Below are 68537 nucleotides of genomic sequence, written 5' to 3' on the forward strand. Positions count from 1 at the left end.
TATGAGGACATTCCAATCTCCAGATGGCAAGTGGACCAGCTGCAGTAAAGTGAAATAAAATCCTCATAATTATGAGCTGCAGAGCTCAAATCCGTGGTCTCTAAACACGTGATGCAGCCAAGCGAGACAATGGTCAGTCATCCACAGTGAGAAAGGGGAGCCAATCCCAGCAAACCAGACGCAGACTGCAACAAGTGTTGCAACGGAAGGAGAATATTCTCATAGGCAAAGGTGGTGCACACAAGTTACAATACAGAAACAAAATCATTCGCATCACCTTGAAGAGGTGCACAACGAGCTGAGAACGCGATCGAGTCCTAGGCTTGGGGGCATCGGCTCTTACCATTCACAGCTTACAATCCCAAGGGTGGATGGCAAGGGGCAAGAACCAATGCTAAGCCCATTACTCTGTAACAATGTAATCGATAGTTCCTTGGAAAGTATGAAAAGTACTGTTTACTGGCCTGCTGTGCTGCCCCCGCTCTTAACTGTGGCTGCGGATTATTCCTTGCCTGAAGGCGTGCTGCTGCAGAAATGACGCCTGAAGGACATCGTTAGATGCAACCCTGGTGTTGCCTGACTTCCTGATTGTGTGCAACACAAAGAAGGTCTCCTTCCTGGGTCCCGCCCCTGTGTTGAACTAGGACGCCCTTCTTTGTTTCTATAAATAGACTTGTGCCCGCGCACTCACGCGCGCACCGTGGAAAGTACGAAAAGTACTGTTTACTGGCCTGCTGTGCTGCCCCCGCTCTTAACTGTGGCCGCGGATTATTCCTTGCCTGAAGGCGTGCTACTGCAGAAACGACGCCTGGAGGACGTCGTTAGATGCAACCCTGGTGTTGCCTGACTTCCTGATTGTGTGCAACACAAAGAAGGTGACTTTTTCCAAGTTGGATTGATTACTGTGTAAGCGTGTAGCGCGAACGCGGTGCACAGCGTGTAGCGCGAACGCGGTGCACAGCGTGTAGCGCGAACGCGGTGCACAGCGTGCACAGCGTTCCTCAAGAGTGTGTTTAACGTGGTGCATCAACGGCATTAACTGAACGCCGTTCTTTTTCTCTCTCCTTTTCCCTCTGTTTTTTAAGGTCTCCTTCCTGGGTCCCGCCCCTGTGTTGAACTAGGACACCCTTCTTTGTTTCTATAAATAGACTTGTGCCCGCGCACTCGCACGCCACTGTGGAAAGTACAAAAAGTACTGTTTACTGGTCACGGTGCGCGGGGCGCGGGACACACAAAAGCGTCTACAACTTTACTTCACATCTGTGGATATTGTCCATTGTTTCTGGAGCTCCCTGGTAATTTAGTGAATTTTGTAAGTAACTCCTCCTCAATTAAGTGACTGATCAGGATGGTGTTTTCCGTGGGGATTTGAGCTCTAATGCTATCCTGAAAGGGCTGACCGCAATTATCCACATGTGTGGAGGGTTGAGGATTACTTTTTGGGGTGATTGAAGCCCGGTCTCATGACTTGTTTTGTGTTTAGTGACTGAGGGACGGCGAGGTACGGAGTGAGGCCAAAACAACTTGTGTAATTACAGTAAATACTGACCCTTGTCGGTATCTTCCACCCTTTGAAAAATAGAAATCCTCCTTCTCCTGAGTTCTTCTCCCAGTCCTTTCTACACTATAGCGATTACCTAACCCTGAATTGTGGGTCCGGGGAGGTTGTTGTGGAGGTGAGGTGTTGGTCTATGGGAAGGGTGTCCTTGTTTTCTCTCCCCTTCCACTATGGCTACAATCCTAAGAAATGGGAAAATTTGTCTCCCGACCCCAGTCACAAAAACCCCTAATGTTGATTCATCAAACGAGGGCTATGACCTTCCTTTATTGAATAATGGAAATGACATTGTCGATAGTAAGACAGACAGTGTGATAGGATGTAAGACAGATGAACAAAGGAAGAGTATTTTGGATGTGGGACGGGAGGTGGATACAGTTAGTGACCTTTTGGGGAATGTGTCAGCAAATAATCAGAAAATAACAAACATTGTACAGGAAGTGGAACTATCTCACTTGATTGCACAGGTACATGCAAGGGACAGGGGTAACGACTCAGAAGATGAGTATGATAAATTTACTCCAGTGGGTTTATCGTTTGACTCCCAAGCTCCTACTCAGACAAGTTTCTTGAGTATTCGAGAGACTTTGCCCGACCACCAGTCTGTGGAACTTTTTAGGGAGTCAGAGGATACAAAACTGGATGTGTCAATGATGTCACAAACTGTGACCTTCCACCCCTCTAAATGCTGCACGAAATGGTGTTGACAAGGTCCATCTCTATAACACCCTTCCGCGAATTCAGACAATGGGCCCTCATAGAATGTTTTCCTGAAATGTGAAATTCCCCCTTCCCTCAGCATCAATTTTTTCTGAGGATGGGGGGCAAAAATGGCCTTTGGAGGAAAACATCGCTCTGCCTATAAAAGAGGGTGGAATTGGTTCAATGGGACAAAACAAAAATGTGAGCTCTGAGCCTAGTAATCATTCTCCCCAGGGGTTCTCTAACCAGTTCTCCAATTGCGGGGGGCGAAGATTACTTTGAGGAATCTTTGCCAGTAATTTCTAGGATACTGAATCTCCTGGATAAGGGACATGAGTTGACTCACTGGGAAATCAGAGATCTGAAAAAGGTTGTATTAGACTCACAAGCAAAACTTAATCGGGTGGAAGGTTTCTTAATGGGCAAAATTGGTAATGATATACCAGGAGTGGGGCATTCTACGTTACCCTGCCATGGGACGGCTAAAACCCAAAGTTCCCAAACATGTGTTGCCTTAAATTATCGATCAAGTTACTGCCTAGCAGTAACAACAGCAACTAAATCAACAATGACTGACTTCGCTTCTGTAAACAACAGCTTAGAAACATGTAACAAAGTGGAAAAACAAATCCTTACAGCAATGAAAGAACTATATCAAAAAATGAATAAAGTAGAACAGGGTGTCTCCCGATTGCTTCAGTCCTCTCCCCCAAAAATAACTGGTGGTGAGGATGAAAAAAGTGTGGTGGCTCTAAAGTCCCCGTCTGACTGTCCAGATAGTCCATCGGTCTTAACAGATTTTCTGGAAAAATCAAAAGACGGAAACAGCTCGCTTGTGGGCTCTCAAAATACAGATGACGTATTAATCCAAGATTGTGAGGGCTACTCGCTTTCAAGACGCCAAAAACGGTTGGCTATAAGAGCAAAGAAAAGGCAGCAAAAAAAGAACAAATTCCTGGACAAGGCTCAAATAAAAACTAAAGAAAGTACAGTCGTGACAAGCGAGGTGGCATTGTCCGACTTGATACAGCTTAATGAAGAGAGTCGAATGGCCCTGCAGGTGCAAAATGTTAGCCCTGACTTAAAATCTCCTAGCCCCGTCTTGGTCAATAAAAAAAATAATAAACTACAAAAAGAAAAAAATATAAAGATCGAACAGGGGGGGGGAGAGTGTAATTGGTGGAAATACAATCTCTGGACTTGAAAATAAATTTGGGATATCAATTTCGAAGGAGGAGGACAATAAAGAAGTAAAACAGCTTAAACTATCTAACTTCAATACAGTCCTCGAAAAAAGTACTTCAAGCCAAATTCTACCACAGGAGATTTTAAGTCAGGAAGAGGAAGTCCCAACGACATCCTTGGAATCTAACAGATTGGGCTTTACCTCACTACCGAGGGTTGGTAATCTGGAACCCCTAGTGACAAGGGATGTGGTCTCTTGGCTTATGCCGGTCAAGGCTCCAGATTCAGAAACAAACTCGGCTAACATAAAAAAGAAGGAGGCCGCAGAGCTAGTTTCATTGGGGTTAAAAACTGCTTCACAACAATCTGTAGAAGCACTGAAGAAAGATCATAGTGACTTACCAACAATCATTAAGAAAATTATATTGGATCTGTTACCAGATGCATCCAAGCTTAGAACTCAGGAACAAAGGGATAGTCAAGATAAGGGAAATAGTAATTTCCATCAGGACCATGAGGAGGTCCCCCCCATTATTAACATACAAGACGAGCAGTCTCTGAAATACCATACTCAGATAACCTAATCAAGTATGGGGGAAAACTCACAAAGGGACTGGGAGAACCCATTGGAACAACCTTCTAACCCTAGAAATGGTCAAACCATTCCCTAGCATGACGGGGAGGCTGTTTGAATCAACAACTAGTCCCTCCAATTCACATTAAAGACAGTCATCTGCGTAATATGACTTGGCACCAACCGGCACTTCCCGACTATCCAAGCATCTTGTTATACAATCTATGTGACATCGGTGGTCCACCGTCCCTAAATAGGACCTGTGTGTTCTCACTGTTTAATGAAATCCCAAAATTGAGACTAATTTCATCTGCCGATATCAGCTTGATTGACTTTATCCACCCTTCACGGATGGATCACGTGAGAATAGTCCCAAGGTCCCAAAACATGACCTTATAACCCAGTTATGGCTGGGATAAAGATAGGGTCTCGAAAGATCAGAAACCCATCGTGCCACCAAGACAGGAGGAGAGGCGTATGAATAAGAATGTTAACATCTCGGCAAGAGGGGGTGATGACCAAGATTGGAGATGGTTAGCGTTATCCCTGCGAGAATCAATTTCCCAAATCCAGACCTTGCAAAAGAAACTTTAGAGCTTCTGATTTTACGAAGAGCTGGAAAATTCTTTCATGGAACTCTAGGGGCCATTCAACATTAATGACCCCAAATTAAGTATGTACTAAATTTAAATCTATGGATGTAATCTGCATCCAAGAAACTTGGTTGAGTGCTCTGCTTCATTTGGATGGTTTTGAATGCCGATATCAACATGCAACAACAGGGCTCCGAGGTAGATCCTCTGGAGGCCTACTAACAGCAGTGAAAATAGCCAGTGGAACGCGTATACTGGAATCTCTAAATTTTGTAAATGGTATCTTGGTGTCTATATTGGAATATTGGAATCTGAATTGTTTGACTCTTATCCTGGTAATGAATATTTATTACAATCCACTTAAGAACGCAATGGAAAAGTTTTTGCCATCAATTAATACTTGCCTTTTGAACATGCTGCTCAAATATAGAGGCCTTGAAATTATAATATTGGGTGACCTTAATTCGGAGATTAAACATGGCGTGGGAATGTGTAAGAGGATGGGCTCTATTTCAATTAGATCTATGGGTCTTTTGGGACCGATTGACGGTGCTCCCTTTTCCACCACACGTAAAAGTATGCAGGGGCACATTTGGTCAAAACTCTTTCTCTCCTGGGGACTCATTCATATGAACCCTGTTTTTGAAACCTCAGTAAATGAGCATACATGGTCGAATGGCAGACAAAAATCAGTAATAGATCATATGTTTTTGTCAGAGCGCCTCACAGCCTCTTGTGTTGATTTCTGTGTTGGTGAATCCTACACAAGTGATCATAGAACATTGGTGGCCAAATTGCGTTGGAACTTCAATAAACAAATCCAGGATTCCTTTCCAACTCCAATGACAGTGTCATGCAGTGGAAATAGGATTAGATGGCATGATGGTAACATAGAAAAACTTAACGCCACCTTTCTCTATGAATACGACTGTGCGGCGCTTTCCACAAGACAAATACTACTCTCTGCCCCTTTTTTCAATGAATACGTAAAATGTCTAATTGACAGCTCCATAAAACCAAAAAAAAATCGGAATAACAAGACCGCCGCATGCACATATATATGATCCTATGGTAAGGGCAAAAAAAGATGAAACCAATAGACAAATTAGAGCAATCCAAAAATCCAATCAACAACAGGATATAAAGTTTAATGCAATGAGGTCTATTAAACAAGCAAAAAAAAACTGGCTGAAATGCCACACGATGTGTATGGTGGAGAAAGATAACACAGCGATGATAATTGCATTAAGGGATCCATCTACCCGACATTTTTGGACCTTAATAAACTCGTTAGAAAAAACACACGCTATGCAACAAACTGTGTGTGTGCAAGAGGATGTCTGGGTTTCTCATTTTTCCACCTTGTATGAAGGAAAGTTTGCAATGACAGACAGTATAGAAACAATTAAAATGGGAAACTGGCAATGCAATTTTGATGTAGAAGACATAGAAAAGCAAATCAAGGCTTCCAATACTTCAAAAGCTGCAGGACCAAATGGGCTCACTAATAGCACACTTAAGAAAAACCCAGAATTGTGGGCAAAGGCTCTTTACATATTATTTTCGGATATTATGCTGACTCGCACCATTCCATTTTCCTGGCGGATTTCCTATATAGTCCCGATATATAAAAAAGGGGACAGAAGTTCCCCCCGTAATTATCGACCGATATCTATTATGGATGCGGACTCAAAAGTATTTGCAGGAATTGTCCCCCGGAAAATCGAGGAATGGATGCTTGAAAATAGGATACTCTGCATGCACCAATTTGGCTTCAGAAAAGGTATGGGCACGGAGATAGGGGGCCTAATTTTTACTCTTTTCTTAGAAAAGTCATGTAAGAAAGCCACCACCCCCATATATTTAGCATCAATTGACCTTTCCCTTGCATTTGATAAGGTGGATTGATCAAGATTGTGGTCCAAGTTAGCTTTAATGGGTATTCCTTCTGGACTCTTAACTATACTCATTAATTTACACGAGGACTCCTTAATCCAAATCCAACTAAATCACTCTGGGGATCTGTCAGGGCCTATACAAACTAGCAATGGCTTGCGACAGGGCTGCTTGTTTGGACCCACTCTCTTTAATTTATACATAAGAGATGTGGATGGGCCCATAACGGCTGCCTCGCTTGTGGCTCCTAGGATCGAGGGTAGGAAACTTTCTTGGACAGCTTATGCAGATGACATACTTCTGATTGATTCTACTCCGGTGGGTCTCCAGCGGAAATTGCTGGCGTTCTCAACATATGTGGATGAGAATGGCCTGTCTATTAACGAGAAAATATCAGTTGTAATATCACTGACTAATCGGAAAAAGCTCCCCGTGTTTAAATGGAAGATAGAGGGATATCCATTACTAAAGGTTCGTTCACTTTGTTATCTGGGTTTCCCTATTTTCTGTGGCCCTCTGTCCATATGTATTGGAATTACTATCTTGATGGATAAACTTATTTATCAAATGCAAATGGTTGACATTAAATATTGTAAGTATGCAGTGACCCCGGTAATTAAGTTTTATAATCTTAAAGTCTTACCCAAATTGATATATGGTTTTGAGATCTTACCATTTCCGACACATAAATTAGCTGCCAAATTGGAAGCCAAAATTTGGCGGAAAATTTTGTATTGTCTACCCAAGTGAGTCCCAATGTCAGCTATCCGTTTGGAGTTGGGTATTTTATCACTTGACAATAAAATTAAGTTGAAGAGACTAAACCTTTATCGGAATTTACTACTTGCCAAAGAAAATACTTTATATGCACTGATTGGCTGTAGATTAAGAACTGGTTCTTCGACTTCAAAGAGGTTGGTGAACCTACGAACAGACTGTTTGAACTATCTTGACTCAGTTTGTTTAACACTGGAGACCTTGATTATTAACCCACTGAGAGTTAAGGAAAAACTTCAATCCCTGGACTGGATGCAATCAATGGAACGGGTCAAGTCCTCCAGGATCTATAAGCAGATTATTTATGACGGAAAAAAAATGGGTATGCCGGAATCATACTTAGTTAAACTCCCTGATCCTAAAAGGAGAGCTGCATACATGCGATTTTGCTTTAATGTTCTGTTAACAGGGGAAATTTTAGAAATCCGTTCAGGTATCAAACAGATAATTACCTGTCGCTTTTGCCACAGCAAAGAGTCTTCTGAAACATTGAAACATCTGCTATTACACTGTCAGGCATTGGCAACTCAAAGACTTACAATATTTGGTAAATTTGTTAACGATGCTTCTAGAGTAGATATTGAAGATTTATGGTGGAATATGTTGTATGGTAAACTTAACACATTGAAATTATCTATTGTGAAATTCCTGGCCGAAATTTGTAACTTGACTACAGCGAATTAATTTTCTTATTTTTTGCAAAAATTGTAAAATGGAAAACTTATTTGAAAAGTTTTATTTTTATATGAATGTATCTAAATGTTATAAGTTTAAGTTAGGAATGGTATAATATTAGTTTGGTTGCCCTTTTGTGTTAAGAATAGGGTTTCCCTTTTCTTATTAAAACTGTTTTAATAATTCTTGAATTTCACTGTTTTGTAAAAAAAATGAAGTTTGTGTTCTTTTTTGTAAAGGTTTATATTTTGTAAAACAAAACACAAATAAAAAAAAAATAGATAGTTCCTTGGGGATGGGACAGGCCATCCACGTGACATACGAGGATCAGTAGAATCACACTTATAGGGTCCACTATAGGTAGTAGAGACACTTAGTAACCAATCACTCATGGCAATAGGATTTTATAGGAAGGGCCCGAGTGATGATGCAAGAGTGATAGAAAACCAGCCTGATTGCCGTGGAGCCTCGAGCTGTACCTGAATCTTCCTGTGTTCTTGTACTCATCCCTGTTGGTTTTGTAGAGGAGCAGTTGAATTACTCTGCAGGAAGTCCCGCCCCTATTTTGCCTATATACTGGAAACCGGAAATTGTGACATGTGCAACGCCAGTGATGGTACCTATACCACGCAAAGCCCTTGAGACAAGGTATCCACTGAGAAAACCCTATTTGATGTACCCGTAGAGATGACGGTCTCCTGAGGGAGAGCCCCAGAAAAGTGTGAAGATGAGAAAAGGAGAGGCTGAGGACGTCACGTGACATGAGGGTGACGCACTGAGAAGGATAACCAGAGAAGAGAAGGCATAGGCCTTCTAGAATCTGATGGCAAAGTAAAGAATCGAGAAGACTTTCATGTGGGGAATGAAGATTGCACGTGTGTAGAAGCACTGCAGAAAATGCAAGTCGTTTTATAACTATACAGATGCCGTAATGCAAGTAGACTAAGTAATCATAAAGGCTGGCTATATGTAGTGAATAAACTGCATGCGATGCCGCCAATATATATATGTGTAGAATCTGGACATTCAATGTCACAATTTTAGTAAGCTCAACCAGTGGAGAAAGGAGGATTGATAGCGGTGTGTGTGCCGCAGCAAAGAGAGAAGGCAAGGCTTGAAGATGGACCAAAGGAAGACTGCTTGGCTAGATGTCAAAGGCTAAACCAGCCAAAACTGGTTATTAGTCCTTGAAGAACAGTGAACGTGAGACGCCGAGGCATCCCTTGTTGAGTTGCAAAGAGAGATCACCATGAATGCCAAGTTTCTTTATTCAGGACAATTAAATGCTATAAAATGGGCTGATTCAAGGTCTCCTGTCACGTGAGTCCAAGCCGGAAATAGATTTGGGCGTGCAAGCCTGAACCTTGATAACAACGTGCTCACACTCCCTTATATTCTCAGAGACGAGAAGCAACTACAAGGCCAAGTTCAAAGACAATCTGAATGACAGACGGCATGAGTGATGAGAGATGATGGGCTAATTGGGTGTGGAGACACGGTTAAGTCCACCCACCAACACCTAGAGTACCAGCTTATGTGCTGCTAGAGAATCGAATGTTCCAGAAGGGTACAAGCATGCCAACCAATTGTAGAAGGCCATATAATGAATAGCCTTATAGTTTAGAGCCAATAATATATTGTGTTTCTAATCATGTCAAAGAGGACTTGCATGAAGGGCGGTCATGAGTTGCCCACCTGACTATAGAGACCCAATCACAATCCAATCCCTTACAGAAAGTTTACTTAGAGACTCCCCTTAGTCCAATCACAATCCCATGTAGGTATTTGCAGTTTTCCATGTAGTATGACGTCACGTATAATGAGTTTTTGCTATAAAAGTGATGTTTTTTATTAAATGCATTGCGACCATGCTGTGCAACGTCCGTTGATGTCCATTGTACTCCCTGTTTTAGACAATTGAGAATAAAACAGACACTTTGCCAACTTCCTGAGTCGGTCTTCTTATTTGGTGTGAGAGTTATTCTCCATCCCATCCATCGTACAATGTGTTACCTTAATTAAAAGAACCATAAGGCTTCAGTTTTATTGGCAATAAACCATCCACCATTTGTCCTGGGGAGGGTGTTGGGCCCCCCAAGTCCGTGGACCCCCAGTCTCGCTCTGGTATACCTGGGAGTCCCACCAACAAGTTGGTATCAGTGCTGATGGTTCACTGCGCCAGCCTGGCACAAAGTCGTCTCCTCCGCCACGGAACCTGACAGGCTGCAGGACCCTTGTATATTTCGAGAAAGATGGGGAAGCTGTGGAGTTTTTGTGTCAGGGTTTGTGCATTTTGGGAGGAACGGATTGTAGCATTGTGTGCGCAGTATTCGATTTCTCAGCACTATGCAGTTAGTAAATTGGTGACGTCACATGTACTTTTGTGCATAGGACACGGAGAGCATGAGACGGTGAGGAGCTAGCATTGGAAACTTGTGAATGGCAGACGAGGTGAACAAGTGGCAGTGCGCTGAAGGCGCATGCTTAAGATTGTGGGTGTGCCTGAGGAGGCAGCAAGTGTGAAGGGAGCAGTATGTGTGTATTTTATTTATTTATATAGCGCGCCTGGCCCAAAGGCTCGGAGCACGCCTGACGGTTTGTTGAGCCAGAGAGGCTCATAGCAAATTGACAACATTGTGATTACATTGTGTTTCTTCCTTAACAGCGGATTATCGAAACCCTCGACTTGAGGTCAGTTAAAAGCAAGAAAGATGTATCAAGGGAAGTGTGGGGGTGACACGCCCCTAAAGCACATGTGCAAGACACTCCCACCCTATAAGGACAAAATCTGTAAATATAGTATAGAATGTTCTAAAAGCACCAAGGGGAAGTTAACATGGCCACGGCCACCGTGCAGAGGTTTCTCCAAAGATGTGCAGCAATCACTACTGATGCACATACAGGGCACCTATAAGGGGAAGAAGTTAGCAAACCGCATGGCAATATTCGAATTGTGGAGGATGTTCGAAGAGGGTGAGGGGAACCCAGCAAGGCATCAGTGGATGCTGAGCCAGCAGGAGGTGTAGGGCCCACAATCCCACCCTCCGCTCCCCCACATGTCCCTCTGAGTGTGGTCTCCAATGACACAGACGATGAGCAAGGGATGTACCCATTACGAGAACTGAAAGTTGCAGAGGGGTATTCAAATCCGACATGAAAACCACCACCATACACAAGGGAAGAGGGACAGAGAGGTGCAGGACAGCTAATCACCAGGCGAGGAGCAAGCAGCAAAGCGCAGCAGGATGCAAAGGAAGGACTAGGGAGCATAGCCACGAAAGAATGGATCGGGGACAGATTCTTTTAAAGTTGGAAGGGAAGACAGATGGGGAGACAGAGGAGGCAGCTAAGGCAATGCAAGGTTTGAAGGGAAGCAGTAAAGCGTTGGATTGGGCTGAGATAATGGAAGAAACTGACAGAAAGGAGAAGGAAAGAGAAGAGAGGCTAGAGAGAGAGGACAGGGAGAGGAGAAGAGAAGAGAGGAGGAGAAGAAACAGGTGCAGAAAGAAAGATTAGAGACCATAGAAATAGATTGCAGAGAAAGAAAGAGAGACCAACAGGAACAGTGGGACAGAAGGATAAGAGAAGTAGAAGAGATCGAGAGGCGGAGGGAGTTAGCTGAGCAGGAAAAACGCAAGTTGATTGAGAGGGAACAAAGAAAGTTACTGGTGGAAAGGCTGGCAATAAGGGATGTAAAGACACAATGGCCAGTGGATCAGGGAAACGACAGACTTGAGGGGGGCAGACAAGCAGAGACAGATAGCACAACCTCATGGGACAAGAGTACCATGGAATGGGACAGAACACGCCTAGGGGCTTGGGGGGAGGCAGCTGGTAGCATTTGTGAGATATCGACATTAACATGAAACCCAACACAGTCACGACGACTAGAAGGCTAGGCTTCATAGATGATTTTTGCAGTAACATGGGCTCGGGGTCCGACAATGAAGGACGAAATAGTGGGAATAAGAAGGGGGAGCTCCACGGGCTCCAATCCATGGGGACAGGGACAGATAAGAGGGCGACATGGGAGAGTGGGATAGGTACAGGGGGAGCAGGGGGATGCAGCATGGAAAGAGCAGGCACCACGGTTGAGGGATGACCTATGTACCCTACATGATGTAACAACATATGTAGAGAGGCTTATAAACCTCCCAGGATGAAGGAAGGGGGAGACAGCTATAGTATACTCAAGAGAGAGGTTAACAGGGGAACATGATGACAGTGTCTGAATACCCATACCAGAACTGATAGACTTATACATGGGCATTGGAGACACAGACAGACAGGTCAGGCTGGCTAGGAGCGTGCATGGGGAAGTAGGGTTTACACAGATGCCCTTAGTGGAAAAGGGAGGGGGCAACCTCAATATATACCATTGAAACACAATGACAAGGAGAATGTGAGGTGTAGGCTACCATCGTTGAGCGCTGGTGCTGGGAAATTGATTTATTAAATGGAAAGAATGACAGCGGGACAGAGGTAAGCAGTGGGAAATGTGGAGGGACTGCTAGTGGCGATCCTCAGGATTGCTGATGATGTATGGAAGAGGGCGGGGTTCCCTGGAGTGACAACCCAAAACATGGCGCACAATGGTTTGACGTTTGCAAACTGCAGAGCCGACGTATGGTGAGCACTAAGGACACAATGCCCAGACTCATCAGACATTGGGGCAATTATGTCCCGGAAAATGAGGGAAGACCAAGACCCTTTACAGTATATTCAGGAGATCCAAGAGCTTTGTCGCCTTGAAACTCGAGAACCGTGGGATAAAACAATTGCAGTATTTCACCACATATTAGTAAAGGGATTGCCAGAACCAGTTCAGAAGCAGCTAAGAAAGTTAATAGGCATGGAAGCAAAAGCTTGGCCAGAAATACAGCTCACAATAGTTCACCATTGTAGGCTATGGCAAGAGAAGGTTAAGAAAAAGGCGAATAGAAAGATGAAGCGAAACTAGTACAGAAAAAACTATCGAAGTACGCAATGGAAAGGGCAGTACTAACCAGCCCGAACACACAGGGGACACAGCAGCAGCAGTTCACACCACCGCCCATGGGGGGAGGGTTTTTTGGGTGATGGAAATCACAGCAAGGGTTTCAAGGAAGAGGGGGGCCATCGAGAGGACAGGGCTTTGGGCCACAGATACATCACAACCAAGGGGGCTTTCCATGAGGGTTACAAGGGTATGGACAGCAGGTGCACCAGGGCCCAGGGGATTTCGCAGGGGGTTTCCAAGGACAAGGGAGAGAGCCACTACAGTGTTGGACGTGCGGGCAGATAGGACACATTTCAGGAGTTTGCAGAAGCAGGGGGATGCAGCAGAATTGGGGAACACAATACCAGCAGACATCAGGGTGACCAGGGCAACTATTATACACAGGATCAACCATAGCTACAGCAAGGACAGATACAGGGTGCGCACCAGCAGGCGACTCAGCTCATGACACAGACACCACAGATGCAAGCACCGATACCACAGTATTTACAAGCACCGCAGATTCAAGGAAACACACAGCAATTGCCACATATACAAGACAACATACAGCAGAACAACAGCACAGTGTTACACATTGACACCATGGCAACGGTCCTGATTAGAAAACTGGGAGGGGTCACCATGGTGGGAAACAACCCCTTTTCAGAGAATGGGATGTCCTTATACCCTAAATAGGACAGCCCACATACGGACTTCATGTGTTCGATCACACACAACCCTGCGGAGGAACCTCGCATAGGGGTGACGATAGGTGACAAGACTTTTTCCTTTCTTGTAGATACAGGGGCGAGTAGGTCCTGCATTCAGGAGGGAGCATTTAGATTGTCAGGCGATGCCATGAATACTCAAGGATTCTCTGGGGCTCTGGAAGTGGTTCCTTTCACAAACAATGTATCTCTGCCTTTACTCTACTCTCGACAGCCACCTGTAAGTATGCAGGGATGAGACATTATGAGCAGATTGAACATGCCAATTTCATTCACAGACAAGGGGATAGTGTTCTCCACCCCAGGAATACACATGCTTAATGTAAGGAAATCATTCAAGCCTATTGTGGACAGAAGGTACAGAGGGGAGTGCTAGTGGACGAGGAGATGTTCCAGTACGGGACTGACATTGCTATTGCATGGCTCCCAGGGTTTGTAGGGTGGTGGGTTCCAAACGAGTATATATTCAGACCCGAGATGCCACTGGACTAGACAGAGGGAACAATAGTGCCAATAGAAATTGAGGCAGTGGTTGTGAGACACGTTTGGATAGCAGTACATGGGATGGACGGCACAGGATGACCATGACGAGCAGTGATCGCAGTGGCAGAAGGGTGCACATTAACCACAGTGACAGACGAGAGGACAGAGAGCAAGATGGTGTTCGAAATGAGTGTGACATATTGGCTGAAAATACATTACAGAGAGGCACCACAGAGGATGGCAATGGAGCTGCGAGGATCTGGCCAACATGCCCAGCATCCTATGGACCACACGTCCCTATGATGCAGGGCTTCTGAAAAGCATAGGGGGGGTGAAGATAAAGCTGAAACCAGGAGCCATTTTACAGAGAGTAAAACAGCATCCACTCTCAAAAGAAGCAGAGGAGGGCATTTATGAAATGATTGCAGCACTAGTGGAGTGAGGCATCCAAGTGCCATCAGAGTCTGCATGCAACACAGCGGTGTACCCAGTCAAAAAAATCTAAGTGAAGGTTGTGGCATTTTATCTAGGACTTAAGGCCTCTAAACCGCATTGTAGAAGCAGAGTATCCTTTGGTTTCAAATACAGCGACAATTTTGTGCAACATTCCGGCGGAAGCAGCATGATTCACTGTCATAGACTTGAACAATGCATTTTCTCTGTGCCATTACACCCAGACTCACAAGACTTCACTTCCTTTATGTATAGAAACCGTAAGTGGAAACATACAAAACTTCCTCAAGGGTATTGCGAGTTACCATCTATCTTTAACAGGGTCATCCAGATGGACTTGTGCAATGTACAGGTGGAGAGTACAGTCCTGCAGTAAGTAGATGACATTTTGATTTGCAGTAAGACAGAGGACGGGTGTAGAAAGGACTCAGTACACATGCTGACAGTGTTAGCTGACAAAGGATACAAGGTGGACAAGGCCAAACTAAAGTACTGTCGGATAGAAGTGCTATACATTGGACAGATGTTCTCCCAAAATGGTCGGCAGATCACACCAGAGAGGGCGGAGACAATACGCAAGACAGCCAAACACATGCCAGTGAGAGAGATGGAGCAGTTCTTGGGGCTGTGCAATTACTGCAGGGCATGGGATTTTGACTACAGTACATACACAAGGCCTTTACTGGGCGCTCTGACAGAAGCACAGAATGTACACAAGGATGTAAACTGGATGACAGAAATGACTGAGGCATTTGAGGAACTGAAGGGGGCCATATGCACAGCCCCAGTGTTATGGATCCCAGACTACAAAAAGGAATTTTTCCTGTCCTCACACACTGACGGAATAGTGATGAAGGCAGTACTGACAAACAAGACAAGCTTGGGACACAAGCCAATAACATACTAAGTGGCAAGCTTGGCCCAGTAATGAGAGAACACTATCAGTGCAAATAGGCCTTGGCTGCTGCTGCATTCGTGGCAGAAAAATCAGCAGGGATTACCATGGGGTGCACTACCACTCTGGCAACACGGAGAGCATCAGAGTACGAAGTGCTACTATCAAATGCATCACTAAGGATAGTGAAGTGCCGACTTGTTAAACCAGCGATTTTCCTGGCAGACATTTTACAAGAAGGAGACTATGCACACTGCTGTGCAGAAAACATACAGGAACTCAGTGACATTTGCAAGGTACACGAGGACGCACTTGAGGGGGGAGACGTGCTATACTTTGATGGGTGATCGACAATTGACCAGGCAGATGGGGTCAGGCATACAGGAACTGTAGTGGTAAGGTTAAGGGAAGATAGAACAATTGAGGTAGTGGCAAGTGTGCGCCTGCCATCACATTATTCAGCACAGGAAGCAGAGTTAGTTGCCCTAATACTAGCATTGGAGAAGAGCAGAGGAAAGGAAGTCACAGTGTACTCCGACTCTGCCTATGTGACGTTGACAGTACACTCAGGACTAGTGCAATGGATGAGGAGAGGCTTCAGGAGGGCAGATGGTACACCAGTACAGCACGCACTTCTATTGGGCAAATTGATTGACGTTATTCGGTACTCTGCACAGATAGCAATCATGAAGTGCCAAGCGCACACGCAAGGGGAAGATCCCATCTCAAGGGGAAATGAAGCAGCAGACTCAGAAGCAAAATATGCAGCATATTTTGGGGAGCCACTAGAAATGGAGACAGCATCAAATGCTCGAGATTATGCAAGAAACATGCCACTGAAAGAAGGGTACAGTGCATTGCCAGAAACACAGATTATGAAGCTGCAGGGAGCTGCACCCAGGGAGAAGAAAGAATTGTGGACTAGGAGGGGATGTACAGTATCTCCGACCGATGCCCTATGGCGAAGGAATAACACGGGGAAGGTGGTAATGCCACTAGCATTATTGAACGCTGCACTCACACAGTTACAGTGTCCAACGCACACAGGAAAAGAGGTAATTGCTACCCGTATTGGAGAAACATGGTTCTGTCCTAATTTGGCAGAACACGTGGCTGAATTTGTAAGCATCTGTTTCACATGCAAGCAATATACAGCAGGACATACATTGAGAGTTGTGCGAGGAGCCATACCTTGGCCAGTGGGCCCATTCCATTTACATGTCGACTATGTTTACATGATCCAAGTATGTCAAGGATACCGCTGCATGATAGTAGTTGTGTGCCTATTCTCAAGATGGATTGAGGCAGGCCCCTGTTTGCATCCTGATGCTTTCAGAGCAGCAACATTTTTGTTCCAGGAGGTATTCCCAAAATGAGGCATATGTGAAGTCCTGAACTCTGACAACAGCCCTCACTTCGCCAATGAGATGTTCAAGCATAACTACATTGCTGGGCATTCAACACAAGTTCTCCTGTGCGTACCACCCACTAGCAAATGGGGTGTGTGAATGCCTGACTGGCCTCTTGAAAGAGGCAATAGCTAAAACAAATCAGATCACAAAGAATTAGTTACACTGCCAACCCCTTGCATTGTTTGCATTGCGCAATAAGCCTGGGTCTGACCACCATTTAACGCCCCATGAGGTGGTGACAGGACGACGCATGCAACTCCCATTGGCTCTTCCCACTAGAGCACTTGAAGACTGTGAGTGTAGTGCAGATGTGTTAGGTCAGGAATTATACAACTACATTATTTCCTTGATTGCTAGTGCCTCTTTTCTCTCTCACCAGTTACAACATTTCTGGGCAGGCCCAGAAGACAACGGAGAAAGTAGCAGTGACAACGAACCAAAGGACTCTGAGATCAAGAGACATGTTAACGTTGGGGACTAGGTCTTGCTACGCAATTTCACTAGAAGATGGGACACACCAAGGTTCACTGGTACCCACACTGTAGAGAACGTGGCAGATCAGGCAGTCAAACTCGAAGGGAAAGTGGTGTGGAACCACCTCTCAGACATCTAGCCCTGCCAAGCAGCGGCCTTGCCTGGCAATGAGTTCAATAGGGCCAATGATCAGCAGTAAGAAGAGCGAACCAACGATTCCGAACTTACACTGCCAAGTGGAGGACACCCAATGGTTACTCACTCAAGGGAAGCAGAGCTAGCGAACGGACTACTTATAGACTTAGAGTGAGGATACACTGTCTGTTTGTTATTTTATTCTCTACATACATTTATTGAGAAAGCCGACTGCAATAATTGATGATTGTTCCTGTTACCCGCTGACTATCACCCTGATACCTTCTCGAACCAATTTGTACACAATGTGAGAAGACCCAGTAGATTCCGAACAGGATCACCTAGAGTGTTTTATCTCACCTTTGTAGAATATTATGCCCAAGCTTACCCACAACTCGAACAAGGCAACCCTCCTGTCCTTGCCACATTGAGAGGCCCAGCAGTAAGGGCAGTGTGGGAGCAGGTGTTTATTTGTGCGGTGAACAGTGATATGGTCCACAGGGCTTAAAGAATTAACTAAATACTAACAAAATAACGCACACTTTCACGCATTTCAGGCGGGCAACTATATCTTCAGGCTGCACAAGGATCAAGCAGCACAGATAAAGATGGGTGAAATAATAAAGAATGTGATTATATCGTTGTGTCTCTTTATTCCAAGTGGGGTATTTGCATTTATGTTTTTGAGAATTTCGCTGGTTGCTAGTGCTACCGCTGTATCCTCTACTAACATAACCCACCCCCAGCAGGTGGAATGACCATGTCAGGCGGATAGGAGAACACTGCAAGCACGGTAAGGAGAGGTAAGCGCAGTGCTGACAAAGACATTAAGGGGTAAACATGTAAACCACCGACACTGCTTGAGTGTCTAACAACATGTGGTACAAGCACATGACACAAGTAGGTAAGGAAACCACCAGGGAGAGCTGTTATCCCTGTTCATTAATCCCCTATGCCATGTGTGCCATGTGTGCCTCCAGAACGTTCATTGCAACTGAAATACTTGCAGCAAGAGTACAACTCGAGAAATATTTCAAGGGTAGACAATGCTAGGCAGAATCCCGTGCAGTGCCCTTAGGGACCACTACACACAATTAAGACTACAAGTGGTAATACACGTTCACCTTTGGTACAAGTCTGTACTACTATGTCAGAGTGGTAGCAGTGGCGGAGCAGCCAGGCTTATCTCAAGAGTATATGAGCAGTAGCAGAGATTACACAAAGGGACCACAATTACTGTGACTCAAGCAAACACTGACTCACGGTTTCAGGTAAAAAATGTAAGTACATTTATTTTTAAACCATCTGTTATAAAACACAACACTTCTATTAATTCAAAACCACACGTAAAATACACTACAACCCACCAATTCACTTGGTACAGTACAACTCAAGGTAAGTACCCTATGTTTTAACCGACCGGTGTTGTGAAACAAAAGACGTTACTGGGAATACATATGCGATCACTTTTTGACAATAATGACAGTTTGGTCTTACTAAAGATACGCATATCCGCGGCAAGAAATGTTACCGGGGCAAAAACACACTTAGCACCTGAGTTAACCGGGGAGAGTTGGGGACAAAAATCATAGACAATACTTTTGTCAGGGCAGACAGAATCAGAGAACACTCGTTGACAGAAATACAAGAGTCAATAGGCCGAAGCCAGTGTCAAGTGGAACTGGGTTCCTGTTGTCGAGGATCACACAGTCGGGCGGTTCAAGATTCAACGTTGCCAGGAGTACTTAGATATTGTCAACAGAGGAAGCAAAAGTTATAAGAAGGAGGGAAGATAAAGGCAAGCCTTGGAGGAGGAGAAAAGGGATTCACCCTAGCTCCTCGAAGCAGAACACAGTACCTTATTCAAGGAAGAAGCCGGTGCCACGGAAGTTGTTTCTGGTAGTTTCCTGAAGACCCACGGTTCCTGGAGCTTCGGCAAGAAGGAGGACGTCTGGAGGGGTCTGCACCACACAGGGATGAAGCCAGCAGCAGTGACGGTGAATAAAAGGCGCGCTCCTTAAAAACAGGAGAGGCTCTTCAGATGGCCATCCGGACCACTACAGCAGTGTGCGGCGATTTCGACCATGAAGAGGATCCTCTGGCTATGGAAGATGAGCTGGTTGACCCCACCAGGCTCAAGGGAAGAAGACTCCGGACTGGATCTTCTTTGGTCGTCGAAGGGTAGATAGCTCAGGACTGCAGCAGGGCTTCACCGGGACAGGATAGTTGCAGCAGCCGTATTCTTCTCTGCTTCTCTTCAGTTCCTTGTAGTTCCAGTGGCGACTCTGACTTCCAGCCCAAGAGTCCTGCCTTTTATGTGAAAATCCCCCATTCACACAGCCTGGCTGTCATTCACGCAGCAGGGGGGTTGTCCAGCCCGGTCAACCACCTCAGCCAATCATGGCAAAGTGCGACTTGGGTTTCCTATGATACCCTGTGCAGGGGGTGACTGCACCCCTCCCTCACATTCAGCCCACCTTGACACCCAGGTGCCTAGAGGAGGGCTTCTTGGCAGAAGCCCGACAAAAGACAGTGAACAAAGAAGACAACCCTGGTTTGCTGCGCAAAGTAAAACACACGAAGGACTTTAACAAAAAGAAATGGCGAATAAACCCGACCAGAGCCAAAAGAAAGAGTATTTGGTCAAGCGGGTTTATGTTTGAGGCTAATATAATAGCCTAAAACCGTACCACGTTCATATAGTATAAACGCGGTAGAAAAGTTAGGGTAGATACCACTGCCACTAGCCAAGTCTAAATGTTAAAAGAGCAAAACAAGGCTCTAGGAGGTACAGATAAAAAGGGCTAAGAAGTAACCCTTTCCAATACTCCATGTAAGATGGGGTGTACTGGATCTGTGGTTAAATGACTATGTAAAGTTAATGGCAACTTTACCCTTTTCTGGGGGACAGTAGTCAGCCCCAGAAATGGAGTCGGTGGGAAATCTAAAAGACAACCCTGTGACACTGCACTGAAGGTGCTGTGTAACACACAAAAGAATGGGGCTACTGAAGTGGTGTACTCCAGAGTCCACAATCACAAAAACAGATGAAAGACACATGGCAAAACATGGGTAAGAGTGGGGGAAAAGCTCACACTCTTACCAAGTGAAATAAATAAACTACAGAAATCCAGCAAAGCTGCTGGGGGACTCACTAGGTAAGGGAAATTGGCCATCGAATGAGAATTCTTCCTAACAGACAGCAACATTGAGGTGGAAGTCTCGAGCAACGTTCCCGTACAAAGACAATTACATAAAGACGTTAGACATGATGAACAATTATTGGCAGTTAGACGAAGCAATACAATATATCACTGATGGCCACGAGAAGGGGGAAACAAAGACTATAACACTGAAAGAATTGCCTTGCCCACGGACAAGAGTGAAAGAGATATGAGGAAAACCTGGGTGCTGGGAAAGACCACAGAAACTCATGTATGGTCAAGTGCACACTGAGGATGGATGTAAGGATGGAGTGGTGGGAAGCAAGGCGCTTATCCTAGCACAATCACTAGTGAACAAGGTGCAAGATGAAAATGGTAAGTGCCTGGAGGAGTGGGGTACGAGCGCAAAATTGCTCACTTGGGTGGAAAATAAAGCTGGACCAATGCCTTTAAAACCCCTGAAAGCGCCAGCACTCTGTTACCAGAACAACAGTGAAGTAGAAGTTGGAAAGAATACAGGGTGCAGAAGCATAGAAAAGCATGCAGCGATGAAGATAGGCACTGCAGTACTAATGAATCACTACTGGGTGTGTGGATCCAAGGCATACGGGAAGCTGCCACCAAACTGGGGAGGGGTTTGCTCGCTGGTACACATCAATATGCCGTCATTGGTCGTGCCACGAAAAAGGATGTGAAGCTCAATGAATTCCCAAAGATGGATACCAACAAAAGGAAGAAGAGGTCTGTGGAAGAGAAACAAATAAGCCAGAGCAAGAAGCCTGCTGAATTAAGTAGAGTAAAGAGAGGAGGCAACTGCTTCTCAGAAGCATCAAAAACAGCATTGGATGAAGTGCCAGCAGAACACAGACTGTTCAGCAGAACGCAAATGTTCTTCACATCAGTAATTCCAGCTGTACAGACATCTACAAATGTGAAATGGCTGAAGATTACCCGTTGGGAGCTGATGGTGATGATAAACTCCACAGTGAATGGGTTCAACACAAAAAAGGAAGAGCTCCGAGCAGTTAGGTTGGTGGCGCTCCAGAATAGATATGTTCTGGATCTCCTAGAAGCAATGGAAGGAGGAGTTTGCGCAAAAATCAGGAGTTCCTGTTGCACATTCATACCTGCCAATGACGAAGATAACCGTACACTGACGGAAGCAGTAACCCAGCTATCCCAGGTGCATGCCACAATGGAAGAAGAAGCCAAGGGGACGGGAAAGGAGCAGAGCTGGATAGCATACATATGGTCATGGAGCCCTCATGGCTATCAGACGGGCTGAAGGTGATATTGAGCACTGATATTGGCAGGGGTGACAATGTGTGTGGTAAAGATTTGCCTCACTAAGTGCTGGAAGACAGTAGAATAAACTATTGCAATGAAGGTCCTGATGGACGTGAACATTGGAGGAGCAAAGCATAAAATAGTGGAGGAAAGAGAAAAGCTGAGAGAGAGAACAGCAAACAGTCCAGCATTTCCACTTGATGGATGAAATTGGACAATCCATTCGATGCAAAGTACTATGAAGGAAAATGGGTGTGGTGTAACCCAGAAGGAGTGTGCAGTTACATGGAATAGACCTTTGACGATCAGGTGAATTATTATGGACACCTCAGAGGAATTACGAAACTATGGCAACCAAGAGCTAAAGGATTAATTTATCGGGATGTGGTTGACAGGTCGACCAGAGGGGGGACTGAAGTGGGAGTCACGTGTGTCCTGAGACCCCCTTCCGCCCTCCGAAGTTCATGACGAGACGAAAGGCCAGAAACGCTCACAGCTATCCATTTTATTTTGGACAGATCCCGAGTGCACCAATGATTGACAAGTACACTGAAAGGTATCCTCTCAGCCAGCCATACAGACCAAATCCTGTACATATCTTCAGAGGTATACGAGAAGAAACAGAGATCGTGGATGGAAATACCCTCATGAACTGCCTTGACTGAGCACCAAGAAGTCATGGTACTGACGTCATTAGTGACACCACGACATAGCAGCGTTAGACATGAAGCACACTTGCAGTCCACACTGCACCACATAAACATACACTCGTATACATGAACAACATGAGCGCGCAGTTTTATAGCTAGAGGACAGACACATGTACATACTGTCAATGCTTTAATTATTTTTGCCATTAGCCAAATGCAGTAATGCAGAACCGCAAGGCACAAGAGATCCTGAGCAAGCTTGCTGATACTTGAAGCTAATGTTTGCATGGAGATACAGGAGTATATATGGAACCTGATCAAACCACGTGTAGCTAACCCATAGGGAATGTAGCACAACATGGAGAATGTAGGAAAATTACAGCAGGCCTCAAGCCACTGAGCATCAGACCAGTTGAGTTGGTTCAGGCTGAAGAGAGAGCAAGGACATGCGAAGACAAACTCACAGCCAAGGTCGGAGATACAAGGACATTACAATCTCCAGACGACAAGGGGACCAGCAGCAGGAAAGTGGAATAAAATCCTCATAATTATGAGCTGCAGAGCTCAAATCTGTGGTCTCTAAACACGTGATACAGCCAAGTGAGACAATGGACAGTCATCCATGGTGTGAAAGGGGAGCCGATCCCAGCAAACCAGACGCAGACTGCAACAAGTGCTGCAACGCAAGGAGAATATTCTCATAGGCCATGGTTGTACACACAAGTTACAATATAGACACATAATCATTCACATCACCTTGAAGAGATGCACAGCGAGCTGAGAACTCGATCAAGTCCCAGGCCTGGGGGCATCAGCTCTCACCAATCACAGCTTAGAATCCCAGGGGTGGACGGCAAGGGGCAAGAACCAATGGTAAACCAATTACTCTGCAACAATGTAATAGATAGTTCCTTGTGGTTGAGACAGGCCAGCCACCTGACATGCGAGGAGGACCAGTAGAATAACACTTATAGGGTCCATTAGGGGTAGCAGAGACTCTTAGTAACCAATCCCTCATGGCGATAGGTTTTTATGGGAATTTGATATTTTATTTCTATCGCGCTCGTACACAAGTGTTTCAGTGCACGACAAGACAAGGGAGGGGAACAGGGGAGAACAAAACAATGATCTTACTAGGCCCACTGACATCGAGAATGATAAATAAACAATAAAGGCAACAAACAGTGGTAGTGCTATCAGCAAGTGGCAAATGCTGGGTTTAAGGCAGCAGACACGGTAGGTCTTATAAGTGCAGGAAGAAAAAGGGGGTGGGGACTGTATGGGTACAGATCCAGGCCCCAGTGCAAGGGGTGGCCCGGAGGCAGTGCGGGAGGGTGGCAGGGTGAGCAGGTACCTGGGCCCGGAGGACAGAGGGTGGCCAGGTGCACAGTGCCAAGAGAGAACAGATCAGCAGGGGAGAAGGGGAGCGAAGGCAGAAGCAAAGAGGAAGGTCTTGAGGTGCTTCCGGAACTGGAGAGGTTTCTCCTCAAGTTTTAGAGTGGCAGGGAGGCTGTTCCAAAGGGAGGCCCCAGCTGAAGACAGAGATCTAACCACAGCTCACTTCTTTCAAAAACAACTGACCCTGAGGGAGGTAGAGGTAGAAGAGCGAAGAGCTTGGGAGGGGAGGTATTTGCGGAGGGAAAGCTGAAGGTATTTTGGACCCAGGCCACAGAAAGCCTTGTGGACAATGCAGAGGGTTTTGAATGTAATCCTTGCGTCCACTGGCAGCCAATGGAGAGATTTCAGAGCTGGAGAGATCCAATCCCAGGGCTTGAGGCCAAGGGCAAGTCTCGCAGTCCTGTTCTGGATTAGTTGCAGAGGGCGGAGAGTAGAGACAGGTAGATATAGAAAGAGGCTGTTACAATAGTCCAACCTAGAGTGAACCAGAGCTTGGGAGACAGTGAGCTTTGGAGGAAAGAGAGGAAAGGCAGAGTACCTCTGAGGAGGTGCAGTAGGAAGTTTGACTTTTTAGAGATATCAGAGATGTGGGCAGAGAAGGAAAGTGTGGAGTCAAATATTACCCCAAGGGTCTTAGCCTCGCAGGTGGTGGTAGGAGGAGGGCCAAGGGAGGCTGGCCAGAGTGTGAGGGGAAAGGATGGTGAAGGTGTGCCGATGAGGAGGATCTCCGTCTTGCTGGCATTCAGAGAAAGATCATTCGTGGAACACCAATCTTGAATGGCAGTTAGGCAATCAGAGATGAGAGAGGGAGAGGAGGTGGCCGAGGGCAGCCTGAAAATGAGATAGCTCGTCCTTGGCACTTAAGGGGTTAATGAAGGAGAAAATGTTAGAAAGGCTTTGCATGGTGAAATACTGAAATCACCAAAAAGGCCTTGGCACTGGGGGGAAAACCCATGGCAGTTAAAAGGTTAATACACCCATTCGTAACGGACGTCTTTTTCTCTCACTTCATCTGGGGTCTCCTAGCAACCAAACAAAAGCAATTTGAGGAAAGGACCAAAACAGCTTTCTCTTTGCAATATATATATACATCCATATCTATGGCATTAAGTCTATCAATATAATAATGTTGCCCGTAGCATGATCATCAACCCTTTGTGGAATTAGACCCCATTACTGTCCATGGAAATGCCTGACATTGGGAACTTCCCCTCTCCAACACAGGATCAAGTTGCCCCTGTATCTAATAGGAAGGAAAATGTTTTGTCGCCTATGGTCAATCCAACCCTCGGTTTCTCTTGTGGGTCTGGTGGAACACATCAAGTCTTTCTGTAGGCTGTCCTATTGTGGATAGATGTTCAGTCCTGTGCCAGTGAAAGTATTCCCTCCCACTATTGTCACACACCCTATCCTCGGTGTAGGTGTAGGTGCATTTGGCAATATGTTTGCGTTCCACTATGTCACTTTAATGTATTTAATGTAGTTCACCCAAGAAATGCTCCAACTCTTGGTGTACTCCCGCCCTGCTGAGACCTAAACAATGAAACAGCGTGGAGGAAATCTTGGGACACGTCTTCTGCAAATCTTGCCTCAAACGCTCACCAGAAAGCCACGCCTTCTGCTGAAACAGCTTTTCTGCACAATACTGTTAGCATGGCCCTTAATAAATAAATACACCTTTATAAGGTGCTTAACACCAGAGAGGAGACCAGTCTCTAAGCGCAGGACAGGGTTTCAAACCTGTATTCCCCGAGCTAGCCTACAGCCCCAATAAATGAATGCACCCGATGAACTTCTTTATACCATAAAGAACTTCCCAAATCCCCCTTGACTCTCATAATCTTTACCATGACGGTTTCACTGGGTAACAATTTCAACATTCGGGATGATATAAGCACAGGGTCTCGGGCCCATATGTCGGAGTCAGTTACTGGAAATGTCTCTATGGACCTCTTGTGATTCCTGCTCATCTTCAGAATCCTAGCTTTGATAGCTTAGAAGCACATGTGACGTGGAGTCAGGCTACCGATCTAGGTGATTGTCTACCAGTATCTGTTATCCTCCCCTCGACCCTCTCCCTAAACACATCTACTGGTACCCCTTTGCTAAAAATCCTTCCTAAGGTTCATGCTCTTTACAAAATGGCCGCCCTATTGCTGGGCTACCGGCCAGCTCAGGCTTTGCAGAAGGTGGTGACCCGTTGTCATGTGGTGGGTCTCCACCCCTGGTGACTTCCTTGCGACCTCTGGCACTGCCCCTGGGAGCCCTGGCCCAGGAATCTGCTGAGTCACTGAGGAGATGAAAGTGAAGAGAGGTTGCTTTAGCTTTGCTCGGACAGCGGAGGGAGATATACACTTGCTGATGCTTGAGGTGGGGGTACTTTGCTCCCTCTCTACACATTCATGCATACCACTCAGACACACCAAAACCAGTTTGTGGATTGGGACAGACCCAAACCACATCCTGCCAGCAAACACACACAGCCCTCCAGTAGCCCGCAAAAAAGCTTCTGCTTTCCCGGGCACTGGAAGACCTTATAAGGATTTTCCTGGCCTCTAAGGACAGGAAGAAGGCTAAAGGACAAGATGGCAAAAGGACAAGCGAAAAATCTCGTGGCACGGCCATGTTTGGATACTAGCCACAGTTAGTAGCCAAATGCAGTCAACGCGGTAAGGCTAAAATGAAAAGTTCCAAAAAGTGGGGAAAAGTCACTGCTGCCACCAGCTTATCTTTTTAGCACACCTAGAGTAACAAAACATCCTCTGAGTGTTAGTCTAGGGCAAAACAGAAATGCACCCAATTGTATTGTACTGCAGTGTAAGATGCTGTGCACGGTGATAAAAACTTACCACAAGTGATACAAAAGTAATCACAAGTAGTAACACAGTAACACGACTAAGGGAAAACAAGGTCTCCCAGTACTGACAGCTTGAAGGACATATCAGTTTCCCCATAAAATGTGGGCAAAGGCCAGTGCAGTGAAGTTTAAGGCTTCACTGCGCTGCAAAAAGTACAGGTGAGATTCCAAAATAAAAGCAAAAAATGTGGGGGTTGCATAAAGATGGAAGGAAAGATGCAGTAAAGAGAAATCTTTCCTAAGAGTGTATGTCTGGGCAAATGGTGCTCTTGTGAATGTTGGCAGTGCAGCACAGTGCGTTTGTGTAAGTGTGTGTCTGTGCAGGTGGTGCTCTTGTAGATGTTCAGTGCAGCACAGAGCGTTTGTGTAAGTGTGTGTCTGTGCATGTGGTGCTCTTGTAGACAGTCAGTGCAGCACAGTGTGTTTGTGTAAGTGTGTGTCTGTGCAGGTGGTGCTCTTGTAGACAGCCCGTGTAGTACAGTGTGTTTGTGTAAGTGTGTGTCTGTGCAGGTGGTGCTCTTGCAGACGCCTGTGCAGCATAGTGTGTTTGTGTAAGTGTGTGTTTGTGCATGTGGTGCTCTTGTAGACGGTCAGTGCAGCACAGTGTGTTTGTGTAAGTGTGTGTCTGTGCAGGTGGTTCTCTTGTAGACGGCCCGTGCAGCACAGTGTGTTTGTATAAGTGTGTGTCTGTGCAGGTGGTGCTCTTGTAGACGGCCCGTGCAGCACATTGTGTTTGTGCAAGTGTGTATCTGTGAAGGTGGTGCTCTTGTAGACGGTCAGTGCAGCACTGTGTGTTTGTGTAAGTGTGTGTCTGTGCAGTTGGTGCTCTTGTAGACAGTCAGTGCAGCACAGTGTGTTTGTGTAAGTGTGTGTCTGTGCAGGTGGTGCTCTTGTAGACAGCCAGTGCAGCACTGTTATCATTACTTTAATCTGTTTTAGTTAAAAACTTTACACATACTGTTATAAAACCAAAATTAATGAAAATACAACATACAAAAATAAGAAATCTAAAACTCACTTAACAAGTAAGCTAATACATAGATTTTACAAACATTTAAGAAAAACAGCAACCCGGAAATCGAACCTAGTGTCATGGCGTCCGAGCATCCCACTGAGACATTCAATCGTATCTCAATTACTTTTACAAATTGACTATTTGGACAATATATAGCCGTATTCGATATAATGCCCAATGCAGGGTATTGCTACATGAATTCAAGCAGCGGAGCCAGAAGGCGCTCCAGCAGCGGAGCTAGAAGGTGCTCCAGCAGCGGAGCCAGAAGGCGCTCAAGCAGCGGAGCCAGAAGGCGCTCAAGCAGCAGAGCCAGAAAGCGCCCAAGCAGCAGAGCCAGAAGGCACTCCAGTAGCACAGCCAGAAGGAGCTCCAGCAGCGGAGCCAGAAGGCGCTCCAGCAGCGGAGCCAGAAGGTGCTCCAGCAGCGCAGCCAGAAGGTGCTCCAACAGTGGAGCTAGAAGGCGCTCTAGCAGCGGAACTAAAAGGCGCTCCAGCAGTGGAGGCAGAAGGCACTCAAGCATCGGAGCCAGAAGGCGCTCAAGCAGCAGAGCCAGAAGGCGCTCAAGCAGGAGAGCAAGAAGGCGCTCCAGCAGCCGAGCCAGAAGGCACTCAAGCAGCAGAGCCAGAAGGCACTCAAGCAGCGGAGCCAGAAGGTGCTAACGCAGCAGAGCCAGAAGGCACTCCAGCAGCGGAGCCAGAAGGCGCTCCAGCAGTGGAGCTAGAAGGTGCTCCAGCAGCAGTGCCAGAAGGTGCTCCAGCAGCGGAGCCAGAAGGTGCTCCAGCAGCGGAGCCAAAAGGTGCTCCAGCTCCAGAGCTAGAAGGCGCTCCAGCAGCGGAACCAGATGGTGCTCAAGCAGCGGAGCCAGAAGGTGCTCAAGCAGCTGAGCCAGAAGGTGCTCAAGCAGCGGAGCCAGAAGGCACTCCAGCAGCGGAGCCAGAAGGCGCTCAAGCAGTGGAGCCAGAAGGCGCTCCAGCAGCGGAGCCAGAAGGTGCTCAAGCAGCGGAGCCAGAAGGTGTTCCAGCAGCAGAGCCAGAAGGCGCTCAAGCAGCAGAGCCAGAAGGCGCTCCAGCAGTGGAGCCAAAAGGCGCTCAAGCAGTAGAGCCAGAAGGCGCCCCAGCAGCGGAGCCAGAAGGCGCTCAAGCAGCGGAGCCAGAAGGCACTCAAACAGCAGAGCCAGAAAGCGCCCAAGCAGCAGAGCCAGAAGGCACTCCAGCAGGGCAGCCAGAAGGAGCTCCAGCAGCGGAGCCAGAAGGCGCTATAGCAGCGGAGCCAGAAGGTGCTGCAACAGCAGAGCTAGAAGGCCCTCCAGCAGCAGAGCCAGAAGACACTCGAGCAGCGGAGCTAGAAGGTGCTGCAGCAGCGGTGCCAGAATGCGCTCCAGGAGCGGAGCCAGAAGGTGCTCCAGCAGCACAGCCAAAAGGTGCTCCAGCAGCGAAGCTAGAAGGTGCTCCAGCAGCGGAGCCAGAAGGAGCTCAAGTAGCGGAGCCAGAAGGTGCTCCAGCAGCAGATCCAGAAGGCGCTCAAGCAGCGGAGCCATAAGGCGCTCCAGCAGCAGAGCCGGAAGGTGCTCAAGCAGCGGAGCCGGAAGGCGCTCCAGCAGCGGAGCCAGAAGGTGCACAAGCAGCAGAGACAGAAGGTGCTCCAACAGCAGAGCCAGAAGGTGCTCAAGCAGCAGAGCCAGAAGGTGCTCCAGCAGCGGAGCCAGAAGGCTCTCAAGCATCGGAGCCAGAAGGCGCTCAAGCAGCAGAGCCAGAAGGTGCTCAAGCAGCAGAGCCAGAAGACGCTCAAGCAGCACAGCCAGAAGGCACTCCAGCAGCGGAGCCAGAAGGTACTCAAGCAGCGGAGCCAGAAGGCGCTCCAGCGGCGGAGCTAGAAGGCACTCCAGCAGCGGTGCCAGAAGGCACTCCAGCAGCAGAGCCAGAAGGTGCTGCAGCAGCGGAGCCAAAGGGTGCTCCAGCAGCAGAGCTAGAAGGCGCTGCAGCAGCGGAGCCAGAAGGTGCTCAAGCAGCGGAGCCAGAAGGCACTCAAGCGGCGGAGCCAGAAGGTGCTCAAGCAGCTGAGCCAGAAGGTGCTCAAGCAGTGGAGCCAGAAGGCTCTCCAGCAGCGGAGCCAGAAGACGCTCAAGCAGCAGAGCCAGAAGGCGCTCCAGCAGCAGAGCCAGCAGGTGCTCCAGCAGCAGAGCCAGAAGGTGCTCCAACAGCAGAGCTAGAAGGTGCTCCAGCAGCGGAACTAAAAGGCGCTCCAGCAGCAGAGTCAGAAGGCGCTCAAGCATCGAAGCCAGAAGGCGCTCAAGCAGCAGAGCCAGAAGGTGCTCTAGCAGAGGAGCCAAGAGGTGGTCAAGCAGCAGAGCCAGAAGGCGCTCCAGCAGCGGAGCCAGAAGGCACTCCAGCAGCAGAGCTAGAAGGTGCACCAGCAGCGGTGCCAGAAGGCCCTCCAGCAGCTGAGCCAGAAGGTGCTCCACCAGCACAGCCAAAAGGTGCTCCAGCAGCGGAGCTAGTAGGCGCTCAAGCAGCGGAGCCAGAAGGTAATCCAGCAGCACAGCCAAAAGGTGCTCCAGCAGCGGAGCTAGAAGGTGCTCCAGCAGCGGAGCCAGAAGGAGCTCAAGCAGCAGAGCCAGAAGACGCTCAAGCAGCGGAGCCAGAAGGTGCTCCAGCAGCAGAGCCAGAAGGCGCTCAAGCAGCAGAGCCATAAGGCACTCCAGCAGCAGAGCCGGAAGGTGCTCAAGCAGCGGAGCCGGAAGGCGCTCCAGCAGCGGAGCCAGAAGGCGCCCAAGCAGCGGAGCCAGAAGGTGCTCCAGCAGCAGAGCCAGAAGGCGCTCAAGCAGCGGAGCCAGAAGGTGCTCCAACAGCGGAGCCAGAAGGTGCTCAAGCAGCAGAGCCAGAAGGTGCTCCAGCAGCAGAGCCAGAAGGCTCTCAAGTATCGGAGCCAGAAGGCGCTCAAGCAGCAGAGCCAGAAGGCGCTCAAGCAGCAGAGCCAGAAGGTGCTCCAGCAGCCGAGCCAGAAGGCGCTCAAGCAGCAGAGCCAGAAGGCGCTAGAGCAGCGGAGCCAGAAGGTGCTCAAGCAGCGGAGCCAGAAGGCGCTCCAGCAGCAGAGCTAGAAGGTGCTCCAGCAGCGGAGCTAGAAGGCGCTCCAGCAGCGGAGCCAGAAGGTACTGCAGCAGCAGAGCCAAAAGGTGCTCCAGCAGTAGAGCTAGAAGGCGCTCCAGCAGTGGAGCCAGAAGGAGCTCAAACAGCGGAGCCAGAAGGCACTCAAGCAGCGGAGCCAGAAGGTGCTCAATCAGCTGAGCCAGAAGGCGCTCCAGCAGTGGAGCCAGAAGGCTTTCCAGCAGCGGAGCCAGAAGGCGCTCAAGCAGCAGAGCCAGAAGGCGCTCCAGCAGCGGAACCAGCAGGTGCTCCAGCAGCAGAGCCAGAAGGCGCTCAAGTAGCAGAGCCAGAAGGCTCTCCAGCAGCCGAGCCAGAAGGCACTCAAGCAGCAGAGCAGAAGGCGCTCCAGCAGCGGAGCCAGAAGACACCCAAGCAGCAGAGCCAGAAGGCGCTCCAGCAGCAGAGCCAGAAAGCGCGCCAGCAGCGGAGCCAGAAGGAGCTCAAGCAGTGGAGCCCGAAGGCGCTCCAGCAGTGGAGCCAGGAAGCGCCCAAGCAGCAGAGCCAGAAGGAGCTCAAGCAGTGGAGGCAGAAGGCGCTCCAGCAGTGGAGCCAGAAAGCGCCCAAGCAGCAGAGCCAGAAGGCACTCGTGCAGCACAACCAGCAGGAGCTCAAGCAGCGGAGCCAGAAGGCGCTCAAGCAGCGGAGCCAGAAGGCGCTAGAGCAGCGGAGCCAGAAGGTGCTCAAGCAGCGGAGCCAGAAGGCGCTCCAGCAGCAGAGCTAGAAGGTGCTCCAGCAGCGGAGCCATAAGGCGCTCCAGCAGCAGAGCCGGAAGGTGCTCAAGCAGCGGAGCCGGAAGGCGCTCCAGCAGAGGAGCCAGAAGGCGCCCAAGCAGCGGAGCCAGAAGGTGCTCAAGCAGCGGTGCCAGAAGGCGCTCAAGCAGCAGAGCCAGAAGGCGCTCCAGCAGCAGAGCCAGAAGGCACTCAAGCAGCGGAGCCAGAAGGCGCTCCAGCGGCGGAGCTAGAAGGCACTCCAGCAGCGGTGCCAGAAGGCACTCCAGCAGCGGAGCCAGAAGGTGCTGCAGCAGCGGAGCCAAAGGGTGCTCCAGCAGCAGAGCTAGAAGGCGCTGCAGCAGCGGAGCCAGAAGGTGCTCAAGCAGCGGAGCCAGAAGGCACTCAAGCGGCGGAGCCAGAAGGTGCTCAAGCAGCTGAGCCAGAAGGTGCTCAAGCAGTGGAGTCAGAAGGCTCTCCAGCAGCGGAGCCAGAAGACGCTCAAGCAGCAGAGCCAGAAGGCGCTCCAGCAGCAGAGCCAGCAGGTGCTCCAGCAGCAGAGCCAGAAGGTGCTCCAACAGCAGAGCTAGAAGGTGCTCCAGCAGCGGAACTAAAAGGCGCTCCAGCAGCAGAGTCAGAAGGCGCTCAAGCATCGAAGCCAGAAGGTGCTCAAGCAGCAGAGCCAGAAGGTGCTCTAGCAGAGGAGCCAAGAGGTGGTCAAGCAGCAGAGCCAGAAGGCGCTCCAGCAGCGGAGCCAGAAGGCACTCCAGCAGCAGAGCTAGAAGGTGCATCAGCAGCGGTGCCAGAAGGCCCTCCAGCAGCTGAGCCAGAAGGTGCTCCACCAGCACAGCCAAAAGGTGCTCCAGCAGCGGAGCTAGTAGGCGCTCAAGCAGCGGAGCCAAAAGGTAATCCAGCAGCACAGCCAAAAGGTGCTCCAGCAGCAGAGCTAGAAGGTGCTCCAGCAGCGGAGCCAGAAGGAGCTCAAGCAGCAGAGCCAGAAGACGCTCAAGCAGCGGAGCCAGAAGGTGCTCCAGCAGCAGAGCCAGAAGGCGCTCAAGCAGCAGAGCCATAAGGCACTCCAGCAGCAGAGCCGGAAGGTGCTCAAGCAGCGGAGCCGGAAGGCGCTCCAGCAGCGGAGCCAGAAGGCGCCCAAGCAGCGGAGCCAGAAGGTGCTCCAGCAGCAGAGCCAGAAGGCGCTCAAGCAGCGGAGCCAGAAGGTGCTCCAACAGCGGAGCCAGAAGGTGCTCAAGCAGCAGAGCCAGAAGGTGCTCCAGCAGCAGAGCCAGAAGGCTCTCAAGTATCGGAGCCAGAAGGCGCTCAAGCAGCAGAGCCAGAAGGCGCTCAAGCAGCAGAGCCAGAAGGCGCTCAAGCAGCAGAGCCAGAAGGTGCTAGAGCAGCGGAGCCAGAAGGTGCTCAAGCAGCGGAGCCAGAAGGCGCTCCAGCAGCAGAGCTAGAAGGTGCTCCAGCAGCGGAGCTAGAAGGCGCTCCAGCAGCGGAGCCAGAAGGTGCTGCAGCAGCAGAGCCAAAAGGTGCTCCAGCAGTAGAGCTAGAAGGCGCTCCAGCAGTGGAGCCAGAAGGAGCTCAAACAGCGGAGCCAGAAGGCACTCAAGCAGCGGAGCCAGAAGGTGCTCAATCAGCTGAGCCAGAAGGCGCTCCAGCAGTGGATCCAGAAGGCTTTCCAGCAGCGGAGCCAGAAGGCGCTCAAGCAGCAGAGCCAGAAGGCGCTCCAGCAGCGGAACCAGCAGGTGCTCCAGCAGCAGAGCCAGAAGGCGCTCAAGTAGCAGAGCCAGAAGGCTCTCCAGCAGCCGAGCCAGAAGGCACTCAAGCAGCAGAGCAGAAGGCGCTCCAGCAGCGGAGCCAGAAGACACCCAAGCAGCAGAGCCAGAAGGCGCTCCAGCAGCAGAGCCAGAAAGCGCGCCAGCAGCGGAGCCAGAAGGAGCTCAAGCAGTGGAGCCCGAAGGCGCTCCAGCAGTGGAGCCAGGAAGCGCCCAAGCAGCAGAGCCAGAAGGAGCTCAAGCAGTGGAGCCAGAAGGCGCTCCAGCAGTGGAGCCAGAAAGCGCCCAAGCAGCAGAGCCAGAAGGCACTCGTGCAGCACAACCAGCAGGAGCTCAAGCAGCGGAGCCAGAAGGCGCTCAAGCAGCTGAGCCAGAAGGCGCTAGAGCAGCGGAGCCAGAAGGTGCTCAAGCAGCGGAGCCAGAAGGCGCTCCAGCAGCAGAGCTAGAAGGTGCTCCAGCAGCGGAGCCAGAAGGCGCTCCAGCAGCAGAGCCGGAAGGTGCTCAAGCAGCGGAGCCGGAAGGCGCTCCAGCAGAGGAGCCAGAAGGCGCCCAAGCAGCGGAGCCAGAAGGTGCTCAAGCAGCGGTGCCAGAAGGCGCTCAAGCAGCAGAGCCAGAAGGCGCTCCAGCAGCAGAGCCAGAAGGCACTCAAGCATCCGAGCCAGAAGGCGCTCCAGCAGCGGAGCCAGAAGGCACTCGAGCAGCAGAGCTAGAAGGTGCTCCAGCAGCGGTGCCAGAATGCGCTCCAGCAGCGGAGCAAGAAGGTGCGCCAGCAGCACAGCCAAAAGGTGCTCCAACAGCAGAGCCAGAAGGCGCTCCAGCAGCGGAGCCAGAAGGCACTCCAGCAGCAGAGCTAGAAGGTGCTCCAGCAGCGGTGCCAGAAGGCCCTCCAGCAGCGGAGCCAGAAGTGCTCCGCCAGCACAGCCAAAAGGTGCTCCAGCAGCGGAGCTAGTAGGCGCTGAAGCAGCAGAGCCAGAAGGTACTCCAGCAGCACAGCCAAAAGGTGCTCCAGCAGCGGAGCTAGAAGGTGCTCCAGCAGCAGAGCCAGAAGGTGCTCCAGCAGCTGAGCCAGAAGGCACCCAAGCAGCAGAGCCAGAAGTCACTCCAGCAGCGGAGCCAGAAGGTGCTCAAGCAGCGGAGCCAGAAGGCACTCCAGCAGCAGAGCTAGAAGGCGCTCAAGCAGCGGAGCCATAAGGCGCTCAGCGGCAGAGCCGGAAGGTGCTCAAGCAGCGGAGCCGGAAGGCGCTCCAGCAGAGGAGCCAGAAGGCGCCCAAGCAGCGGAGCCAGAAGGTGCTCCAACAGCAGAGCCAGAAGGCGCTCAAGCAGCAGAGCCAGAAGGTGCTCCAGCAACGGAGCCAGAAGGCTCTCAAGCATCGGAGCCAGAAGGCGCTCAAGCAGCAGAGCCAGAAGGCGCTCAAGCAGAAGAGCCAGAATGCGCTCAAGCAGCAGAGCCAGAAGGCACTCCAGCAGCGGAGCCAGAAGGTGCTCAAGCAGCGGAGCCAGAAGGCGCTCCAGCAGCGGAGATAGAAGGCACTCCAGCAGCGGTGCCAGAAGGCACTACAACAGCGGAGCCAGAAGGTGCTGCAGCAGCGGAGCCAAAGGGTGCTCCAGCAGCAGAGCTAAAAGGCGCTGCAGCAGCGGAGCCAGAAGGTGCTCAAGCAGCGGAGCCAGAAGGCACTCAAGCAGCGGAGCCAGAAGGTGCTCAAGCAGCTGAGCCAGAAGGCGCTCAAGCAGTGGAGCCAGAAGGCTCTCCAGCAGAGGAGCCAGAAGGCACTCAAGCAGCAGAGCCAGAAGGCGCTCCAGCAGCGGAGCCAGCAGGTGCTCCAGCAGCAGAGCCAGAAGGTGCTCCAACAGCAGAGCTAGAAGGCGCTCCAGCAGCGGAACTAAAAGGCGCTCCAGCAGAGGCGCTCAAGCATCAAAGCCAGAAGGCGCTCAAGCAGCAGAGCCAGAAGGTGCTCTAGCAGTGGAGCCAAGAGGTGGTCAAGCAGCAGAGCCAGAAGGCACTCCAGCAGCGGAGCCAGAAGGCACTCCAGCAGCAGAGCTAGAAGGTGCTCCAGCAGTGGTGCCAGAAGGCCCTCCAGCAGCAGAGCCAGAAGGTGCTCCGCCAGCACAGCCAAAAGGTGCTCCAGCAGCGGAGCTAGTAGGCGCTCAAGCAGTGGAGCCAGAAGGTGCTCCAGCAGCACAGCCAAAAGGTGCTCCAGCAGCGGAGCTAGAAGGTGCTCCAGCAGCGGAGCCAGAAGGAGCTCCAGCAGCAGAGCCAGAAGGCGCTCAAGCAGCGGAGCCATAAGGCGCTCCAGCAGCAGAGCCGGAAGGTGCTCAAGCAGCGGAGCCGGAAGGCGCTCCAGCAGCGGAGCCAGAAGGCGCCCAAGCAGCGGAGCCAGAAGGTGCTCCAGCAGCAGAGCCAGAAGGCGCTCAAGCAGCGGAGCCAGAAGGTGCTCCAACAGCGGAGCCAGAAGGTGCTCAAGCAGCAGAGCCAGAAGGTGCTCCAGCAGCGGAGCCAGAAGGCTCTCAAGTATCGGAGCCAGAAGGCGCTCAAGCAGCAGAGCCAGAAGGCGCTCAAGCAGCAGAGCCAGAAGGTGCTCCAGCAGCCGAGCCAGAAGGCGCTCAAGCAGCAGAGCCAGAAGGCGCTCCAGCAGCGGAGCCAGAAGGTGCTCAAGCAGCGGAGCCAGAAGGCACTCCAGCAGCAGAGCTAGAAGGTGCTCCAGCAGCGGAGCCAGAAGGTGCTGCAGCAGCAGAGCCAAAAGGTGCTCCAGCAGCAGAGCTAGAAGGCGCTCCAGCAGTGGAGCCAGAAGGAGCTCAAGCAGCAGAGCCAGAAGGCACTCAAGCAGCGGAGCCAGAAGGTGCTCAAGCAGCTGAGCCAGAAGGCGCTCCAGCAGTGGAGCCAGAAGGCTTTCCAGCAGCGGAGCCAGAAGGCGCTTAAGCAGCAGAGCCAGAAGGCGCACCAGCAGCGGAACCAGCAGGTGCTCCAGCAGCAGAGCCAGAAGGCGCTCAAGTAGCAGAGCCAGAATGCTCTCCAGCAGCCGAGCCAGAAGGCACTCAAGCAGCAGAGCAGAAGGCGCTCCAGCGGAGCCAGAAGGCACCCAAGCAGCAGAGCGAGAAGGCGCTCCAGCAGCAGAGCCAGAAAGCACGCCAGCAGCGGAGCCAGAAGGAGCTCAAGCAGTGGAGCCAGAAGGCGCTCCAGCAGTGGAGCCAGGAAGCGCCCAAGCAGCAGAGCCAGAAGGAGCTCAAGCAGTGGAGCCAGAAGGCGCTCCAGCAGTGGAGCCAGAAAGCGCCCAAGCAGCAGAGCCAGAAGGCACTCGAGCAGCACAACCAGAAGGAGCTCAAGCAGTGGAGCCAGAAGGCGCTCAAGCAGCGGAGCCAGAAGGTGCTCAAGCAGCGGAGCCATAAGGCGCCCAAGCAGCGGAGCCAGAAGGCGCCCAAGCAGCGGAGCTAGAAGGTGCTCCAGCAGCGGAGCCAGAAGGTGCTCAAGCAGCGGAACCAGAAGGCACTCAAGCAGCGGAGCCAGAAGGTGCTCAAGCAGCGGAGCCAGAAGGCGCTCAAGCAGCGGAGCCATAAGTTGCTCTAGCAGCGGAGCCAAAAGGTGCTCAAGCAGCGGAGCCAGAAGGCGCTCCAGCAGCGGTGCCAGAAGGCGCTCAAGCAGCAGAGCCAGAAGGCGCTCCAGCAGCAGAGCCAGAAGGCACTCAAGCATCGGAGCCAGAAGGCGCTCCAGCAGCGGAGCCAGAAGGCATTCGAGCAGCAGAGCTAGAAGGTGCTCCAGCAGCGGTGCCAGAATGCGCTCCAGCAGCGGAGCCAGAAGGTGCTCCAGCAGCACAGCCAAAAGGTGCTCCAACATCAGAGCCAGAAGGCGCTCCAGCAGCATAGCCAGAAGGCACTCCAGCAGCAGAGCTAGAAGTTGCTCCAGCAGCGGTGCCAGAAGGCCCTCCAGCAGCGGAGCCAGAAAGTGCTCCGCCAGCACAGCCAAAAGGTGCTCCAGCAGCGGAGCTAGTAGGCGCTCAAGCAGCGGAGCCAGAAGGTGCTCCAGCAGCACAGCCAAAAGGTGCTCCAGCAGCGGAGCTAGAAGGTGCTCCAGCAGCAGAGGCAGAAGGCTTTCCAGCAGCGGAGCCAGAAGGCGCTCAAGCAGCAGAGCCAGAAGGCGCTCCAGCAGCAGAACCAACAGGTGCTCCAGCAGCAGAGCCAGAAGGCGCTCAAGTAGAAGAGCAGAAGGCGCTCCAGCAGCGGAGCCAGAAGGCACTCAAGCAGCAGAGCAGAAGGCGCTCCAGCAGCGGAGCCAGAAGGCACCCAAGCAGCAGAGCCAGAATGCGCTCCAGCAGCAGAGCCAGAAAGCGCTCCAGCAGCGGAGCCAGAAGGAGCTCAAGCAGTGGAGCCAGAAGGCGCTCCAGCAGTGGAGCCAGGAAGCGCCCAAGCAGCAGAGCCAGAAGGAGCTCAAGCAGTGGAGCCAGAAGGCGCTCCAGCAGTGGAGCCAGAAAGCGCCCAAGCAGCAGAGCCAGAAGGCACTCGAGCAGCACAACCAGAAAGAGCTCGAGCAGTGGAGCCAGAAGGCGCTCAAGCAGCGGAGCCAGAAGGTGCTCAAGCAGCGGTGCCATAAGGCGCCCAAGCAGCGGAGCCAGAAGGCGCCCAAGCAGTGGAGCTAGAAGGTGCTCCAGCAGCGGAGCCAGAAGGTGCTCAAGCAGCGGAGCCAGAAGGTGCTCCAGCAGCGGAGCCAGAAGGCTCTCAAGCATCGGAGCCAGAAGGCGCTCAAGCAGCAGAGCCAGAAGGCGCTCAAGCAGAAGAGCCAGAAGGCGCTCCAGCAGCCGAGCCAGAAGGCGCTCAAGCAGCAGAGCCAGAAGGCACTCCAGCAGCGGAGTCAGAAGGTGCTCAAGCAGCGGAGCCAGAAGGCGCTCCAGCAGCGGAGATAGAAGGCACTCCAGCAGCGGTGCCAGAAGGCACTACAACAGCGGAGCCAGAAGGTGCTGCAGCAGCAGAGCTAGAAGGCGCTCCAGCAGCGGAGATAGAAGGCACTCCAGCAGCGATGCCAGAAGGCACTACAACAGCGGAGCCAAAGGGTGCTCCAGCAGCAGAGCTAGAAGGCGCTGCAGCAGCGGAGCCAGAAGGTGCTCAAGCAGCGGAGCCAGAAGGCACTCAAGCAGCGGAGCCAGAAGGTGCTCAAGCAGCTGAGCCAGAAGGCGCTCAAGCAGTGGAGCCAGAAGGCTCTCAAGCAGCTGAGCCAGAAGGCGCTCAAGCAGTGGAGCCAGAAGGCTCTCCAGCAGAGGAGCCAGAAGGCGCTCAAGCAGCAGAGCCAGAAGGCGCTCCAGCAGCGGAGCCAGCAGGTGCTCCAGCAGCAGAGCCAGAAGGTGCTCCAACAGCAGAGCTAGAAGGCGCTCCAGCAGCGGAACTAAAAGGCGCTCAAGCAGCAGAGCCAGAAGGTGCTCTAGCAGTGGAGCCAAGAGGTGGTCAAGCAGCAGAGCCAGAAGGCATTCCAGCAGCGGAGCCAGAAGGCACTCCAGCAGCAGAGCTAGAAGGTGCTCCAGCAGCGGTGCCAGAAGGCCCTCCAGCAGCAGAGCCAGAAGGTGCTCCGCCAGCACAGCCAAAACGTGCTCCAGCAGCGGAGCTAGTAGGCGCTCAAGCAGCGGAGCCAGAAGATGCTCCAACAGCACAGCCAAAACGTGCTCCAGCAGCAGAGCTAGTAGGCGCTCCAGCAGCGGAGCTAGAAGGTGCTCCAGCAGCAGAGCCAGAAGGAGCTCAAGCAGCAGAGCCAGAAGGCGCTCCAGCAGCGGAGATAGAAGGCACTCCAGCAGCGGTGCCAGAAGGCACTCCAGCAGCAGAGCCAGAAGGTGCTCCAGCAGCGGAGCCCAAGAGTGCTCCAGCAGCAGAGCTAGAAGGTGCTGCAGCAGCGGAGCCAGAAGGTGCTCAAGCAGCGGAGCCAGAAGGCACTCAAGCAGTGGAGCCAGAAGGTGCTCAAGCAGCTGAGCCAGAAGGCGCTCAAGCAGTGGAGCCAGAAGGTGCTCCAGCAGCAGAGCCAGAAGGTGCTCCAACAGCAGAGCTAGAAGGCGCTCCAGCAGCGGAACTAAAAGGCGCTCCAGCAGTGGAGCCAGAAGGCGCTCAAGCATCAAAGCCAGAAGGCGCTCAAGCAGCAGAGCCAGAAGGTGCTCTAGCAGTGGAGCCAAGAGGTGGTCAAGCAGCAGAGCCAGAAGGCACTCCAGCAGCGGAGCCAGAAGGCACTCCAGCAGCAGAGCTAGAAGGTGCTCCAGCAGCGGTGCCAGAAGGTGCTCAAGCAGCAGAGCCAGAAGGTGCTCCAGCAGCGGAGCCAGAAGGCTCTCAAGCATCGAAGCCAGAAGGCGCTCAAGCAGCAGAGCCAGAAGGCGCTCCAGCAGCGGAGCCAGAAGGTGCTCAAGCAGCAGAGCCAGAAGGTGCTCCAGCAGCGGAGCCAGAAGGCTCTCAAGCATCGAAGCCAGAAGGCGCTCAAGCAGCAGAGCCAGAAGGCGCTCAAGCAGAAGAACCAGAAGGTGCTCAAGCAGCGGAGCCAGAAGGTGCTCAAGCAGCAGAGCCAGAAGGTGCTCCAGCAGCGGAGCCAGAAGGCTCTCAAGCATCGAAGCCAGAAGGCGCTCAAGCAGCAGAGCCAGAAGGCACTCCAGCAGCGGAGCCAGAAGGTGCTCAAGCAGCGGAGCCAGAAGGGGCTACAGCAGCGGAGATAGAAGGCACTCCAGCAGCGGTGCCAGAAGGCACTACAACAGCGGAGCCAGAAGGTGCTGCAGCAGCGGAGCCAAAGGGTGCTCCAGCAGCAGAGCTAGAAGACTCTGCAGCAGCGGAGCCAGAAGGTGCTCAAGCAGCGGAGCCAGAAGGCACTCAAGCAGCGGAGCCAGAAGGTGCTCAAGCAGCTGAGCCAGAAGGCGCTCAAGCAGTGGAGCCAGAAGGCTCTCCAGCAGAGGAGCCAGAAGGCGCTCAAGCAGCAGAGCCAGAAGGCGCTCCAGCAGCGGAGCCAGCAGGTGCTCCAGCAGCAGAGCCAGAAGGTGCTCCAACAGCAGAGCTAGAAGGCGCTCCAGCAGCGGAACTAAAAGGCGCTCAAGCAGCAGAGCCAGAAGGTGCTCTAGCAGTGGAGCCAAGAGGTGGTCAAGCAGCAGAGCCAGAAGGCATTCCAGCAGCGGAGCCAGAAGGCACTCCAGCAGCAGAGCTAGAAGGTGCTCCAGCAGCGGTGCCAGAAGGCCCTCCAGCAGCAGAGCCAGAAGGTGCTCCGCCAGCACAGCCAAAACGTGCTCCAGCAGCGGAGCTAGTAGGCGCTCAAGCAGCGGAGCCAGAAGATGCTCCAACAGCACAGCCAAAACGTGCTCCAGCAGCAGAGCTAGTAGGCGCTCCAGCAGCGGAGCTAGAAGGTGCTCCAGCAGCAGAGCCAGAAGGAGCTCAAGCAGCAGAGCCAGAAGGCGCTCCAGCAGCGGAGATAGAAGGCACTCCAGCAGCGGTGCCAGAAGGCACTCCAGCAGCAGAGCCAGAAGGTGCTCCAGCAGCGGAGCCCAAGAGTGCTCCAGCAGCAGAGCTAGAAGGTGCTGCAGCAGCGGAGCCAGAAGGTGCTCAAGCAGCGGAGCCAGAAGGCACTCAAGCAGCGGAGCCAGAAGGTGCTCAAGCAGCTGAGCCAGAAGGCGCTCAAGCAGTGGAGCCAGAAGGCTCTCCAGCACCGGTGCCAGAAGGCGCTCAAGCAGCGGAGCCATAAGGCACTCTAGCAGTGGTGCCAAAAGGTGCTTAAGCAGCGGAGCCAGAAGGTGCTCCAGCAGTGGTGCCAGAAGGCGCTCAAGCAGCAGAGCCAGAAGGCGCTCCAGCAGCAGAGCCAGAAGGCACTCAAGCATCGGAGCCAGAAGGCGCTCCAGCAGCGGAGCTAGAAGGCACTCGAGCAGCAGAGCTAGAAGGTGCTCCAGCAGCGGTTCCAGAATGCGCTCCAGCAGCGGAGCAAGAAGGTGCGCCAGCAGCACAGCCAAAAGGTGCTCCAACAGCAGAGCCAGAAGGCGCTCCAGCAGCGGAGCCAGAAGGCACTCCAGCAGCAGAGCTAGAAGGTGCTCCAGCAGCGGTGCCAGGCCCTCCAGCAGCGGAGCCAGAAAGTGCTCCGCCAGCACAGCCAAAAGGTGCTCCAGCAGCGGAGCTAGTAGGCGCTCAAGCAGCGGAGCCAGAAGGTGCTCCAGCAGCACAGCCAAAAGGTGCTCCAGCAGCGGAGCTAGAAGGTGCTCCAGCAGCAGAGCCAGAAGGTGCTCCAGCAGCTGAGCCAGAAGGCACCCAAGCAGCAGAGCCAGAAGGCGCTCCAGCAGCGGAGCCAGAAGGTGCTCAAGCAGCAGAGCCAGAAGGTGCTCCAGCAGCGGAGCCAGAAGGCTCTCAAGCATCGAAGCCAGAAGGCGCTCAAGCAGCAGAGCCAGAAGGCGCTCCAGCAGCGGAGCCAGAAGGTGCTCAAGCAGCAGAGCCAGAAGGTGCTCCAGCAGCGGAGCCAGAAGGCTCTCAAGCATCGAAGCCAGAAGGCGCTCAAGCAGCAGAGCCAGAAGGCGCTCAAGCAGAAGAACCAGAAGGTGCTCAAGCAGCGGAGCCAAAAGGTGCTCAAGCAGCAGAGCCAGAAGGTGCTCCAGCAGCGGAGCCAGAAGGCTCTCAAGCATCGAAGCCAGAAGGCGCTCAAGCAGCAGAGCCAGAAGGCACTCCAGCAGCGGAGCCAGAAGGTGCTCAAGCAGCGGAGCCAGAAGGGGCTCCAGCAGCGGAGATAGAAGGCACTCCAGCAGCGGTGCCAGAAGGCACTACAACAGCGGAGCCAGAAGGTGCTGCAGCAGCGGAGCCAAAGGGTGCTCCAGCAGCAGAGCTAGAAGACGCTGCAGCAGCGGAGCCAGAAGGTGCTCAAGCAGCGGAGCCAGAAGGCACTCAAGCAGCGGAGCCAGAAGGTGCTCAAGCAGCTGAGCCAGAAGGCGCTCAAGCAGTGGAGCCAGAAGGCTCTCCAGCAGAGGAGCCAGAAGGCGCTCAAGCAGCAGAGCCAGAAGGCGCTCCAGCAGCGGAGCCAGCAGGTGCTCCAGCAGCAGAGCCAGAAGGTGCTCCAACAGCAGAGCCAGAAGGCGCTCAAGCATCAAAGCCAGAAGGCGCTCAAGCAGCAGAGCCAGAAGGTGCTCTAGCAGTGGAGCCAAGAGGTGGTCAAGCAGCAGAGCCAGAAGGCACTCCAGCAGCGGAGCCAGAAGGCACTCCAGCAGCAGAGCTAGAAGGTGCTCCAGCAGCGGTGCCAGAAGGTGCTCAAGCAGCAGAGCCAGAAGGTGCTCCAGCAGCGGAGCCAGAAGGCTCTCAAGCATCGAAGCCAGAAGGCGCTCAAGCAGCAGAGCCAGAAGGCGCTCCAGCAGCGGAGCCAGAAGGTGCTCAAGCAGCAGAGCCAGAAGGTGCTCCAGCAGCGGAGCCAGAAGGCTCTCAAGCATCGAAGCCAGAATGCGCTCAAGCAGCAGAGCCAGAAGGCGCTCAAGCAGAAGAACCAGAAGGCGCTCAAGCAGCGGAGCCAGAAGGTGCTCAAGCAGCAGAGCCAGAAGGTGCTCCAGCAGCGGAGCCAGAAGGCTCTCAAGCATCGAAGCCAGAAGGCGCTCAAGCAGCAGAGCCAGAAGGCACTCCAGCAGCGGAGCCAGAAGGTGCTCAAGCAGCGGAGCCAGAAGGGGCTCCAGCAGCGGAGATAGAAGGCACTCCAGCAGCGGTGCCAGAAGGCACTACAACAGCGGAGCCAGAAGGTGCTGCAGCAGCGGAGCCAAAGGGTGCTCCAGCAGCAGAGCTAGAAGACGCTGCAGCAGCGGAGCCAGAAGGTGCTCAAGCAGCGGAGCCAGAAGGCACTCAAGCAGCGGAGCCAGAAGGTGCTCAAGCAGCTGAGCCAGAAGGCGCTCAAGCAGTGGAGCCAGAAGGCTCTCCAGCAGAGGAGCCAGAAGGCGCTCAAGCAGCAGAGCCAGAAGGCGCTCCAGCAGCGGAGCCAGCAGGTGCTCCAGCAGCAGAGCCAGAAGGTGCTCCAACAGCAGAGCTAGAAGGCGCTCCAGCAGCGGAACTAAAAGGCGCTCCAGCAGTGGAGCCAGAAGGCGCTCAAGCATCAAAGCCAGAAGGCGCTTAAGCAGCAGAGCCAGAAGGTGCTCTAGCAGTGGAGCCAAGAGGTGGTCAAGCAGCAGAGCCAGAAGGCGCTCCAGCAGCGGAGCCAGAAGGCACTCCAGCAGCAGAGCTAGAAGGTGCTCCAGCAGCGGTGCCAGAAGGCCCTCTAGCAGCAGAGCCAGAAGGTGCTCCGCCAGCACAGCCAAAAGGTGCTCCAGCAGCGGAGCTAGTAGGCGCTCAAGCAGCGGAGCCAGAAGGTGCTCCAGCAGCACAGCCAAAAGGTGCTCCAGCAGCGGAGCTAGAAGGTGCTCCAGCAGCGGAGCCAGAAGGAGCTCCAGCAGCAGAGCCAGAAGGCGCTCAAGCAGCAGAGCCATAAGGCGCTCCAGCAGCAGAGCTGGAAGGTGCTCGAGCAGCGGAGCCGGAAGGAGTTCCAGCAGCGGAGCCAGAGGCGCCCAAGCAGCGGAGCCAGAAGGTGCTCCAGCAGCAGAGCCAGAAGGTGCTCAAGCAGCGGAGCCAGAAGGTGCTCCAACAGCGGAGCCAGAAGGTGCTCAAGCAGCAGAGCCAGAAGGTGCTCCAGCAGCGGAGCCAGAAGGCTCTCAAGTATCGGAGCCAGAAGACGCTCAAGCAGCAGAGCCAGAAGGCGCTCAAGCAGCAGAGCCAGAAGGTGCTCCAGCAGCCGAGCCAGAAGGCGCTCAAGCAGCAGAACCAGAAGGCGCTCCAGCAGCGGAGCCAGAAGGTGCTCAAGCAGCGGAGCCAGAAGGTGTTCCAGCAGCAGAGCCAGAAGGCGCTCAAGCAGCAGAGCCAGAAAGTGCTGCAGCAGCAGAGCCAAAAGGTGCTCCAGCAGCAGAGCTAGAAGGCGCTCCAGCAGTGGAGCCAGAAGGAGCTCAAGCAGCGGAGCCAGAAGGCACTCAAGCAGCGGAGCCAGAAGGTGCTCAAGCAGCTGAGCCAGAAGGCGCTCCAGCAGTGGAGCCAGAAGGCTTTCCAGCAGCGGAGCCAGAAGGCGCTCAAGCAGCAGAGCCAGAAGGCGCTCCAGCAGCGGAACCAGCAGGTGCTCCAGCAGCAGAGCCAGAAGGCGCTCAAGTAGCAGAGCCAGAAGGCTCTCCAGCAGCCGAGCCAGAAGGCACTCAAGCAGCAGAGCAGAAGGCGCTCCAGCAGCGGAGCCAGAAGGCACCCAAGCAGCAGAGCCAGAAGGCGCTCGAGCAGCACAACCAGAAAGAGCTCGAGCAGTGGAGCCAGAAGGCGCTCAAGCAGCGGAGCCAGAAGGTGCTCAAGCAGCGGAGCCATAAGGCGCCCAAGCAGTGGAGCCAGAAGGCGCCCAAGCAGTGGAGCTAGAAGATGCTCCAGCAGCGGAGCCAGAAGGTGCTCAAGCAGCGGAACCAGAAGGCACTCAAGTAGCGGAGCCAGAAGGCGCTCAAGCAGCGGAGCCAGAAGGCGCTCAAGCAGCGGAGCCATAAGGCGCCCAAGCAGCGGAGCCAGAAGGCGCCCAAGCAGTGGAGCTAGAAGGTGCTCCAGCAGCGGAGCCAGAAGGTGCTCAAGCAGCGGAACCAGAAGGCACTCAAGTAGCGGAGCCAGAAGGCGCTCAAGCAGCGGAGCCAGAAGGCGCTCAAGCAGCGGAGCCATAAGGCGCTCTAGCAGCGGAGCCAAAAGGTGCTCAAGCAGCGGAGCCAGAAGGCGCTCCAGCAGTGGTGCCACAAGGCGCTCAAGCAGCAGAGCCAGAAGGCGCTCCAGCAGCAGAGCCAGAAGGCACTCAAGCATCGGAGCCAGAAGGCGCTCCAGCAGCGGAGCCAGAAGGCACTCGAGCAGCAGAGCTAGAAGGTGCTCCAGCAGCGGTGCCAGAATGCGCTCCAGCAGCGGAGCCAGAAGGCGCTCAAGCAGTGGAGCCATAAGGCGCTCTAGCAGCGGAGCCAAAAGGTGCTCAAGCAGCGGAGCCAGAAGGCGCTCCAGCAGTGGTGCCAGAAGGCGCTCAAGCAGCAGAGCCAGAAGGCGCTCCAGCAGCAGAGCCAGAAGGCACTCAAGCATCGGAGCCAGAAGGCGCTCCAGCAGCAGAGCCAGAAGGCACTCGAGCAGCAGAGCTAGAAGGTGCTCCAGCAGCGGTGCCAGAATGCGCTCCAGCAGCGGAGCCAGAAGGTGCTCCAGCAGCACAGCCAAAAGGTGCTCCAACAGCAGAGCCAGAAGGCGCTCCAGCAGCGGAGCCAGAAGGCACTCCAGCAGCAGAGCTAGAAGGTGCTCCAGCAGCGGTGCCAGAAGGCCCTCCAGCAGCGGAGCCAGAAAGTGCTCCGCCAGCACAGCCAAAAGGTGCTCCAGCAGCGGAGCTAGTAGGCGCTCAAGCAGCGGAGCCAGAAGGTGCTCCAGCAGCACAGCCAAAAGGTGCTCCAGCAGCGGAGCTAGTAGGCGCTCAAGCAGCGGAGCCAGAAGGTGCTCCAGCAGCACAGCCAAAAGGTGCTCCAGCAGCGGAGCTAGAAGGTGCTCCAGCAGCGGAGCCAGAAGGAGCTCCAGCAGCAGAGCCAGAAGGCGCTCAAGCAGCAGAGCCATAAGGCGCTCCAGCAGCAGAGCCGGAAGGTGCTGAAGCAGCGGAGCCGGAAGGCGCTCCAGCAGCGGAGCCAGAGGCGCCCAAGCAGCGGAGCCAGAAGGTGCTCCAGCAGCAGAGCCAGAAGGTGCTCAAGCAGCGGAGCCAGAAGGTGCTCCAACAGCGGAGCCAGAAGGTGCTCAAGCAGCAGAGCCAGAAGGTGCTCCAGCAGCGGAGCCAGAAGGCTCTCAAGTATCGGAGCCAGAAGGCGCTCAAGCAGCAGAGCCAGAAGGTGCTCAAGCAGCAGAGCCAGAAGGTGCTCCAGCAGCGGAGCCAGAAGGCTCTCAAGCATCGAAGCCAGAAGGCGCTCAAGCAGCAGAGCCAGAAGGCACTCCAGCAGCGGAGCCAGAAGGTGCTCAAGCAGCGGAGCCAGAAGGGGCTCCAGCAGCGGAGATAGAAGGCACTCCAGCAGCGGTGCCAGAAGGCACTACAACAGCGGAGCCAGAAGGTGCTGCAGCAGCGGAGCCAAAGGGTGCTCCAGCAGCAGAGCTAGAAGACGCTGCAGCAGCGGAGCCAGAAGGTGCTCAAGCAGCGGAGCCAGAAGGCACTCAAGCAGCGGAGCCAGAAGGTGCTCAAGCAGCTGAGCCAGAAGGCGCTCAAGCAGTGGAGCCAGAAGGCTCTCCAGCAGAGGAGCCAGAAGGCGCTCAAGCAGCAGAGCCAGAAGGCGCTCCAGCAGCGGAGCCAGCAGGTGCTCCAGCAGCAGAGCCAGAAGGTGCTCCAACAGCAGAGCTAGAAGGCGCTCCAGCAGCGGAACTAAAAGGCGCTCAAGCAGCAGAGCCAGAAGGTGCTCTAGCAGTGGAGCCAAGAGGTGGTCAAGCAGCAGAGCCAGAAGGCATTCCAGCAGCGGAGCCAGAAGGCACTCCAGCAGCAGAGCTAGAAGGTGCTCCAGCAGCGGTGCCAGAAGGCCCTCCAGCAGCAGAGCCAGAAGGTGCTCCGCCAGCACAGCCAAAACGTGCTCCAGCAGCGGAGCTAGTAGGCGCTCAAGCAGCGGAGCCAGAAGATGCTCCAACAGCACAGCCAAAACGTGCTCCAGCAGCAGAGCTAGTAGGCGCTCCAGCAGCGGAGCTAGAAGGTGCTCCAGCAGCAGAGCCAGAAGGAGCTCAAGCAGCAGAGCCAGAAGGCGCTCCAGCAGCGGAGATAGAAGGCACTCCAGCAGCGGTGCCAGAAGGCACTCCAGCAGCAGAGCCAGAAGGTGCTCCAGCAGCGGAGCCCAAGAGTGCTCCAGCAGCAGAGCTAGAAGGTGCTGCAGCAGCGGAGCCAGAAGGTGCTCAAGCAGCGGAGCCAGAAGGCACTCAAGCAGCGGAGCCAGAAGGTGCTCAAGCAGCTGAGCCAGAAGGCGCTCAAGCAGTGGAGCCAGAAGGCTCTCCAGCACCGGTGCCAGAAGGCGCTCAAGCAGCGGAGCCATAAGGCACTCTAGCAGTGGTGCCAAAAGGTGCTTAAGCAGCGGAGCCAGAAGGTGCTCCAGCAGTGGTGCCAGAAGGCGCTCAAGCAGCAGAGCCAGAAGGCGCTCCAGCAGCAGAGCCAGAAGGCACTCAAGCATCGGAGCCAGAAGGCGCTCCAGCAGCGGAGCTAGAAGGCACTCGAGCAGCAGAGCTAGAAGGTGCTCCAGCAGCGGTTCCAGAATGCGCTCCAGCAGCGGAGCAAGAAGGTGCGCCAGCAGCACAGCCAAAAGGTGCTCCAACAGCAGAGCCAGAAGGCGCTCCAGCAGCGGAGCCAGAAGGCACTCCAGCAGCAGAGCTAGAAGGTGCTCCAGCAGCGGTGCCAGGCCCTCCAGCAGCGGAGCCAGAAAGTGCTCCGCCAGCACAGCCAAAAGGTGCTCCAGCAGCGGAGCTAGTAGGCGCTCAAGCAGCGGAGCCAGAAGGTGCTCCAGCAGCACAGCCAAAAGGTGCTCCAGCAGCGGAGCTAGAAGGTGCTCCAGCAGCAGAGCCAGAAGGTGCTCCAGCAGCTGAGCCAGAAGGCACCCAAGCAGCAGAGCCAGAAGGCGCTCCAGCAGCGGAGCCAGAAGGTGCTCAAGCAGCAGAGCCAGAAGGTGCTCCAGCAGCGGTGCCAGAAGGCCCTCCAGCAGCAGAGCCAGAAGGTGCTCCGCCAGCACAGCCAAAACGTGCTCCAGCAGCGGAGCTAGTAGGCGCTCAAGCAGCGGAGCCAGAAGATGCTCCAACAGCACAGCCAAAACGTGCTCCAGCAGCAGAGCTAGTAGGCGCTCCAGCAGCGGAGCTAGAAGGTGCTCCAGCAGCAGAGCCAGAAGGAGCTCAAGCAGCAGAGCCAGAAGGCGCTCCAGCAGCGGAGATAGAAGGCACTCCAGCAGCGGTGCCAGAAGGCACTCCAGCAGCAGAGCCAGAAGGTGCTCCAGCAGCGGAGCCCAAGAGTGCTCCAGCAGCAGAGCTAGAAGGTGCTGCAGCAGCGGAGCCAGAAGGTGCTCAAGCAGCGGAGCCAGAAGGCACTCAAGCAGCGGAGCCAGAAGGTGCTCAAGCAGCTGAGCCAGAAGACGCTCAAGCAGTGGAGCCAGAAGGCTCTCCAGCACCGGTGCCAGAAGGCGCTCAAGCAGCGGAGCCATAAGGCACTCTAGCAGTGGTGCCAAAAGGTGCTTAAGCAGCGGAGCCAGAAGGTGCTCCAGCAGTGGTGCCAGAAGGCGCTCAAGCAGCAGAGCCAGAAGGCGCTCCAGCAGCAGAGCCAGAAGGCACTCAAGCATCGGAGCCAGAAGGCGCTCCAGCAGCGGAGCTAGAAGGCACTCGAGCAGCAGAGCTAGAAGGTGCTCCAGCAGCGGTTCCAGAATGCGCTCCAGCAGCGGAGCAAGAAGGTGCGCCAGCAGCACAGCCAAAAGGTGCTCCAACAGCAGAGCCAGAAGGCGCTCCAGCAGCGGAGCCAGAAGGCACTCCAGCAGCAGAGCTAGAAGGTGCTCCAGCAGCGGTGCCAGGCCCTCCAGCAGCGGAGCCAGAAAGTGCTCCGCCAGCACAGCCAAAAGGTGCTCCAGCAGCGGAGCTAGTAGGCGCTCAAGCAGCGGAGCCAGAAGGTGCTCCAGCAGCACAGCCAAAAGGTGCTCCAGCAGCGGAGCTAGAAGGTGCTCCAGCAGCAGAGCCAGAAGGTGCTCCAGCAGCTGAGCCAGAAGGCACCCAAGCAGCAGAGCCAGAAGGCGCTCCAGCAGCGGAGCCAGAAGGTGCTCAAGCAGCAGAGCCAGAAGGTGCTCCAGCAGCGGAGCCAGAAGGCTCTCAAGCATCGAAGCCAGAAGGCGCTCAAGCAGCAGAGCCAGAAGGCGCTCCAGCAGCGGAGCCAGAAGGTGCTCAAGCAGCAGAGCCAGAAGGTGCTCCAGCAGCGGAGCCAGAAGGCTCTCAAGCATCGAAGCCAGAAGGCGCTCAAGCAGCAGAGCCAGAAGGCGCTCAAGCAGAAGAACCAGAAGGTGCTCAAGCAGCGGAGCCAAAAGGTGCTCAAGCAGCAGAGCCAGAAGGTGCTCCAGCAGCGGAGCCAGAAGGCTCTCAAGCATCGAAGCCAGAAGGCGCTCAAGCAGCAGAGCCAGAAGGCACTCCAGCAGCGGAGCCAGAAGGTGCTCAAGCAGCGGAGCCAGAAGGGGCTCCAGCAGCGGAGATAGAAGGCACTCCAGCAGCGGTGCCAGAAGGCACTACAACAGCGGAGCCAGAAGGTGCTGCAGCAGCGGAGCCAAAGGGTGCTCCAGCAGCAGAGCTAGAAGACGCTGCAGCAGCGGAGCCAGAAGGTGCTCAAGCAGCGGAGCCAGAAGGCACTCAAGCAGCGGAGCCAGAAGGTGCTCAAGCAGCTGAGCCAGAAGGCGCTCAAGCAGTGGAGCCAGAAGGCTCTCCAGCAGAGGAGCCAGAAGGCGCTCAAGCAGCAGAGCCAGAAGGCGCTCCAGCAGCGGAGCCAGCAGGTGCTCCAGCAGCAGAGCCAGAAGGTGCTCCAACAGCAGAGCTAGAAGGCGCTCCAGCAGCGGAACTAAAAGGCGCTCCAGCAGTGGAGCCAGAAGGCGCTCAAGCATCAAAGCCAGAAGGCGCTCAAGCAGCAGAGCCAGAAGGTGCTCTAGCAGTGGAGCCAAGAGGTGGTCAAGCAGCAGAGCCAGAAGGCACTCCAGCAGCGGAGCCAGAAGGCACTCCAGCAGCAGAGCTAGAAGGTGCTCCAGCAGCGGTGCCAGAAGGTGCTCAAGCAGCAGAGCCAGAAGGTGCTCCAGCAGCGGAGCCAGAAGGCTCTCAAGCATCGAAGCCAGAAGGCGCTCAAGCAGCAGAGCCAGAAGGCGCTCCAGCAGCGGAGCCAGAAGGTGCTCAAGCAGCAGAGCCAGAAGGTGCTCCAGCAGCGGAGCCAGAAGGCTCTCAAGCATCGAAGCCAGAATGCGCTCAAGCAGCAGAGCCAGAAGGCTCTCAAGCAGAAGAACCAGAAGGTGCTCAAGCAGCGGAGCCAGAAGGTGCTCAAGCAGCAGAGCCAGAAGGTGCTCCAGCAGCGGAGCCAGAAGGCTCTCAAGCATCGAAGCCAGAAGGCGCTCAAGCAGCAGAGCCAGAAGGCACTCCAGCAGCGGAGCCAGAAGGTGCTCAAGCAGCGGAGCCAGAAGGGGCTCCAGCAGCGGAGATAGAAGGCACTCCAGCAGCGGTGCCAGAAGGCACTACAACAGCTGAGCCAGAAGGTGCTGCAGCAGCGGAGCCAAAGGGTGCTCCAGCAGCAGAGCTAGAAGACGCTGCAGCAGCGGAGCCAGAAGGTGCTCAAGCAGCGGAGCCAGAAGGCACTCAAGCAGCGGAGCCAGAAGGTGCTCAAGCAGCTGAGCCAGAAGGCGCTCAAGCAGTGGAGCCAGAAGGCTCTCCAGCAGAGGAGCCAGAAGGCGCTCAAGCAGCAGAGCCAGAAGGCGCTCCAGCAGCGGAGCCAGCAGGTGCTCCAGCAGCAGAGCCAGAAGGTGCTCCAACAGCAGAGCTAGAAGGCGCTCCAGCAGCGGAACTAAAAGGCGCTCCAGCAGTGGAGCCAGAAGGCGCTCAAGCATCAAAGCCAGAAGGCGCTCAAGCAGCAGAGCCAGAAGGTGCTCTAGCAGTGGAGCCAAGAGGTGGTCAAGCAGCAGAGCCAGAAGGCACTCCAGCAGCGGAGCCAGAAGGCACTCCAGCAGCAGAGCTAGAAGGTGCTCCAGCAGCGGTGCCAGAAGGCCCTCTAGCAGCAGAGCCAGAAGGTGCTCCGCCAGCACAGCCAAAAGGTGCTCCAGCAGCGGAGCTAGTAGGCGCTCAAGCAGCGGAGCCAGAAGGTGCTCCAGCAGCACAGCCAAAAGGTGCTCCAGCAGCGGAGCTAGAAGGTGCTCCAGCAGCGGAGCCAGAAGGAGCTCCAGCAGCAGAGCCAGAAGGCGCTCAAGCAGCAGAGCCATAAGGCGCTCCAGCAGCAGAGCTGGAAGGTGCTCAAGCAGCGGAGCCGGAAGGCGCTCCAGCAGCGGAGCCAGAGGCGCCCAAGCAGCGGAGCCAGAAGGTGCTCCAGCAGCAGAGCCAGAAGGTGCTCAAGCAGCGGAGCCAGAAGGTGCTCCAACAGCGGAGCCAGAAGGTGCTCAAGCAGCAGAGCCAGAAGGTGCTCCAGCAGCGGAGCCAGAAGGCTCTCAAGTATCGGAGCCAGAAGACGCTCAAGCAGCAGAGCCAGAAGGCGCTCAAGCAGCAGAGCCAGAAGGTGCTCCAGCAGCCGAGCCAGAAGGCGCTCAAGCAGCAGAACCAGAAGGCGCTCCAGCAGCGGAGCCAGAAGGTGCTCAAGCAGCGGAGCCAGAAGGTGTTCCAGCAGCAGAGCCAGAAGGCGCTCAAGCAGCAGAGCCAGAAAGTGCTGCAGCAGCAGAGCCAAAAGGTGCTCCAGCAGCAGAGCTAGAAGGCGCTCCAGCAGTGGAGCCAGAAGGAGCTCAAGCAGCGGAGCCAGAAGGCACTCAAGCAGCGGAGCCAGAAGGTGCTCAAGCAGCTGAGCCAGAAGGCGCTCCAGCAGTGGAGCCAGAAGGCTTTCCAGCAGCGGAGCCAGAAGGCGCTCAAGCAGCAGAGCCAGAAGGCGCTCCAGCAGCGGAACCAGCAGGTGCTCCAGCAGCAGAGCCAGAAGGCGCTCAAGTAGCAGAGCCAGAAGGCTCTCCAGCAGCCGAGCCAGAAGGCACTCAAGCAGCAGAGCAGAAGGCGCTCCAGCAGCGGAGCCAGAAGGCACCCAAGCAGCAGAGCCAGAAGGCGCTCGAGCAGCACAACCAGAAAGAGCTCGAGCAGTGGAGCCAGAAGGCGCTCAAGCAGCGGAGCCAGAAGGTGCTCAAGCAGCGGAGCCATAAGGCGCCCAAGCAGTGGAGCCAGAAGGCGCCCAAGCAGTGGAGCTAGAAGATGCTCCAGCAGCGGAGCCAGAAGGTGCTCAAGCAGCGGAACCAGAAGGCACTCAAGTAGCGGAGCCAGAAGGCGCTCAAGCAGCGGAGCCAGAAGGCGCTCAAGCAGCGGAGCCATAAGGCGCCCAAGCAGCGGAGCCAGAAGGCGCCCAAGCAGTGGAGCTAGAAGGTGCTCCAGCAGCGGAGCCAGAAGGTGCTCAAGCAGCGGAACCAGAAGGCACTCAAGTAGCGGAGCCAGAAGGCGCTCAAGCAGCGGAGCCAGAAGGCGCTCAAGCAGCGGAGCCATAAGGCGCTCTAGCAGCGGAGCCAGAAGGCGCTCCAGCAGTGGTGCCACAAGGCGCTCAAGCAGCAGAGCCAGAAGGCGCTCCAGCAGCAGAGCCAGAAGGCACTCAAGCATCGGAGCCAGAAGGCGCTCCAGCAGCGGAGCCAGAAGGCACTCGAGCAGCAGAGCTAGAAGGTGCTCCAGCAGCGGTGCCAGAATGCGCTCCAGCAGCGGAGCCAGAAGGCGCTCAAGCAGTGGAGCCATAAGGCGCTCTAGCAGCGGAGCCAAAAGGTGCTCAAGCAGCGGAGCCAGAAGGCGCTCCAGCAGTGGTGCCAGAAGGCGCTCAAGCAGCAGAGCCAGAAGGCGCTCCAGCAGCAGAGCCAGAAGGCACTCAAGCATCGGAGCCAGAAGGCGCTCCAGCAGCAGAGCCAGAAGGCACTCGAGCAGCAGAGCTAGAAGGTGCTCCAGCAGCGGTGCCAGAATGCGCTCCAGCAGCGGAGCCAGAAGGTGCTCCAGCAGCACAGCCAAAAGGTGCTCCAACAGCAAAGCCAGAAGGCGCTCCAGCAGCGGAGCCAGAAGGCACTCCAGCAGCAGAGCTAGAAGGTGCTCCAGCAGCGGTGCCAGAAGGCCCTCCAGCAGCGGAGCCAGAAAGTGCTCCGCCAGCACAGCCAAAAGGTGCTCCAGCAGCGGAGCTAGTAGGCGCTCAAGCAGCGGAGCCAGAAGGTGCTCCAGCAGCACAGCCAAAAGGTGCTCCAGCAGCGGAGCTAGTAGGCGCTCAAGCAGCGGAGCCAGAAGGTGCTCCAGCAGCACAGCCAAAAGGTGCTCCAGCAGCGGAGCTAGAAGGTGCTCCAGCAGCGGAGCCAGAAGGAGCTCCAGCAGCAGAGCCAGAAGGCGCTCAAGCAGCAGAGCCATAAGGCGCTCCAGCAGCAGAGCCGGAAGGTGCTGAAGCAGCGGAGCCGGAAGGCGCTCCAGCAGCGGAGCCAGAGGCGCCCAAGCAGCGGAGCCAGAAGGTGCTCCAGCAGCAGAGCCAGAAGGTGCTCAAGCAGCGGAGCCAGAAGGTGCTCCAACAGCGGAGCCAGAAGGTGCTCAAGCAGCAGAGCCAGAAGGTGCTCCAGCAGCGGAGCCAGAAGGCTCTCAAGTATCGGAGCCAGAAGGCGCTCAAGCAGCAGAGCCAGAAGGTGCTCAAGCAGCAGAGCCAGAAGGTGCTCCAGCAGCGGAGCCAGAAGGCTCTCAAGCATCGAAGCCAGAAGGCGCTCAAGCAGCAGAGCCAGAAGGCACTCCAGCAGCGGAGCCAGAAGGTGCTCAAGCAGCGGAGCCAGAAGGGGCTCCAGCAGCGGAGATAGAAGGCACTCCAGCAGCGGTGCCAGAAGGCACTACAACAGCGGAGCCAGAAGGTGCTGCAGCAGCGGAGCCAAAGGGTGCTCCAGCAGCAGAGCTAGAAGACGCTGCAGCAGCGGAGCCAGAAGGTGCTCAAGCAGCGGAGCCAGAAGGCACTCAAGCAGCGGAGCCAGAAGGTGCTCAAGCAGCTGAGCCAGAAGGCGCTCAAGCAGTGGAGCCAGAAGGCTCTCCAGCAGAGGAGCCAGAAGGCGCTCAAGCAGCAGAGCCAGAAGGCGCTCCAGCAGCGGAGCCAGCAGGTGCTCCAGCAGCAGAGCCAGAAGGTGCTCCAACAGCAGAGCTAGAAGGCGCTCCAGCAGCGGAACTAAAAGGCGCTCAAGCAGCAGAGCCAGAAGGTGCTCTAGCAGTGGAGCCAAGAGGTGGTCAAGCAGCAGAGCCAGAAGGCATTCCAGCAGCGGAGCCAGAAGGCACTCCAGCAGCAGAGCTAGAAGGTGCTCCAGCAGCGGTGCCAGAAGGCCCTCCAGCAGCAGAGCCAGAAGATGCTCCGCCAGCACAGCCAAAACGTGCTCCAGCAGCGGAGCTAGTAGGCGCTCAAGCAGCGGAGCCAGAAGATGCTCCAACAGCACAGCCAAAACGTGCTCCAGCAGCAGAGCTAGTAGGCGCTCCAGCAGCGGAGCTAGAAGGTGCTCCAGCAGCAGAGCCAGAAGGAGCTCAAGCAGCAGAGCCAGAAGGCGCTCCAGCAGCGGAGATAGAAGGCACTCCAGCAGCGGTGCCAGAAGGCACTCCAGCAGCAGAGCCAGAAGGTGCTCCAGCAGCGGAGCCCAAGAGTGCTCCAGCAGCAGAGCTAGAAGGTGCTGCAGCAGCGGAGCCAGAAGGTGCTCAAGCAGCGGAGCCAGAAGGCACTCAAGCAGCGGAGCCAGAAGGTGCTCAAGCAGCTGAGCCAGAAGGCGCTCAAGCAGTGGAGCCAGAAGGCTCTCCAGCACCGGTGCCAGAAGGCGCTCAAGCAGCGGAGCCATAAGGCACTCTAGCAGTGGTGCCAAAAGGTGCTTAAGCAGCGGAGCCAGAAGGTGCTCCAGCAGTGGTGCCAGAAGGCGCTCAAGCAGCAGAGCCAGAAGGCGCTCCAGCAGCAGAGCCAGAAGGCACTCAAGCATCGGAGCCAGAAGGCGCTCCAGCAGCGGAGCTAGAAGGCACTCGAGCAGCAGAGCTAGAAGGTGCTCCAGCAGCGGTTCCAGAATGCGCTCCAGCAGCGGAGCAAGAAGGTGCGCCAGCAGCACAGCCAAAAGGTGCTCCAACAGCAGAGCCAGAAGGCGCTCCAGCAGCGGAGCCAGAAGGCACTCCAGCAGCAGAGCTAGAAGGTGCTCCAGCAGCGGTGCCAGGCCCTCCAGCAGCGGAGCCAGAAAGTGCTCCGCCAGCACAGCCAAAAGGTGCTCCAGCAGCGGAGCTAGTAGGCGCTCAAGCAGCGGAGCCAGAAGGTGCTCCAGCAGCACAGCCAAAAGGTGCTCCAGCAGCGGAGCTAGAAGGTGCTCCAGCAGCAGAGCCAGAAGGTGCTCCAGCAGCTGAGCCAGAAGGCACCCAAGCAGCAGAGCCAGAAGGCGCTCCAGCAGCGGAGCCAGAAGGTGCTCAAGCAGCAGAGCCAGAAGGTGCTCCAGCAGCGGTGCCAGAAGGCCCTCCAGCAGCAGAGCCAGAAGGTGCTCCGCCAGCACAGCCAAAACGTGCTCCAGCAGCGGAGCTAGTAGGCGCTCAAGCAGCGGAGCCAGAAGATGCTCCAACAGCACAGCCAAAACGTGCTCCAGCAGCAGAGCTAGTAGGCGCTCCAGCAGCGGAGCTAGAAGGTGCTCCAGCAGCAGAGCCAGAAGGAGCTCAAGCAGCAGAGCCAGAAGGCGCTCCAGCAGCGGAGATAGAAGGCACTCCAGCAGCGGTGCCAGAAGGCACTCCAGCAGCAGAGCCAGAAGGTGCTCCAGCAGCGGAGCCCAAGAGTGCTCCAGCAGCAGAGCTAGAAGGTGCTGCAGCAGCGGAGCCAGAAGGTGCTCAAGCAGCGGAGCCAGAAGGCACTCAAGCAGCGGAGCCAGAAGGTGCTCAAGCAGCTGAGCCAGAAGGCGCTCAAGCAGTGGAGCCAGAAGGCTCTCCAGCACCGGTGCCAGAAGGCGCTCAAGCAGCGGAGCCATAAGGCACTCTAGCAGTGGTGCCAAAAGGTGCTTAAGCAGCGGAGCCAGAAGGTGCTCCAGCAGTGGTGCCAGAAGGCGCTCAAGCAGCAGAGCCAGAAGGCGCTCCAGCAGCAGAGCCAGAAGGCACTCAAGCATCGGAGCCAGAAGGCGCTCCAGCAGCGGAGCTAGAAGGCACTCGAGCAGCAGAGCTAGAAGGTGCTCCAGCAGCGGTTCCAGAATGCGCTCCAGCAGCGGAGCAAGAAGGTGCGCCAGCAGCACAGCCAAAAGGTGCTCCAACAGCAGAGCCAGAAGGCGCTCCAGCAGCGGAGCCAGAAGGCACTCCAGCAGCAGAGCTAGAAGGTGCTCCAGCAGCGGTGCCAGGCCCTCCAGCAGCGGAGCCAGAAAGTGCTCCGCCAGCACAGCCAAAAGGTGCTCCAGCAGCGGAGCTAGTAGGCGCTCAAGCAGCGGAGCCAGAAGGTGCTCCAGCAGCACAGCCAAAAGGTGCTCCAGCAGCGGAGCTAGAAGGTGCTCCAGCAGCAGAGCCAGAAGGTGCTCCAGCAGCTGAGCCAGAAGGCACCCAAGCAGCAGAGCCAGAAGGCGCTCCAGCAGCGGAGCCAGAAGGTGCTCAAGCAGCAGAGCCAGAAGGTGCTCCAGCAGCGGAGCCAGAAGGCTCTCAAGCATCGAAGCCAGAAGGCGCTCAAGCAGCAGAGCCAGAAGGCGCTCCAGCAGCGGAGCCAGAAGGTGCTCAAGCAGCAGAGCCAGAAGGTGCTCCAGCAGCGGAGCCAGAAGGCTCTCAAGCATCGAAGCCAGAAGGCGCTCAAGCAGCAGAGCCAGAAGGCGCTCAAGCAGAAGAACCAGAAGGTGCTCAAGCAGCGGAGCCAAAAGGTGCTCAAGCAGCAGAGCCAGAAGGTGCTCCAGCAGCGGAGCCAGAAGGCTCTCAAGCATCGAAGCCAGAAGGCGCTCAAGCAGCAGAGCCAGAAGGCACTCCAGCAGCGGAGCCAGAAGGTGCTCAAGCAGCGGAGCCAGAAGGGGCTCCAGCAGCGGAGATAGAAGGCACTCCAGCAGCGGTGCCAGAAGGCACTACAACAGCGGAGCCAGAAGGTGCTGCAGCAGCGGAGCCAAAGGGTGCTCCAGCAGCAGAGCTAGAAGACGCTGCAGCAGCGGAGCCAGAAGGTGCTCAAGCAGCGGAGCCAGAAGGCACTCAAGCAGCGGAGCCAGAAGGTGCTCAAGCAGCTGAGCCAGAAGGCGCTCAAGCAGTGGAGCCAGAAGGCTCTCCAGCAGAGGAGCCAGAAGGCGCTCAAGCAGCAGAGCCAGAAGGCGCTCCAGCAGCGGAGCCAGCAGGTGCTCCAGCAGCAGAGCCAGAAGGTGCTCCAACAGCAGAGCTAGAAGGCGCTCCAGCAGCGGAACTAAAAGGCGCTCCAGCAGTGGAGCCAGAAGGCGCTCAAGCATCAAAGCCAGAAGGCGCTCAAGCAGCAGAGCCAGAAGGTGCTCTAGCAGTGGAGCCAAGAGGTGGTCAAGCAGCAGAGCCAGAAGGCACTCCAGCAGCGGAGCCAGAAGGCACTCCAGCAGCAGAGCTAGAAGGTGCTCCAGCAGCGGTGCCAGAAGGTGCTCAAGCAGCAGAGCCAGAAGGTGCTCCAGCAGCGGAGCCAGAAGGCTCTCAAGCATCGAAGCCAGAAGGCGCTCAAGCAGCAGAGCCAGAAGGCGCTCCAGCAGCGGAGCCAGAAGGTGCTCAAGCAGCAGAGCCAGAAGGTGCTCCAGCAGCGGAGCCAGAAGGCTCTCAAGCATCGAAGCCAGAATGCGCTCAAGCAGCAGAGCCAGAAGGCGCTCAAGCAGAAGAACCAGAAGGTGCTCAAGCAGCGGAGCCAGAAGGTGCTCAAGCAGCAGAGCCAGAAGGTGCTCCAGCAGCGGAGCCAGAAGGCTCTCAAGCATCGAAGCCAGAAGGCGCTCAAGCAGCAGAGCCAGAAGGCACTCCAGCAGCGGAGCCAGAAGGTGCTCAAGCAGCGGAGCCAGAAGGGGCTCCAGCAGCGGAGATAGAAGGCACTCCAGCAGCGGTGCCAGAAGGCACTACAACAGCGGAGCCAGAAGGTGCTGCAGCAACGGAGCCAAAGGGTGCTCCAGCAGCAGAGCTAGAAGACGCTGCAGCAGCGGAGCCAGAAGGTGCTCAAGCAGCGGAGCCAGAAGGCACTCAAGCAGCGGAGCCAGAAGGTGCTCAAGCAGCTGAGCCAGAAGGCGCTCAAGCAGTGGAGCCAGAAGGCTCTCCAGCAGAGGAGCCAGAAGGCGCTCAAGCAGCAGAGCCAGAAGGCGCTCCAGCAGCGGAGCCAGCAGGTGCTCCAGCAGCAGAGCCAGAAGGTGCTCCAACAGCAGAGCTAGAAGGCGCTCCAGCAGCGGAACTAAAAGGCGCTCCAGCAGTGGAGCCAGAAGGCGCTCAAGCATCAAAGCCAGAAGGCGCTTAAGCAGCAGAGCCAGAAGGTGCTCTAGCAGTGGAGCCAAGAGGTGGTCAAGCAGCAGAGCCAGAAGGCACTCCAGCAGCGGAGCCAGAAGGCACTCCAGCAGCAGAGCTAGAAGGTGCTCCAGCAGCGGTGCCAGAAGGCCCTCTAGCAGCAGAGCCAGAAGGTGCTCCGCCAGCACAGCCAAAAGGTGCTCCAGCAGCGGAGCTAGTAGGCGCTCAAGCAGCGGAGCCAGAAGGTGCTCCAGCAGCACAGCCAAAAGGTGCTCCAGCAGCGGAGCTAGAAGGTGCTCCAGCAGCGGAGCCAGAAGGAGCCCCAGCAGCAGAGCCAGAAGGCGCTCAAGCAGCAGAGCCATAAGGCGCTCCAGCAGCAGAGCTGGAAGGTGCTCAAGCAGCGGAGCCGGAAGGCGCTCCAGCAGCGGAGCCAGAGGCGCCCAAGCAGCGGAGCCAGAAGGTGCTCCAGCAGCAGAGCCAGAAGGTGCTCAAGCAGCGGAGCCAGAAGGTGCTCCAATAGCGGAGCCAGAAGGTGCTCAAGCAGCAGAGCCAGAAGGTGCTCCAGCAGCGGAGCCAGAAGGCTCTCAAGTATCGGAGCCAGAAGACGCTCAAGCAGCAGAGCCAGAAGGCGCTCAAGCAGCAGAGCCAGAAGGTGCTCCAGCAGCCGAGCCAGAAGGCGCTCAAGCAGCAGAACCAGAAGGCGCTCCAGCAGCGGAGCCAGAAGGTGCTCAAGCAGCGGAGCCAGAAGGTGTTCCAGCAGCAGAGCCAGAAGGCGCTCAAGCAGCAGAGCCAGAAAGTGCTGCAGCAGCAGAGCCAAAAGGTGCTCCAGCAGCAGAGCTAGAAGGCGCTCCAGCAGTGGAGCCAGAAGGAGCTCAAGCAGCGGAGCCAGAAGGCACTCAAGCAGCGGAGCCAGAAGGTGCTCAAGCAGCTGAGCCAGAAGGCGCTCCAGCAGTGGAGCCAGAAGGCTTTCCAGCAGCGGAGCCAGAAGGCGCTCAAGCAGCAGAGCCAGAAGGCGCTCCAGCAGCGGAACCAGCAGGTGCTCCAGCAGCAGAGCCAGAAGGCGCTCAAGTAGCAGAGCCAGAAGGCTCTCCAGCAGCCGAGCCAGAAGGCACTCAAGCAGCAGAGCAGAAGGCGCTCCAGCAGCGGAGCCAGAAGGCACCCAAGCAGCAGAGCCAGAAGGCGCTCGAGCAGCACAACCAGAAAGAGCTCGAGCAGTGGAGCCAGAAGGCGCTCATGCAGCGGAGGCAGAAGGTGCTCAAGCAGCGGAGCCATAAGGCGCCCAAGCAGTGGAGCCAGAAGGCGCCCAAGCAGTGGAGCTAGAAGATGCTCCAGCAGCGGAGCCAGAAGGTGCTCAAGCAGCGGAACCAGAAGGCACTCAAGTAGCGGAGCCAGAAGGCGCTCAAGCAGCGGAGCCAGAAGGCGCTCAAGCAGCGGAGCCATAAGGCGCCCAAGCAGCGGAGCCAGAAGGCGCCCAAGCAGTGGAGCTAGAAGGTGCTCCAGCAGCGGAGCCAGAAGGTGCTCAAGCAGCGGAACCAGAAGGCACTCAAGTAGCGGAGCCAGAAGGCGCTCAAGCAGCGGAGCCAGAAGGCGCTCAAGCAGCGGAGCCATAAGGCGCTCTAGCAGCGGAGCCAAAAGGTGCTCAAGCAGCGGAGCCAGAAGGCGCTCCAGCAGTGGTGCCACAAGGCGCTCAAGCAGCAGAGCCAGAAGGCGCTCCAGCAGCAGAGCCAGAAGGCACTCAAGCATCGGAGCCAGAAGGCGCTCCAGCAGCGGAGCCAGAAGGCACTCGAGCAGCAGAGCTAGAAGGTGCTCCAGCAGCGGTGCCAGAATGCGCTCCAGCAGCGGATCCAGAAGGCGCTCAAGCAGTGGAGCCATAAGGCGCTCTAGCAGCGGAGCCAAAAGGTGCTCAAGCAGCGGAGCCAGAAGGCGCTCCAGCAGTGGTGCCAGAAGGCGCTCAAGCAGCAGAGCCAGAAGGCGCTCCAGCAGCAGAGCCAGAAGGCACTCAAGCATCGGAGCCAGAAGGCGCTCCAGCAGCAGAGCCAGAAGGCACTCGAGCAGCAGAGCTAGAAGGTGCTCCAGCAGCGGTGCCAGAATGCGCTCCAGCAGCGGAGCCAGAAGGTGCTCCAGCAGCACAGCCAAAAGGTGCTCCAACAGCAGAGCCAGAAGGCGCTCCAGCAGCGGAGCCAGAAGGCACTCCAGCAGCAGAGCTAGAAGGTGCTCCAGCAGCGGTGCCAGAAGGCCCTCCAGCAGCGGAGCCAGAAAGTGCTCCGCCAGCACAGCCAAAAGGTGCTCCAGCAGCGGAGCTAGTAGGCGCTCAAGCAGCGGAGCCAGAAGGTGCTCCAGCAGCACAGCCAAAAGGTGCTCCAGCAGCGGAGCTAGTAGGCGCTCAAGCAGCGGAGCCAGAAGGTGCTCCAGCAGCACAGCCAAAAGGTGCTCCAGCAGCGGAGCTAGAAGGTGCTCCAGCAGCGGAGCCAGAAGGAGCTCCAGCAGCAGAGCCAGAAGGCGCTCAAGCAGCAGAGCCATAAGGCGCTCCAGCAGCAGAGCCGGAAGGTGCTGAAGCAGCGGAGCCGGAAGGCGCTCCAGCAGCGGAGCCAGAGGCGCCCAAGCAGCGGAGCCAGAAGGTGCTCCAGCAGCAGAGCCAGAAGGTGCTCAAGCAGCGGAGCCAGAAGGTGCTCCAACAGCGGAGCCAGAAGGTGCTCAAGCAGCAGAGCCAGAAGGTGCTCCAGCAGCGGAGCCAGAAGGCTCTCAAGTATCGGAGCCAGAAGGCGCTCAAGCAGCAGAGCCAGAAGGTGCTCAAGCAGCAGAGCCAGAAGGTGCTCCAGCAGCGGAGCCAGAAGGCTCTCAAGCATCGAAGCCAGAAGGCGCTCAAGCAGCAGAGCCAGAAGGCACTCCAGCAGCGGAGCCAGAAGGTGCTCAAGCAGCGGAGCCAGAAGGGGCTCCAGCAGCGGAGATAGAAGGCACTCCAGCAGCGGTGCCAGAAGGCACTACAACAGCGGAGCCAGAAGGTGCTGCAGCAGCGGAGCCAAAGGGTGCTCCAGCAGCAGATCTAGAAGACGCTGCAGCAGCGGAGCCAGAAGGTGCTCAAGCAGCGGAGCCAGAAGGCACTCAAGCAGCGGAGCCAGAAGGTGCTCAAGCAGCTGAGCCAGAAGGCGCTCAAGCAGTGGAGCCAGAAGGCTCTCCAGCAGAGGAGCCAGAAGGCGCTCAAGCAGCAGAGCCAGAAGGCGCTCCAGCAGCGGAGCCAGCAGGTGCTCCAGCAGCAGAGCCAGAAGGTGCTCCAACAGCAGAGCTAGAAGGCGCTCCAGCAGCGGAACTAAAAGGCGCTCAAGCAGCAGAGCCAGAAGGTGCTCTAGCAGTGGAGCCAAGAGGTGGTCAAGCAGCAGAGCCAGAAGGCATTCCAGCAGCGGAGCCAGAAGGCACTCCAGCAGCAGAGCTAGAAGGTGCTCCAGCAGCGGTGCCAGAAGGCCCTCCAGCAGCAGAGCCAGAAGGTGCTCCGCCAGCACAGCCAAAACGTGCTCCAGCAGCGGAGCTAGTAGGCGCTCAAGCAGCGGAGCCAGAAGATGCTCCAACAGCACAGCCAAAACGTGCTCCAGCAGCAGAGCTAGTAGGCGCTCCAGCAGCGGAGCTAGAAGGTGCTCCAGCAGCAGAGCCAGAAGGAGCTCAAGCAGCAGAGCCAGAAGGCGCTCCAGCAGCGGAGATAGAAGGCACTCCAGCAGCGGTGCCAGAAGGCACTCCAGCAGCAGAGCCAGAAGGTGCTCCAGCAGCGGAGCCCAAGAGTGCTCCAGCAGCAGAGCTAGAAGGTGCTGCAGCAGCGGAGCCAGAAGGTGCTCAAGCAGCGGAGCCAGAAGGCACTCAAGCAGCGGAGCCAGAAGGTGCTCAAGCAGCTGAGCCAGAAGGCGCTCAAGCAGTGGAGCCAGAAGGCTCTCCAGCACCGGTGCCAGAAGGCGCTCAAGCAGCGGAGCCATAAGGCACTCTAGCAGTGGTGCCAAAAGGTGCTTAAGCAGCGGAGCCAGAAGGTGCTCCAGCAGTGGTGCCAGAAGGCGCTCAAGCAGCAGAGCCAGAAGGCGCTCCAGCAGCAGAGCCAGAAGGCACTCAAGCATCGGAGCCAGAAGGCGCTCCAGCAGCGGAGCTAGAAGGCACTCGAGCAGCAGAGCTAGAAGGTGCTCCAGCAGCGGTTCCAGAATGCGCTCCAGCAGCGGAGCAAGAAGGTGCGCCAGCAGCACAGCCAAAAGGTGCTCCAACAGCAGAGCCAGAAGGCGCTCCAGCAGCGGAGCCAGAAGGCACTCCAGCAGCAGAGCTAGAAGGTGCTCCAGCAGCGGTGCCAGGCCCTCCAGCAGCGGAGCCAGAAAGTGCTCCGCCAGCACAGCCAAAAGGTGCTCCAGCAGCGGAGCTAGTAGGCGCTCAAGCAGCGGAGCCAGAAGGTGCTCCAGCAGCACAGCCAAAAGGTGCTCCAGCAGCGGAGCTAGAAGGTGCTCCAGCAGCAGAGCCAGAAGGTGCTCCAGCAGCTGAGCCAGAAGGCACCCAAGCAGCAGAGCCAGAAGGCGCTCCAGCAGCGGAGCCAGAAGGTGCTCAAGCAGCAGAGCCAGAAGGTGCTCCAGCAGCGGTGCCAGAAGGCCCTCCAGCAGCAGAGCCAGAAGGTGCTCCGCCAGCACAGCCAAAACGTGCTCCAGCAGCGGAGCTAGTAGGCGCTCAAGCAGCGGAGCCAGAAGATGCTCCAACAGCACAGCCAAAACGTGCTCCAGCAGCAGAGCTAGTAGGCGCTCCAGCAGCGGAGCTAGAAGGTGCTCCAGCAGCAGAGCCAGAAGGAGCTCAAGCAGCAGAGCCAGAAGGCGCTCCAGCAGCGGAGATAGAAGGCACTCCAGCAGCGGTGCCAGAAGGCACTCCAGCAGCAGAGCCAGAAGGTGCTCCAGCAGCGGAGCCCAAGAGTGCTCCAGCAGCAGAGCTAGAAGGTGCTGCAGCAGCGGAGCCAGAAGGTGCTCAAGCAGCGGAGCCAGAAGGCACTCAAGCAGCGGAGCCAGAAGGTGCTCAAGCAGCTGAGCCAGAAGGCGCTCAAGCAGTGGAGCCAGAAGGCTCTCCAGCACCGGTGCCAGAAGGCGCTCAAGCAGCGGAGCCATAAGGCACTCTAGCAGTGGTGCCAAAAGGTGCTTAAGCAGCGGAGCCAGAAGGTGCTCCAGCAGTGGTGCCAGAAGGCGCTCAAGCAGCAGAGCCAGAAGGCGCTCCAGCAGCAGAGCCAGAAGGCACTCAAGCATCGGAGCCAGAAGGCGCTCCAGCAGCGGAGCTAGAAGGCACTCGAGCAGCAGAGCTAGAAGGTGCTCCAGCAGCGGTTCCAGAATGCGCTCCAGCAGCGGAGCAAGAAGGTGCGCCAGCAGCACAGCCAAAAGGTGCTCCAACAGCAGAGCCAGAAGGCGCTCCAGCAGCGGAGCCAGAAGGCACTCCAGCAGCAGAGCTAGAAGGTGCTCCAGCAGCGGTGCCAGGCCCTCCAGCAGCGGAGCCAGAAAGTGCTCCGCCAGCACAGCCAAAAGGTGCTCCAGCAGCGGAGCTAGTAGGCGCTCAAGCAGCGGAGCCAGAAGGTGCTCCAGCAGCACAGCCAAAAGGTGCTCCAGCAGCGGAGCTAGAAGGTGCTCCAGCAGCAGAGCCAGAAGGTGCTCCAGCAGCTGAGCCAGAAGGCACCCAAGCAGCAGAGCCAGAAGGCGCTCCAGCAGCGGAGCCAGAAGGTGCTCAAGCAGCAGAGCCAGAAGGTGCTCCAGCAGCGGAGCCAGAAGGCTCTCAAGCATCGAAGCCAGAAGGCGCTCAAGCAGCAGAGCCAGAAGGCGCTCCAGCAGCGGAGCCAGAAGGTGCTCAAGCAGCAGAGCCAGAAGGTGCTCCAGCAGCGGAGCCAGAAGGCTCTCAAGCATCGAAGCCAGAAGGCGCTCAAGCAGCAGAGCCAGAAGGCGCTCAAGCAGAAGAACCAGAAGGTGCTCAAGCAGCGGAGCCAAAAGGTGCTCAAGCAGCAGAGCCAGAAGGTGCTCCAGCAGCGGAGCCAGAAGGCTCTCAAGCATCGAAGCCAGAAGGCGCTCAAGCAGCAGAGCCAGAAGGCACTCCAGCAGCGGAGCCAGAAGGTGCTCAAGCAGCGGAGCCAGAAGGGGCTCCAGCAGCGGAGATAGAAGGCACTCCAGCAGCGGTGCCAGAAGGCACTACAACAGCGGAGCCAGAAGGTGCTGCAGCAGCGGAGCCAAAGGGTGCTCCAGCAGCAGAGCTAGAAGACGCTGCAGCAGCGGAGCCAGAAGGTGCTCAAGCAGCGGAGCCAGAAGGCACTCAAGCAGCGGAGCCAGAAGGTGCTCAAGCAGCTGAGCCAGAAGGCGCTCAAGCAGTGGAGCCAGAAGGCTCTCCAGCAGAGGAGCCAGAAGGCGCTCAAGCAGCAGAGCCAGAAGGCGCTCCAGCAGCGGAGCCAGCAGGTGCTCCAGCAGCAGAGCCAGAAGGTGCTCCAACAGCAGAGCTAGAAGGCGCTCCAGCAGCGGAACTAAAAGGCGCTCCAGCAGTGGAGCCAGAAGGCGCTCAAGCATCAAAGCCAGAAGGCGCTCAAGCAGCAGAGCCAGAAGGTGCTCTAGCAGTGGAGCCAAGAGGTGGTCAAGCAGCAGAGCCAGAAGGCACTCCAGCAGCGGAGCCAGAAGGCACTCCAGCAGCAGAGCTAGAAGGTGCTCCAGCAGCGGTGCCAGAAGGTGCTCAAGCAGCAGAGCCAGAAGGTGCTCCAGCAGCGGAGCCAGAAGGCTCTCAAGCATCGAAGCCAGAAGGCGCTCAAGCAGCAGAGCCAGAAGGCGCTCCAGCAGCGGAGCCAGAAGGTGCTCAAGCAGCAGAGCTAGAAGGTGCTCCAGCAGCGGAGCCAGAAGGCTCTCAAGCATCGAAGCCAGAATGCGCTCAAGCAGCAGAGCCAGAAGGCGCTCAAGCAGAAGAACCAGAAGGTGCTCAAGCAGCGGAGCCAGAAGGTGCTCAAGCAGCAGAGCCAGAAGGTGCTCCAGCAGCGGAGCCAGAAGGCTCTCAAGCATCGAAGCCAGAAGGCGCTCAAGCAGCAGAGCCAGAAGGCACTCCAGCAGCGGAGCCAGAAGGTGCTCAAGCAGCGGAGCCAGAAGGGGCTCCAGCAGCGGAGATAGAAGGCACTCCAGCAGCGGTGCCAGAAGGCACTACAACAGCGGAGCCAGAAGGTGCTGCAGCAGCGGAGCCAAAGGGTGCTCCAGCAGCAGAGCTAGAAGACGCTGCAGCAGCGGAGCCAGAAGGTGCTCAAGCAGCGGAGCCAGAAGGCACTCAAGCAGCGGAGCCAGAAGGTGCTCAAGCAGCTGAGCCAGAAGGCGCTCAAGCAGTGGAGCCAGAAGGCTCTCCAGCAGAGGAGCCAGAAGGCGCTCAAGCAGCAGAGCCAGAAGGCGCTCCAGCAGCGGAGCCAGCAGGTGCTCCAGCAGCAGAGCCAGAAGGTGCTCCAACAGCAGAGCTAGAAGGCGCTCCAGCAGCGGAACTAAAAGGCGCTCCAGCAGTGGAGCCAGAAGGCGCTCAAGCATCAAAGCCAGAAGGCGCTTAAGCAGCAGAGCCAGAAGGTGCTCTAGCAGTGGAGCCAAGAGGTGGTCAAGCAGCAGAGCCAGAAGGCACTCCAGCAGCGGAGCCAGAAGGCACTCCAGCAGCAGAGCTAGAAGGTGCTCCAGCAGCGGTGCCAGAAGGCCCTCTAGCAGCAGAGCCAGAAGGTGCTCCGCCAGCACAGCCAAAAGGTGCTCCAGCAGCGGAGCTAGTAGGCGCTCAAGCAGCGGAGCCAGAAGGTGCTCCAGCAGCACAGCCAAAAGGTGCTCCAGCAGCGGAGCTAGAAGGTGCTCCAGCAGCGGAGCCAGAAGGAGCTCCAGCAGCAGAGCCAGAAGGCGCTCAAGCAGCAGAGCCATAAGGCGCTCCAGCAGCAGAGCTGGAAGGTGCTCAAGCAGCGGAGCCGGAAGGCGCTCCAGCAGCGGAGCCAGAGGCGCCCAAGCAGCGGAGCCAGAAGGTGCTCCAGCAGCAGAGCCAGAAGGTGCTCAAGCAGCGGAGCCAGAAGGTGCTCCAACAGCGGAGCCAGAAGGTGCTCAAGCAGCAGAGCCAGAAGGTGCTCCAGCAGCGGAGCCAGAAGGCTCTCAAGTATCGGAGCCAGAAGACGCTCAAGCAGCAGAGCCAGAAGGCGCTCAAGCAGCAGAGCCAGAAGGTGCTCCAGCAGCCGAGCCAGAAGGCGCTCAAGCAGCAGAACCAGAAGGCGCTCCAGCAGCGGAGCCAGAAGGTGCTCAAGCAGCGGAGCCAGAAGGTGTTCCAGCAGCAGAGCCAGAAGGCGCTCAAGCAGCAGAGCCAGAAAGTGCTGCAGCAGCAGAGCCAAAAGGTGCTCCATCAGCAGAGCTAGAAGGCGCTCCAGCAGTGGAGCCAGAAGGAGCTCAAGCAGCGGAGCCAGAAGGCACTCAAGCAGCGGAGCCAGAAGGTGCTCAAGCAGCTGAGCCAGAAGGCGCTCCAGCAGTGGAGCCAGAAGGCTTTCCAGCAGCGGAGCCAGAAGGCGCTCAAGCAGCAGAGCCAGAAGGCGCTCCAGCAGCGGAACCAGCAGGTGCTCCAGCAGCAGAGCCAGAAGGCGCTCAAGTAGCAGAGCCAGAAGGCTCTCCAGCAGCCGAGCCAGAAGGCACTCAAGCAGCAGAGCAGAAGGCGCTCCAGCAGCGGAGCCAGAAGGCACCCAAGCAGCAGAGCCAGAAGGCGCTCGAGCAGCACAACCAGAAAGAGCTCGAGCAGTGGAGCCAGAAGGCGCTCAAGCAGCGGAGCCAGAAGGTGCTCAAGCAGCGGAGCCATAAGGCGCCCAAGCAGTGGAGCCAGAAGGCGCCCAAGCAGTGGAGCTAGAAGATGCTCCAGCAGCGGAGCCAGAAGGTGCTCAAGCAGCGGAACCAGAAGGCACTCAAGTAGCGGAGCCAGAAGGCGCTCAAGCAGCGGAGCCAGAAGGCGCTCAAGCAGCGGAGCCATAAGGCGCCCAAGCAGCGGAGCCAGAAGGCGCCCAAGCAGTGGAGCTAGAAGGTGCTCCAGCAGCGGAGCCAGAAGGTGCTCAAGCAGCGGAACCAGAAGGCACTCAAGTAGCGGAGCCAGAAGGCGCTCAAGCAGCGGAGCCAGAAGGCGCTCAAGCAGCGGAGCCATAAGGCGCTCTAGCAGCGGAGCCAAAAGGTGCTCAAGCAGCGGAGCCAGAAGGCGCTCCAGCAGTGGTGCCACAAGGCGCTCAAGCAGCAGAGCCAGAAGGCGCTCCAGCAGCAGAGCCAGAAGGCACTCAAGCATCGGAGCCAGAAGGCGCTCCAGCAGCGGAGCCAGAAGGCACTCGAGCAGCAGAGCTAGAAGGTGCTCCAGCAGCGGTGCCAGAATGCGCTCCAGCAGCGGAGCCAGAAGGCGCTCAAGCAGTGGAGCCATAAGGCGCTCTAGCAGCGGAGGCAAAAGGTGCTCAAGCAGCGGAGCCAGAAGGCGCTCCAGCAGTGGTGCCAGAAGGCGCTCAAGCAGCAGAGCCAGAAGGCGCTCCAGCAGCAGAGCCAGAAGGCACTCAAGCATCGGAGCCAGAAGGCGCTCCAGCAGCAGAGCCAGAAGGCACTCGAGCAGCAGAGCTAGAAGGTGCTCCAGCAGCGGTGCCAGAATGCGCTCCAGCAGCGGAGCCAGAAGGTGCTCCAGCAGCACAGCCAAAAGGTGCTCCAACAGCAGAGCCAGAAGGCGCTCCAGCAGCGGATCCAGAAGGCACTCCAGCAGCAGAGCTAGAAGGTGCTCCAGCAGCGGTGCCAGAAGGCCCTCCAGCAGCGGAGCCAGAAAGTGCTCCGCCAGCACAGCCAAAAGGTGCTCCAGCAGCAGAGCTAGTAGGCGCTCAAGCAGCGGAGCCAGAAGGTGCTCCAGCAGCACAGCCAAAAGGTGCTCCAGCAGCGGAGCTAGTAGGCGCTCAAGCAGCGGAGCCAGAAGGTGCTCCAGCAGCACA

This window comes from Ambystoma mexicanum, chromosome 7p, assembly GCF_040938575.1.
Source record: "Ambystoma mexicanum isolate Mex_15411 chromosome 7p, UKY_AmexF1_1, whole genome shotgun sequence".
NCBI lineage: Eukaryota > Metazoa > Chordata > Amphibia > Caudata > Ambystomatidae > Ambystoma > Ambystoma mexicanum.